The sequence below is a fragment of the Silene latifolia genome, chromosome 3 (genome assembly GCF_048544455.1).
Source record: "Silene latifolia isolate original U9 population chromosome 3, ASM4854445v1, whole genome shotgun sequence".
NCBI lineage: Eukaryota > Viridiplantae > Streptophyta > Magnoliopsida > Caryophyllales > Caryophyllaceae > Silene > Silene latifolia.
Window position 1 is genome coordinate 3,416,361 of NC_133528.1, and position 60,948 is coordinate 3,477,308.

The window sequence follows — 60,948 nt, forward strand, 5'->3', positions numbered from 1 at the left end:
AAATTTTAATTTCAAATAATTACATTATAACTCAAAAAAATTACATATAAGCTCAAAAAATTTTGATTTTTGACATCATAAAACTAAAATGTAATTCATAAACTCTATAATTCTCGAAAAAAATACACAAAAACTCAAAAAGTCATTAAATATGATGTAGTCAATCCGATGTACAATCCTTTTTTCTCTTTCGTGTCTCACAAGTCACAAGTCACAACCTTCCCAACCTCCCAAATCTAAATCATAGTATATGCATCCTACTTTCTTAAATTTTCCAAATCATTACACTATTTTCATTCCAAGCACCGAATTAATTAATCTAACTTTTCCAAATCTGACATCCAAATCAAAACCTTTCCAAAATAAAACTCTATTACAATTTCCTAATTCCAAAAGATGTTGAATGTGCGTAGGGTTTTACAATCTGGCGCCAACACTATAACTTGTTCATATATATACGACCGTTGCTCAATTACACCGTCAAAGATCTCAACTTTCCAAATTCTAATCAAAATCCAAGTAATAATCTTACTTCTTCTATAAATCCCTAGCTCAAACCATCTTTATCTTTAATTCAACAAGAATTGTTATTTTTCATCAAAAAAACAATTATTTTCATCAATTATGATGATGAATAAGAGGAATCAATCTGATGTTTCTTCAGATAGTTCAGGGACTTCAATGCTGTACAACCCGGAAACGGTTTTCGATCATAATGCTGAATCTTCATCTGGGTCTGCTCAAAAAATACCAAGATTTAATCTGAATCTGAATCTTAATAGCAGCATTGAATTTGGCTTGTTTGATGATGTTCAGTTGAATGGTGCACCCTTTACTGATTTCTTTCTGTCGAAACCTGCAAAAGTTTCGGAAAAATACAGTCAGAATAGTACTGGTGTTTGTCTGGATTTAAAACTTTCGCTTTCACTTCCGCTTTCAGATGATGCAACTCCTGTTTTGAGTAGGACTGTACTGTCAGATGATGCAACTCCTGTCTGTCGTTGCGAGAGCAGTACATATTTGACGGATTCTGAGACTGAGACTGAGACTGAGACTGAGACGGAGACTGAAACTGTTCTCGATGTTATGCCACTGAGTATGTACATTCCTGATAATGTGAATGTTGCAGCAGCAGTAGGGACAGTACCAGTACCAGTACCAGTACCAGTAGAGTGGACAGTAAAGAAGGTGCTGACTAAAAGTGACTGTGATGATCAACACAGACTACTGATCAGTCGGAAAATAGCCAAGCGACATATCCTGAATAATCTCGATGAAGCGAGCAGGAAGCAAGTCGAGTCTCCAAGTGGGCTCAGGTTGGATATGTTTGATTATGATACAGGGAGTTCGGTTGGACAGACAATGAAGAGATGGCCTTCAAGTGGGTCTATTGCACTGATGGATAACTGGAAGAGAGATTTCGTCGTTAGACGAGGGCTTAAGGCAGGAGATGAAGTCGGGCTTTGCTATCAACGCAAGGTATTGTTGTTCAGTGTCTTGCAAAGAGCACCTTTGATCGAAAATTAGGTATATCTTCAAGTTTAGAGCATCTGATTTCGTTCTTGCAATTAACAATTTGTAATATAATCGAATCAAATCCATAATAGGAGTAGTTTAATTCGTTAGCAATATTTTCTGTCTTTCGACATTTATTGTGTTTGTATTCGTAATAATAATTGAATCTTCCATAATCGTATAATCACTGTGTAAACATGTTGTGTAAAAGTAGCGACAATTCTAGGGTTTCAAGAATGGGGCGAGAAAAAAACGATGGCCAACATTGATATGTTTTGCATGATACACAATATTTTTACAAATTTCCGAAACAAGAACTGCAGATAAATAAGCTCACAATCCCTCTACAATTTCACCTTCCAAACAGTAAATGTTTGTATGCTTGCTTACAAACTACTGTACACAAGATTTCAGCCAACTAGATTTTACCGTCTTTCTAGCCAGTTAAAAAAATGAGGCATAACATTAGAATTGCTAGTAACGCATCCCGAATTTACCATCCTAACCATATGAGGGAAGAAGTATGTATATATATATAACAACATATATAAGATATAAAAGAAGGAAGCAGCATCTTCTGGTATATTTAGGGACCCATGAGTACTCTTCCCATGTTCAGCTGATACGGATTAGACGAATGATTTACAGGTTGACTTCCGATATTATGCCCTTGATTATGGTTTTCCCTATTACCATAAAAGGCCATTCCACCATTTATATAACCAGGAAAAGTCGAAAATGGAGCTGACTGAAGCATTACGAGGTTTGAACTGTTGTATTGGGTCCCATTTGGCTGACCAGACCCAATGTCAGAAGTAGACCTTATCCCAACGCCGAGATCAAGGCTTACTTGATCTCTGTTTTCATGTTGCCCAACCCGAGATGCTGAGTCGTGGCTGCTGTTCCGTGCGGTAGGCACTTCATGGTTGTGCTTGCCCTCGTAAGTGGTGATAACTGCTTTTGGGTCATGGGATGCTCGCTCGACGTGTTTCCGCACTGGGCAGCCAGTATAAGTGCACTTGTAGTAACTCCTGCACAAGAAGGATGGATGATAAGGGGACGTGACCGTGTGTCGTTAAACTTTAGCAGAATGTTTCGTCCCATGGCTTTCAAACCACTGCACAGGGAAGAAAGGGGAGGGGGGAAGTGGGGTATGATATTTTCTGTCCAAAACTTTGCCATGTTGGAAGGGTTTTAATTTCGCTTGTAGGAGAATAAATGGATCCATCTATTTTTCTCGTGTTCATTCCCGCCAACTGCGGTATCAATTTCGGCATTATTTGCTAGAAAGCTCCTGATTACTGTTAAGATCTTTCCCTTAAAATCCTTCTATCCAAAACAAAGGGTAAATTCTTAATGAGCAAAAGGTGGTTTCCTTTTCAATACTCGGACACTAAATTTCAACTCAGTTACCGCTAATCTTAAGTTCAGTATCTCAAGAGATTATCAGCATTTGGGCTTTGTTTAGAAAGAAAGACGTTTTCTTGAGGGGTAAAACATATGGGGCACCAAACTATATTTTAACTCCATTACTGCTGTTCACATCTCAAATCATATCACGAGGTTTTATTTGCAGTTTGCACATTATTTTATTTAGGAAAACATGAGTTTGTTTGCAAAAACATTACAACTCAGTGCCTTAGCTTGTGTCTTGTGCGGTTGTGCCTCGTTGTTACAGGTCCAGTAAGCGTCTTTTACCTTCTAAAACTAAGAACACACCCTTTTCTTTAATTGCAAATACATACAAATACACAGTGGACCGATTTCTTTTCGTAGTGACCCTTTCAGTGGCTTACAAAACCTTCACTGTTTTCTCTTTCCCAAATCCCTCCTCTACATTCTAAACGACTCTGTTCCTTAAATTCCTTAAAATCTTGTGGCTGCATAGATTCAAGTTTATCCCTCTCTACCAATACAAGTACAGCTAGGCAGGGATTTGCTGCTTCAAAGATACAAATAGCTAATAAGACAACTAAAACTTAGTTGGAATTGCTTGGAACAGAAAAAACGAAGCTAAACGTCACAGAACAACCAACATAAGACGCTTTAGAAAAATCCAGTATAGACAGGCAAAGAGAAACAGCACATGGTACATGCTTCATGTTAGTCATCAAGTCAATAGAACATACCTAGGATTAGGATTGCCTCTGACCACTTTCTGTCCGTATTTGCGCCAGCGGTACCCATCATCCAGAATATCAACCTCACTCACTGTCTGTACAACAACACGTGGTTCTCGGATAGGCTTGACAACTGAAGTGATGTCCATTTCACCGATCTCCATCCTCCTGGTTCAGTAGTGATAACAGTGTTAGCTTCCTACAATCGAGCTTATCAAAAGCACAACTCACACAAGCGAGAAAATATCGTATACCTTCTCTTGGCAAATGGATCATCCTCATCTATGTCATCAGCGGTTCTATTCAAGTGGGATGCACCAACGTCTTCGGTAATGTCATTTCCACCAGGTGACAGCTCCGGGGAGCAGCTCGGTTCAATATTCTGGGCTGTTTGGCAATATGAGTTCATAGGCTTGCCTGTAATGTTGAAAACAAAGTTCAAGAAACATACTCATAATAGATAGGCAACACAATTACTCTCCTACTCACCTTTAAGATTCACACCTCTTTAGCCACACGTATTTACTAGCAAAATAATAGTATGTGACGGAAAACGCAAATCGGGGTAGGGGCACAAATTATGAGAATCACATGCAAAATAAAGAATTCAAAGTAAAAAAATTTACATATGGTTGAACCCAAAAAGAAGAGTAGGAAGTTTAAACCCAGCCAAAGGTAGTACCTTCTTGCCCATTAACAGGAAATCTGTCAGACTTTTCTTCTAGGGAGGGCATCGCAGAGCCAGTAAGCCGGCGATTAGGTTGAGGTTTTGGGTGATCATGTGTCCCCTTGTAGATGATCTCGGTTATTTGTCCATCAGGTGACTGTTCAAATAATTTTTTAACTTCACAATTAGGATGTGTACATTTGTAATAACTTCGTGGAAATTCACTTCCCTTCACGAGTTTCTGCCCATATTTCCTCCAATTATAGCCATCCTCCGATGTTCGCTCCGTTAGGACTTGAGATCCTAGTCCTTTCTGTTCATATTGTAACGGTTGTGCTTCATGACTTGAATCTGCCATTTGACTTGACTTGTACGAATCAGATTCTTGAAGTACACCAGTGCCTGAAGAAGCCATAGTAGATTTCAGGTCATCTAAGGGTATCACCTCGCTTTTCACAGCTATAGACGGATCAGAAGATTGGGACTGAGGCTCCATTTGATTTTGCATAATTTGCCGAGTTTGTTGTTGGTTCACACCTGAAGAGGAAGCCTAGGTTGCAATAGAAAGGATTGATTAGGGTACTATTTGCACATGCAACACACATTAAAAGGACATAGTTACAAGAAAAAAAAAATGAATAAATTGCAAAATTCATACGCAACGCCTTAATGAAACGATTAAAAAGCCATGACAAAGTTCAGCAGCAACAAAACCCAATCCCTCAAAATATTCAGCAAAAGTTAGGGTCAGGGGGTCGGATGTATGTACATTAACAAAGTGTGTTCAATGAACCATAACAAAAATTGCATAATAAAAGAAATGCAGCCAGCTTGGAAAGCCATTTTGCTATGTAACTGGTGACTAGCGTCATAAACCGAAACCAAAGAAAAGTGGATATAAAGCTCAATTGAATATGAAAACAAGCATGAAAAATAGATGAGCAAAAATTATTATATAGAAAAAAAAAAGAAAAAAAAAACTCAGAAAGTGAAAAGTAAACATCAGGCATATATAATGGAATCAAATAGAAGGACATGATAGCAGTGAAATTACCAAAGATCCCGGGAAAGAGAAGCCTCCCATAGAAAATGATCCTGCATTGGGTTTGAACTCAAAGCTGCCTGATTGTCCAGCATCCAAGGCATTAGAGTTATTCATAGGAGGAAGGAATGTGGAGGAGGAATCTCTGGGAGAGCTGTGCATCATTTGAGGCTTGAAAAAAGAGCCAGTTGTCGGTGACGGTTCTCCCTGGTAGAGAAAAAAAAATATTAGACATAAGTACATAACTTTCCTCTCATTTTTCAACTAGCATTTTTAATTTTACAATTCATCAATAAATCACCTAACCTTCCTATTTTTAATTCTCCTCATTGAAGTTTCGAAGAGAAATGGACAACTTTCATTAAAGCACAACTAAGGGAAAATAAATTGCACCTTATGCAAAATTGAGGGGAAGAAAAGATCAATCGTCACCCTCGATGATGAAAAAAATGAAGTGGGTGAAGGATGTAGCTACTCCATACACTTGTCGAATTTGCCAAGTGAAGTGAATGAACAAGTGAACCGTTAAATAAAACACAATGTTAACGATCTATTGGCGACAAACAGACAAGTCAACTACCTCCGTACCAACATTAACTGAGTGGCTCAAAGCTTAACAAAGACATTAATTTAAAAGCAAATCAACAAAGTTCCGATTTGACACTCATGTAGTTAGACAATTGTACTAACATGGAATCATTTATCACATCAAGATCCACTTCAAATAATTGGTAAAAAGAGGTTATACGTACACCGTTAATATGGTCGTGCACTAGAAGAAATATGGCAAGGAACAATCACAATCGACCACAGGACATCCAATCATGCAAACAGAATATATGCATTCCAGAAGAAAAGACAATGCACCAACTAGGAAAACATGAAACGCGAAAGAGAAAAGATGCACTCTTTAGTGAAAAAACAAAACTATTACTTGAAATTGAAAGAATTAGAACCAAATCAAAAATCTTAGCATTGTATGGACAAGGCACAGACATACATTTTAGAGAAACACGAGACCTTCTCAGAAAAATATATCAATGATGGCACAAGAGATCCCTATTTAAACAGAAAAAAAATTGTACATATAAAGCATCGGAATCTAGCACCCTCCCATTAACTCAATTTAAGCCATTGTTTTTTCTACCCATTTTAAGCATCTTATGTTAAACACAACTCTCATATGAATGCACAATAATCATATGAAACAAGGAATCCGAAAGATGCCAAAATGATTTCTTCATTCAACTCACCTATTTCCCCTTTCATTACCACATTAGAAAAGTTCTACTCCCATCGACCACTAAGCATATTAAAATCAACCCAAAAATACCCCGATACAACAAAACGACCTATCATATTTTTCGCTCATTAAAGTACAAGCTATAAAACAATCCAACAATCAATATATAAAACCCTTTCTTACAAGAACAAGAACGAGAATCATATGCTCCACTAATTAAATTTCCTACCTTTTCCTAAACCATTCCTCTAAAAAATCACTTTCTTCCCACTTACAACCATATTAAACTCATCTTACCACCTAAATCCCAACCTTTTCCGCTTTAATTTTTTTCCCTACACCATTATACTACTCCATTTAAATTAAAAACCTCTCAAAACGCATAATTTCACAAGGCTAAATCATAGAATCTCATAGCTCATCTCTAGTATACAAGTATATTGAATTAAACTCATTTTAACACTAAACCCCAACCTTTTCCACTCTAATTTTTTTCCTACGCCATTATACTACTCCATATAAATCATAAAACACGATCATAAACGCAATCTCCCATGGCTAAATCAGAGAATCTCATAGCCTATCTCTAGTATACAAGTCTATTAAATTAAACTCCCTTTTCCACTTTAATTTTTTCCCTATGCCATGATTGCCATCCTACTACTCCAATTAGTCATTTACCATAACACGGCACGCCTAATTAGAGAATCTAATAGCCTATCTCTACTCCATCCAACAAACCTAAGCAATGCAAAATGACGTTTATACCCTCCTTAACTATGCTATCCTCCCTCCCTCCGTCCCTCCCTCCGTCTCAGTCAATAGTTTACGTTTCCTTTACCTCCCCCTCCTAAAATAAAATAAACATAAACTATTATCTCGAACACTCGGAATTCGGATAACTATTCTTCTACAAACTACTCCTTCCGTCTCAGTCATTTATACTTACCTTTAATTAAAATCCGCCTCACAAATAATAGAAACCGTAAACAAATGATTGAGACGAAGGGAGTACAACTAAAAATCTAGCTGGAATTATATCATTTTGCTTTATTCCATCCTAATCTAATCAGTCCAGACTCCAGAATATATTTTTTTAATTCTTTGGGAGCGGTATTTTAATCAAAGGTAAACAAATGATTGAGACGGAAATAATAAAAAACCGTAACCGACAAAGCGAAACCGTACCTTAAAATTAGAAAGAAGAACAGGAGAATCAAGAAACGACGTCGGACTAAGTCCAGGTGGAATAGTCAAACACGGTGACCTCGAGATCGGTAACTTCGCCGGTGACATCAGCTTATACCTCGCATTATTATTATTATTTAAATTATTATTATTATTATTATAATTAGGGGGAGTTGATCCGGTGGAGGTGGCGCAGGGTTGGTGCATGGACCGGCGTAGATCAGAGCCATCGATATCAGCAATCAAGATGCGATCACGACCGTTGGATGTAGGTGGTGGGTCACCTGATGATGATGACGTGGACGACGGAGAGCCGTCGATAGAGGTTTGCATTTGATTTAGGGAAGTTGAAGGGTAGTTTGGTAATTTTGGATGAGAGAGAAAGAGGAAAGAGAGTGTTGACTGGTTTTTTTTTGTTACAACGGATCTGAGGAATGATGATAGAGCCAGAGGTGAAGGTGGGAGGTTATGCGACGTCGTTTTTGTTTATTGTTTTAGATTTTTTTTTTTGGGAGGGTGTGTGAGTGTGGCTTGTGGGTGTGTCTTTAACAGTTTTTGTCTTTAGTTTTCTTTTTTGCTTTGATTGTGTGTTGTGTTGTTTGTGTTGTGTGTTTCTACTTTTTCTTTTTGTGTGTGAGATTGAATTTATTGGAAATTGGGTGATGAGTGATGACATGAGGTGTTGATGGTAGACAACTTAAAAGTGACTTGAGATTAATCTGAATAACTTTAACCGATATTCGAACTTAACTTATAACTTGAATTAACTCGACTAAATTTGACCATTTATACTTAGAGCAGTACATCGGTCATCGTAGCAGGTCAATCCGGCCCAGCTCGACATTGTGGGCTGATTTCCAACAGTCTGACCAGTACTAGTGTCAGCCCACAGTCATCCTCGGTCGGGTTAGTGTTACAGCTTCCTCGGCCAGCCCGATCTAAACACTAACAAAAAAAATATGAAGGCCCGGGTCTGGCCCCCTATTCAGTGGGTCGGGTTTGGATCTTGCAAAACCGATCCAACCCAAACCATTGTCATCCCTACGCAAGGATACTAGATTAATTAGACCGTATTAAACTTGTCTTGGTTGGCTCTATTTAGTTAAGCTTGAATTAAAATTGACGAAATTGAACACTTAACAAATAATAAGATAAAGAGAGTAAATACAGGTTCCAATTTTAAGAAGTTCAAACATAAATTGAAATTTGGATGTTTCTTTGAGTGACCCCAACACTCTCAATAAGCAATAAGAAGGAAAAACTTTCACATGCATACCCAACCTCTTAATTATTTGCAAGACATTAGTTCGTAAAAAAATGTAAAAATAACAAGTGCTTTTTTTTAATATATCTTGCCACTCCCGCTTCTAAATCTTTTTTTGTGGATATAATAATGTTAGTTAACAATATTTATTGTTTTAACAAAGTCCTTGATAACTTAAAAGGAGTGAATACATATGTACAAGTTAGGTTGCACAGACACTCTTCCTAATCGGTGTTCCCGTGTCGGACACGACACTCGTCGAACACACGTTAAAATGTGTCGGACACCTGTAAAGTCATGTCTAACTTTCATCTTTTATTTGGGCACGTGTCTGACGCGTGTCCATGGTATTTTGAGCCATGTCCATGGTATTTGGACACACCTTCAAACGGAAAGTTGAATTTAAGGTAAATGGCGTGAATTGTTATGTGATTGAATTTGGTGGGCAAATGATGTTCTTTAGACAAGTAATGAGATGTCGAAATAGATTGATTATAAGTTGGTTTTTGGTTTTAGAAATGAAAATAAGTTATATTTAACGTCAAATTTTACCTTCATTTATTTAAATTTAATATCAAATATTTTGTCAAAAATAAAATCACACATATATAACTACAAAATATATATTTTATTAAATTTAAATAACGTGTCCCGTGTCCTAAATTTCATATTAAATTTAAATAATGTGTCCCGTGTCTTAAATTTCATGGAATGCCATGTCACGTGTCCGTGTCGTGTCCATGTCCGTATCTATGTCCGTTTTGGTGCTACCCAGTGTACAAGGAGGTGTGTTTACAAATTTGCCAATTTTAACTAAACAAAATGATATTTTTCATGGCTTTGTGGGCTAGGGTGGCAAGCTCTTTTAGCCCACCTTGTTCCACCAGAACCACTAGCTACAAGCCTGCAAGTCCTTATTTACATGGAGCATATTGTAGTTGCAAACTTGCAATACTCTCCTTATTTCGTTTGTTTCTCCGCGTTATTTTTACTTGGGCGTCTTAATCATTGTGTATATACTCATATTGCTGTTACTTTTTCACTTGCTAAGTTTCTCTAATCAAAGTACTTCGTAATCTGTATCTTTGTTTTTCTTTATACAAAAAACAAACCTAAAAGAATATGATCGGAAAAATGGATTATATTTTAGTGCTGAGTACATGTTATCATAGTATTATTATTATTTAGGGCTTGCCTGGAATCCATGGAATTATTAAGGGAGTAAGTTTTATTGGGCGATCATTACTGGAGAAATTAATTAGTGGGGTAATGAGTTCCTTGATGATATGTTTGGCATAAGAGTAATTATTACTGAGTAGATCTTTTACTCCCTTAATCATTACCCGGGGGGAGGGTGGGTAATGTATTACCCTTTCACAAGGGTAATAATTCCAGGAGGTGAATAATTATCTACATACCAAACATGGGAAATACACCTCACATATTACTCCCCTATTCATTCCCCTCCTATTACCCGCAATCCAAGCAAGCCCTTAGAAACATAAAAAGTAAGGAAACGTCAAACAAAGTCTATAAGAGTATTTTCTATATCAATTTGAATAGAAATAAATAACGTTGATTATAAGAGCAACTCCAATGGTACAATTTTTGGACCTGCTTGCAATTTACATAAATTACCTAGCTACAACATAACCATTGGGGAAGAAAAAGTAATGTATGCTTGAAAGCTAATGTAGCTTGCACAAGCTACATGTTTGAAATTGAATGCTTTGAATAATAGTGTAAAAATTGAATAAAATTAAAGTTAAAATAGTAATTTAACTTGTGTGACCCATACAAGCTACATGGTATTGTAATTTACCACTAAACGATTTTGTAGCCGGAAAACAGGGTTGCTTGAAATGATGAGACAGAAATCCAAGCTACAAGAGATTGTAGCTATCCATTGGAGTTGCTCTAAGTACTTCTTTAAAAAAAAAACACTAAATCTCGGAAGGGATGGTCTCTCGCTAAGTTATTAAGAGATGTACTCCTTTATCTGTTTCTCATGACCTTTTTATTGTTAATCGTAACCTAACACGATTGTTCAATTTCGTAGTTACTTACATAATAAGTGTACTGAGTTAGTCAGTTTATTATTAATATGATTTTTTCTTATTTTATTACTCATACTATCACTTTTTTTTTTAAATTGTAAAGTGATCACCTTAATAAATTTATTAAAAAAAACCGTCTAAAAAATGATGACCAATCTGACTACTTTATCAATTCCCGGGCAATGGACACTTTATTTCAAAGCAAGAAAATGCCAAAGATGAAAGATTTATCGAACAATGTTGCAAAATTATGGAAAGTTTGAACAAAGAACATCCTCATGATTGTTAAGATAAAAAAGTGGATTAGGTATGGCTTAAGTACAAAGACAAAAGGAGTAAAAGTCACAAACATGGGCTCTAGTGTGTCACATGGTCTAAGGACCCAATATTCAACAATGATATCAAAAGAGGAAAAAAAAAAATTATTAAAGCACTAATGATTTGGGACCTACTAATTACCCTTATTGGTTTCATAGCAGTAGGTGGATTATACATCTGATATATTACCACCAATTTTATAGTTTCTGAGCATTATGATAAAAATTTTGAGTTTTGTTTTAAAAATTATGAGTTTTAGTATAAAGTTTTTGAGTTTATTCACTTAAATATTAAGTTATAAAAAATTACAATAAAACTCAAAATCATTACCTATAAATTTAGTAAAATTTGAGTTTTGATAGAAAAAATTAAAATCTATCTTATAAATTTTAATAAGCTCAAAAAAAAAATATACATATGCTCAAAAACAAATAAAGTTTGATATAATAAGCTCAAAAAATATACATATATGCTCAAAAACAAAAAAGTTGGAGGTAGTACATCCGATGTATGTTCATTTTTCTCGGTTTCATAGAACACAGATAGTGATCTTCATTACTTTTCCACAAAATCTCATTATAGATGACACATAATCGTCTATAACTAAAGACGGACCAAACACAATACCACATCCCTAATAGGACAAACAACAAATGGGTGGTGGAGACCAAAAATATCATCAGTTTCAAGCTATTTGACCCCTATTTAGTTATAGACGGATATATCCGTTTATAACAAGATTAGCTGTTATTTTTCTCATTGGTGTTATTTGTTATTTGTTTTTTTTTTTTTTTTACTAATTGGATATTATTTGGCGTGATTTAACTAATTCTATATGAATTTGGAAAGTGTATTTGATACTTGCCCTAAATTTGAAATGACTTTATATAAGCTAAAACGACACAGTTTGAAGGAAAAAAATATTTATTACTAAAAACGAGCTTACTCAAAGTTACCTGACTTGGAGTGGCTTGATGAAATAACCCCATGCGAACTTGAGTAAGTCGTAGGACAATCTATAACATTGACATACACGGTACGATACACTCTAAATAATAGGAAGTAAAAGTATAAGTTAAAGTTCTTATCGATTTTTAATGAAATTTTCTTGTTATTATTCTTTGAATTAAGCTCTTAATAAAACAATGGTGGTTACACCTTTTTTTTTGTGAGGATATTAGGGTCAAACGTAGGTGGTTTACTCTACTGTGTAAGATTTATATCGCCTTATATAAAAGTTTATAATTGAGAAAAATCATTTTCCATTATATAGATTTCCCCTTGTTATTAATGACAAGTATTGTTAATTATATTTCTAATAGCACAATATTCCTGCCAGCCATAGAGCCGTTGCTCTCCTTCAATCAAGGCTCCATATCTTCCCCTTCCATACTTTTAATATATTATAGCTTTTACATATTCTTCCCGTAAATAGCTCGATATCGTTAGTGTATATATAGCAAAGCATATATCCTGTATAATGCAAGGTCATTCAATACAATTATCTATGATCCTATAATTCTCTATTTACAATCCCTTATTAGTTGGGGTAGTGACGTGTTAGATCGAAGGAAAAAAAAAATTCTACAATGTGAAAATTGTAAAATTGATACAAAGTGCAATTTGCTAAAATAAACAAAAACTTTTTTTCTTCAAGCATATATCACTTATTTAGATAAGTGAAATTTCTACCTAATACAAACTATAATACTTCCTCTATAGCACGCTAATGGTAACTGATGGGGCATATTCTGCACCGCTGACCAAGTCAACATATTGAGCAAGGTCAAAGATATCCACAGCAAGTCAACGACTTATGCGGCCTTAGCCGATCACGACCCATCGGCTGTCGGCTGGTCTCGGCATGACAACAACCGCCAAATGGACACATACCCGCGTACTCACATCCAAGACCCCTCGGCGGTGAGTCAACAGGGCCCGCCGGCCTGCCATAGGTCCCTCGGCCGAGGGGTAGATCAGTCTTTCCACCTGCTAGCCACTTGGCCACTTGGCCACTACGTGACAAAAGGTGAAAGTCTATAAATACTCCTCAACTTTCATTGAGGAAAGTATCCACAACTTAACCTAAGAAACACTATTCATCTGGTATAATCTTCCCTCTCTCTCTACAATATACATTTAGCCAAAGAACAACTTATCCCCTAAGTTACTGACTTGAGCGTCGGAGTGAGTACGCTTGGCACAAAGCCAAGCCCTCAGTTCGTTCATTGTTGCAGGAGAGGCCGAGAGGAACGATAAAGACAAGAAGGATTCAACCAAAGACATAATTCTACAAGCAACGGGTGGTAACGAATATCTGCTCTGGAATTACGCCCGGAACAATTGGCGCCGTCTGTGGGGAAACGCTACTAGAAGCTAGTCACATTCATTCCCAAACAAAAAAAAAACAACAAAAACCCACCCAAAAAGCTAAGAAGATGTCGAAACAACAAGACGCAGTCGTGACCGACGAAACCCCATTCTACCAAGATGATACCTTCAACAATTCTGGAGTCGTGCGGCCCTCCACCGGCGGAGTAATCCAACCGGAGTTCGGGATGCCAATAATACGGACACGCCGCCGCTACCAACCAGTCACCATCATGGGACATGTGGTTGACATAGAAAAACCGAAAATGGTCCTGGACCTAATTAGTAATACGCCCGCCACACCGTCACGCCGACAAGAGCGGCGGAAACCGTCCAGGAGACCAGGGCCCAAAATGTGACTCCGAGAAATTTGAACGGAGCACTAGGAGAAGCTGACCCAGTCAAGTCGTCGGGGGAGCCCAAAGTGGGCGTGGTAGACCTAAGTCCTTCCCGCGCTCATGGGAGGACAGGCGTCCCCGCAAGACGAACGAGGCTTACCCCAAAGGAGCCGCAGGAGTCCGACTCGGCAGAGTTGGAGAAGAAGTCCGAGTCGAAGAAGAAGTCCTTCCCGCTACGAGGAGAGGAGCCGGATTAGGAATGCGAGGAGCCGATCGCCGCGTGTCGTTCGACACGTGGTCGACAGCCCCCTCAACGCCTACGTCCTAGAAGTCCAGGTGCCAACCAAGCTCAAGTTGCCACCCCTATCATACAAAGGAGATAGTGATCCAGCCGACCAAGCTGAGGCTTTCGAGTCTTACATGTCGGTATGGGAACAACCCGATGAGGTCTGGTGCCGAGTTTTCCCAACAACTTTGCATGGGATGGCTCAAAGTTGGTACAAAGGGCTTCCCGACGGCTCGGTATACTATTACGCCGACCTAAGAGACGCCTTTCTAGCCCAAAGACTCTTGCAACAAGAGAAGGGCCGTGGAGACATCGGACCTCCTAACTATCAAACAGGAGGGGGCGAGTCTCTACGAAGCTATGTGAAGAGGTTCGATGGAAAGGTCCAAGATTCGAGAAATTAATCCCGAATCGGCGGCCTTGCGGCGATGAAGGGTCTCCCAAGGGGAGACTTAAAAAATGAGCTCATCAAGTGCGGAGGCCTGAGCTTGGATGCCGCCAGGAGGATGGCCGACCAGGCCATCAAGGTAGAAGACTATCACAAGACCTGGGTAGGCCCCAGCGAGGCCGAGCCCTCCGAAAAGAAGAGCCACCGGGAGGACAACTCGGATGAAAGACGCCGTGAGAATAATAGGTCACGGTCGGACAAGTCTGCCAGGAAACAGGACTCGACAGGCGCCGGGTGGAGTTCGGGAACGTACCACCAGAGGCGGTATAGTGATAAAACCCCTCTCGTCGTATCTGCCGCCGAGGTCTTCGCCCTGAGCAAAAACGAGGGCCAGAAGTGGGAGAGACCCCCAAGCCAAAAAGTGACGGTGACACGAGCCAAGATCTTTGTGAGTACCACGGCCACACCGCCATTTAACCAACGATCGCCGCATCCAAGAATGCCATTGAAGAGCTGATCCGGAAGGGGAGCCTCGACAAGTACGTTGCCAAAGGCCAAAAGACTCGACGCCGACGCGTTCGGGTAAGAAATCCGTCTTCGAACGGATATGAGTGATCCATGTTGTCATCGGGGGCAACGAGAACGGAGGGTCCGCTCATGGGCACAAACGGCACCTGAACGAGCTATATCGGGCCATCAACTTTGTGCCCAACACAACGATCCTGTTTCCAACATCCCCGATATAACCATTGGAAGGAAGGACTACGAAGGAGTCATCGCTCCTCACAACGACCCACTTGTAGTCAATTTGGACATATCCAACCACCTAGTCAAGAGGTGCCCGATTGACACAAAGCGCGTGCATACACGAACATCATGTTCGGGAGTGCTTCCTCACCTCGGCCTGAAAGTCAAGGACTTGAGCCCCGCACCAACCCACTATACACTTCTGGGGGCCGGCCTGGTACCACTGGGATCAATCGGACTCCGGTGACATTCGCGAAAAGAATGCGGCTAAAAATGTCCCGGCCGAGTTCGTGGTCATCGACGGCTCGTCCGCCTACAACGTTCTCATAGGCCGAGTCACCCTGAGTGAGGCCGACGCAGTGATGTCCATCCGGGCCCTAACACTGATGTATGTCTCGGACCGGGGGAAGCGCATAAGCTCGTCTCCAAAGACGAGAATGACGAGGTGGTCAACGTCCGGATAGCCGCCGAGAGGATGCAACATGCAATCCCTCAAAGTGGCAAAGAAATCGAGAAAAGGGAAAAGTCTATCCTTACAACAGGAGGGCGACCTCATGGATGTAACTAGCGGTTGACTAGGACGGTGTGCCTTTGATAGGCCATTAGGACGCCGGTAATCTCGGGAATACTCTATGTAGCGGCGGAGGTGTCCAAAACAGTTGTGGGCACCCCGACGCATGTTTTTACCTAATGAAAAATCGTCCAAGTCTTCCATCAAAATGTTCATTTTCCCCTAGTCACTAGGAAGCAAGAGACGCCACCACACCGTCATACCGACAAGAGCGGTAGTCTTTATCGATAGCGATGTCGGCTCACACTGTCATACCGACAAGAGCGGCAGTCTCCATTAAGAAGTGGGCGCCGTCGCAGTCACCCCAAGTAGTAGACGCCACGGCAGTCATCCCAAGAGGTTTGACGCCGTCGCAGTCACTCAAAGTGGTAGACGCCACGGCAGTCTCCATGAAGAAGTAGGCGCCGTCGCAGTCACCCCAAGAAGTAGACGCCACGGCAGTCACCCCAAAAGGTTTGACGCCGTCGCAGTCACTCCAAGTGGTAGACGCCACGGCAGTCTCCATGAAGAAGCAGGCGCCGTCGCAGTCACCCCAAGTAGTAGACGCCACTAGCCACCCCAAGAGGTTTGACGCCGTCGCAGTCACTCCAAGTGGTAGACGCCACGGCAATCAATAACAAGAAGCAGATGCTGGCTCACACGGTCACACACCGACAAGAGCGGCAATCACCACCAGGAAGCAGACACCTCGATGGCAACGACCAGTGCAGGTGATACTCGCAAAGCGTTCAAAATGCCTCAGAAGCGTTAACACAATTGAGATACGCACTCTAGACCGCCTCGGCCAACCCGAGGCGGAAACAAAAGAGACACTCGATTAATAACGTAAGGAGACAACCCGGAAGACATAGACGCTAAAGTACAATTGAGACGCTCAAATACTAGCGCAAGAAAAAGAAGTGAGGTGAAAACCTCGGCCAGGCCGGAGGCAGAAGAAACGAACTCTTATTAAAAATGTTCAACGAATTACAAGAAATTACAAGGATAAGCCAAAGGACAAAAGGTTACAGATATCATCTCCCTATGTCTGTTGTTGCTCGCCATCAGCGGCGGTAGCAAAGACCTTCTTCGATGAGTAACCCAAATAGCTTCCCTTAGCGACCTCGGCTTGGCGGCCCGACCTTAGCCTCGGCGGCCTCAATCGCCCTTGCCCAATCGGCTTCCTCCTTGGCCGCTTTAGCCTTCTCGGCGAGAGTTGCCTCCCTCGCCGCCTCTTGCTCTATCTTCACCCTCACCGCCTCCTTGACCTTCTCCTCCACAGCCTTCTCCTTAGCTTCGAGCTTGTCGTCAAACAACTCGTCGAATTTGCTCCACGGAAAGGAACCTTCAAGAGGGAAAAGCTCCTCAATTGTTTCCCCGGCAAATTGCTTCGGTCGATCCCGAATTCGGAGCACATGTCAGGGAGCATTTTGGTTTGGAGCATCTCAATGTCGTCCTCCTTTTGCCTGATGATGGCCTCCTTGCTCCGAATCACCTTCCCCGGATCTCGAAACCGTCCCCCTGAATTCATTCCTCTGCTGGAAATAGAGGTCGGCGTGCCTCCGAACGAGGTCACACTTCGCTAGCGCTTTTCAACTTCGGCCGCAGCAGCTCTCGGCCTTGGCTCTCTCAAAGAAGGACCCCCTTTTCGGCGTCCTCCCCCCGAGTTTTCTCTCGCCAAGAAGCCTCCTCGGCCTCCCCCTAAGCCTCTGCTCATTGAGAAGATCCAGCTTCGCCTTCGCGGCCACCTTCCTAGTGGCATTAAGCTCAAAAGCGGATTGAGCCACGGCCTTCTCCTGCTCCATGATACGAGCACCGGTCAGCTCATTCCACCTCGCCAGTCTCTTGATCAACCTCGCGCTCTCCGCCACAAGCTGAGAGGGGGAAACCTTCTGGGATGAAGAGTCAATGGCGACGTTCTGATCACCAGCCTGCGCGGGGTTCTCCTCCACTGGCTGCTCAACAAGAGCGGCGGCCGACAGCGGCTGATCTACAAAATTTAAAGTAAGCGTCAGTATCAACATACATAGACATGCCGGAGAGCCTGTCACCGGCAGCGCCTAATGAACCGGCTAAGTCTGAGCCACAGGATAGATCAATACCGTGCTTGGCCTTCTTGGCCGAAGGGAGCATTTCCTCGTCAGCAGCAGAAGCAACAGCAGCGGAAAAGGCTGTCTGCTTTCTTTTACGGACAAGGGGAGACCCCTCCTCCTCATCGGAGTCATCCCCATTGGAGATGTAAACGATCTCCACCGTCTCCTTCTGAACAGGGAGGATGGAAGGCGGAGCCGATGTCGACGCCATCACCGCCGAAGGTTTTGTTTTTCGCGTATGGCGCGGCATGTTACTAACAACCTTCGCTTGGGCCTCCACCGCATTCAAGCTTTTCAGCCGCTGGTCCATAAGATCATTCGGCGACGTCCTACGGTCATGGGTCAGAGCCTTGGGATGCAAGTTAGCAACGGTTTTGTCTTTGTGCAGCCCCATTCTCCGGAGGATATCCTCAGACAAATCCGGTCCAAAGTAGTCTGCGAAAGAAATAAAAGCAAGAATTAAGTAGAAGAAATAAATCGAAGTTCGAAAAACAGGAACATTAAGAGCGGTGATGGGCCTCATACCGACCCCACTCACTCTGTGCTAGGGCCGGTATGAGGCCGACATGGCAGAGCGGCTCATCCTCAAGAATGATCTCGTTGGGGAATCCATCTTTTCGGCACCCCACCCTTGTCCGCCTCAAAAAGCCTCATCGCCACTTCTCATCCTCTTTAAGAAGGACCTTGCTTTGGCATCCATCTTGAGCTTCTTCCGGTGACCCATCCGTCATGCTCCGCCTTAGTCTCACACCGCAAATTCACTTGGTGCTTTGAAAGGAGAGGGGCAGCGGATAGTCATCCCAAGACCTTAACATACACCCACCGATCTCTCCGTCTTTTTGCAAGAAGTAAGTTTGTCAACAGAGACATAACCTTTCTCCGTGTGCACACTTTGTACCAACCGACGCGCCGAGAGATGACGGTGGAGATAATGAAGCCGGCGGAATAAATTCATCGTCGGGGCCTCTCCCTTGAAGAGACAAAGCCACACAAAGCCGACTATCGTCCTCATGGCCAACGGATGCAGTTGGGCCACAGCGACGTTCATAGCTTTAATGATGGCCATGACGTACTCATTCAAATGAAACCGGAGCCCGTACTCCAAGTGTCGCATGTATACGCCGGTATGGCCCGGCGGAGGGCAACAGACGGCCGACCCTTCTCGGGGATAACAATCTTGTATCCCCTGCCAAAAAAGAAATGGCCCTCGAAAAATGTCTCACCGGAACAACTAGCCAACTTATGGGTCCAAGCTCGGTCAACGAGTACCTTACGACGTCACCGTGATCCATAACGTCTCGCCTCCCCTCTTTGGGACGAACCTCTTGACATCATCACCAAAATCGTCTGCATCATCATCGACATCAGAGTCATCCTCCCATTCCTCCAAAATTCGAGGATCGACTTCGGAGAAGGAGACCTAGGGCCCCCGAGTGCCTTATCGGGAGGGCGTCCAACTTCTCCTCCTCATCAAGGCGCGACGGGGAACCCCCCCGCGTCGGTTTGCTAGGCCCGGCATCATCAGAAGACATGTTTACAATAATAACTTACAAAGTTAAGAAATTGGAAAGTTTGTTTGTTTACCTTGAAGAAAAACACCCGCCGGAGTAACAACTCTGAAAATTAGAAGACAATGAAACCCTTGAAAGTTTAGAGAGGAAAATTTTGGAAAATGAAATTGGTGGCCAATTTCACGGGATAACCGCCCTATTTATAGGGAAAAGCCCATGAAGAAGGACCAATCAATCGAATGACCCATGAAGCGTCAACCAATCGGCGTGCGGACACGTGTCGGACATGCAACCACGGATGTCAATCGTTGCAACAAATCGAACGTCAATCAATGCAACAGTGACCAAGCGTCTTCAACACGCCCATTCGTATCTCTCCGCCTATTCACCTTCCTCAACAAATTCCCAAGCATCTGTTCTCCGCCGGCCACATGATCAACCAAGCTAAGTAGCGCCGGCCAGGGGCAATCAAAAACAACCGGCACTCTCAACCCTGGTCTCGGCCAGCGTCACTTTCTTTTCCACATCGGATGCCCTTTACGCATCCATGCGGAGGGGGGATATGGTACGGCCTAAGAAAAGACCAGGCCGAGGTAAAAGAAGCCGCCGCAGAAGAAGCCGATCTGAAAAATTTTTTACAAAATACTTGCGCAGAATATACGCTCAAACGTACATCGAGCCCATACCACGGCATAGACTACGCTGGGGGCAAATTGATGGGGCATATTCTGCACCGCCGACCAAGTCAACATATTGAGCAAGGTCAAAGATATCCACAAAGAAGTCAACGACTTATGCACCTAGCCGATGCGACCCATCGGCTGTCGGCTGGTCTCGGCATGACAACCCGCCAAATGGGACACATACCCGCGTACTCACATCCAAGACCCCTCGGCGGTGAGTCAACAGGGCCCGCCGGCCTGCCATAGGTCCCTCGGCCGAGGGGTAGATCGGTCTTTTCCACCGCTAGCCACTTGGCCACTTGGCCACTACGTGACAAAAGGTGAAAGTCTATAAATACTCCTCAACCTTCATTGAGGAAAGTATCCACAACTTAACCTAAGAAACACTATTCATCTGGTATAATCTTCCCTCTCTCTCTACAATATACATTTAGCCAAAGAACAACTTATCCCCTAAGTTACTGACTTGAGCGTCGGAGTGAGTACGCTTGGCACAAAGCCAAGCCCTCAGTTCGTTCATTGTTGCAGGAGAGGCCGAGAGGAACGATAAAGACAAGAAGGATTCAACCAAAGACATCATTCTACAAGCAACGGGTGGTAACGAATATCTGCTCTGGAATTACGCCCGGAACAGTAACATTGAGAATCTTGACACTATTCATGATTTAGTAACATAACAAAACGATTTTTAAATGTGAAATTATTCTATAGGAGGAGCTTAAATATCAGCTTAGGGTTGCACAACTCCAAAATCGGTCAATGATGGGGCCCTAATTGATCTACAAGGCAATGAAGAAATGAACATGGTCTCTTTAAGAAAAAACATAAAAAAGACCGAATTAACAAGTCTACTTGGTTTCAAATATAAAATTATTAACTTATCAGATTTCATGACAATTAGTTAAAAACTTATTCTTTAAAAATGGTTTTTGGCTACTTTGAGGTTTGAAGTAACTTAAATTCCATGGCATTAATTGAAACTTTGAAATAGCTTTGAAATAACTTGGTACTATCAAATAACATAAAGAGCAAATATTTTGTTTATGAAATCCAAGCTAAGGTCAATAAGACAATAATACCACAAGTGCCCCGTAGAAACTTGGGCAACCAACTAACAAATAAAATAGTCTCTTAATCATGTTTTTAAGGCTAATTGTTAGCACCATCCACACGTAGTATCTCCAAATATATATAGTATTAAAAAAGGAAAATAAGTCCCCTAATTATACTGCATTATGAAAAAAATATATTGGAAATATAGCCGAGTTGGTTTAATCGGTTTTCTAACGTGTGTCTTAAGGCCAAGACACACTTTAATAACTTATATATAAGTGGAAGCATTTGCAAGATATTATCACTAATTATGGTAATAATGAGCTCATCCTTGAATATCTCATTTATCTTATAAATGTTTCCCTATTTTCCCTTAAAAAATGTTTTCACATCTAAGTTATTAATGTGTGTCTTAGAACACACGTTAGAAAAACCGTAATTTTAACTAGCTAGTGAAGTTCAAATTAAATGATGGCAAGCAAGCCATAATGGTTCTAGCATGACCAAACCTAGGTTTTGCTCTTTTGAAATTGATTGCAGTTTTTATAAGTTTAGTTCAAATGTTTAATGTATTTTAGAGAACAATGTTTAATGTTGTTCAAGTCTATTAATTGGTTATGTTTATATTAAATTAGTTCAAATTAATTTAATTTAACTCAGCTAAGTTCAATGTAAAAACTAAACTACGTACATCTTATGCTTTTTATTATTGGCATCATTCTCCGATTTTCCAGTACAGATAAATTCTGTTTTCAAACCAAAGTCTATGACTCTATGGGTTCACACAAATAGGATTATACAACCAGTTACAACCAATGTATAAGAATCTGACATTATATGTATTTTTTCTGAGCTAATTCAAAGTTCATGTTTTTAATGTGCAAATGGATGAACTCAATACTTTCTAATAAAGCTCATATTTTTTAACATAAAGCTCGAATACTTTATCACAAAACTCAGATTTTACACCGTACAACATATACAACTGGCTGTATAGTCCGTGAATTGATGAGTTCGTAATCAACTCGATTCTCTTCCATCCAAGTGTCTCAAAATAGAAGATTTAACTCTAACAAATCAAGAAAGCTCCAAAGAATGATTTTAAAGCCAGATTCATTTCATCAATAAGCTAATTCAATCCAAAACTAATTAAAAAATACCTTTTGTAGACACAAAAATTGAAAGTGTAAATCAAACCCTACTCTTTGTAATTGTCAACCTACCAATACCATCGACCAACCTGTACTCTCTCTGGAAAGACAATTCTCACCAACCTCATACTTAAATTTACCAAAGAGCCCTCTACCAAATGTCACAATACCCTAATATACACATTATTCACTTCATTTACCCTCCACATCTCAAGGGCATAGAAGTCAATTCCTCAAAAAAAACTCCCATTGACATTTTATATTTAAATATTAAATTAAAATATATTAAAATTAGAATATATTTATTTCCTTGTTGATTAGCATAAATTATATTCTCCCTATTTTCTCCCTTTTATTTCATTCCAAAATTAACCATTTAATATTATAATTATAATTTTAAACTATAATTTTTTTTTTTTTAAAAAAAAACACTTTATCTAACCTAACTCAAATGAATAGTGTAATTAGATAAGTAGTATAAATAAGAAATCCTAGAAAAAACCCTATGCACTTCTCATGTGATTACTTATGTTCTTTATCCTTCCTTAAATCCCTTTGTTTTTCCTCTGCTGATTCTCTTCCCTCCTCATCCAACGTAAGTTTTCTTTCTTCCCCTCTCTTTACATTTTCGTTTCAGTTTATTTTAGTTTTTTTATAATTATAATCCGTCAATCATTTAGTTATTGATATTCCCTCTGTTTCGGTCAATTATTTAGTTTTATTGTTTTTTTCCTGTGACGGGAATTTCAAAAAATTTGAACAAATGACCGAGATGGAGAAAATATGACGGAGTAATTAATGTGGTGGTGCAACATTGGTGCAACATTGTTTATTTGTTAATTGTTATTAATTTGATGCAATATTAATGGATACATTGAATAGGGTTTATGACTTTTAGCTATTATTTCTCCTTATTTTAGGTTTTTGTTTGATTTTTTTTAATGTTCTTGTTTGATTTATTAAATGTAGTTTTTTTTTAAAAAAATTTATTGATAAATTCAATGTGATAAAATAAAATGTAAAGTTTTCTTTAATGGCAGTCACTTTTACTTTGAAAATTCCAAGTTTTTTTCATGCACCCAATTCTCGAGTCAGGATCCAAACCCAGGTCATGAGTATCATCCTCACGATTTTATTAATGTATTATTATTTCATTAATTAATCCATAGATGCCAATTGAGGAAGCGGACTCGGACCCACCACCGGACGATCCCGACTCAGAGCCATTCGTAGAGGTGGACCCCACGGGTCGTTACGGGCGATATAAAGAACTTCTCGGGGCGGGGGCGGTGAAAAAGGTGTATAGGGCATTTGATCAAGAAGATGGTATAGAAGTAGCATGGAACCAAGTAAAATTGAAACAATTCCTTGATGATAAGACTATGATAGGTAGGTTATTTTGTGAGGTAAGGCTACTTAGGAAATTGAAGAACAAAAATATAATTGTGTTGTATAGTGTTTGGGAAGATAAGGTACACAATACCTTAAATTTCATTACAGAAGCGTGTACGTCCGGAAATTTAAGGGAGTATAGGAAAAAACATAGACATGTTTCTTTGAAGGCTTTGAAGAAATGGTCTAAGCAGATTTTGAAGGGTTTGGAATATTTGCATAATTCGGAGCCTTGTATTATTCATAGAGATCTTAATTGCAGCAATGTTTTTGTCAATGGTCATACTGGTCAGGTAATTCATCTCTCATCTCTCGTCTCGTTTATTTGTTCACCTTTTATGTTCTTTGTGCTGAATATTTTAATTAAAGTTAAATGAATGATTGGGACATAACAATATAATCTTATTATTGTACTTGAAATTTAATGTACAAATAGGTCGACTCGATCGAGTTCTAGTAAAACATTAGCTAGTCGGAGGTTTAAACTTTTGTGGGATCAATCTGGAGAAAACGGAACGTACATCGGATATATTACTTCAAATTTTACTTGTTTTTGAGTATATGTGTATTTTTTCTGAGCTTATTACCTCAAAAATTTTAACTGTTTTTGAGTATATGTGTATTATTTCTGAGATTATTAAAGTTTATAAGTTAAATTTTATTTTTTTTCCGTCAAAACTCAAATTTAATTAAGTTTGTATTCCCTCCTATTCGGAATAACTGTCCCATTTGGACAATGGCACGGAAATTAAGGAATAGAGTTAAATAATGAAAATTATTGTATAGGGGTAAGATTAATATAATAGGAGAGTTAAATAATGAAAAGTTTACTAGGAGGATGGGTTAGGGGTGGTTGGGGTCGTAAATAAAGAAAATATCCAAGAGTAGGAAAGTAATTAAACCTGTCCAAATATGGTAAATGAGACACTTATGTGAGTAGACGGAAATGGCAAATGGGACAGTTATTCCGAGTAGGAGGGAGTATGTAATATTTTTGAGTTTTATTGTAATTTTTTGAGTTTAATGTTTTATTGAATGACTCGGAAACTTTATAGTAAAACAAACTCAAAAACTATAAAACTGATGGTAGTAATCCACTTACTGATCAATCTGGCTAATTTGCTAGCTATCACGTATATTTGCGACCTATTGGAATGTAATTATAGAATATAAATTACCTACATTAGTAAGATATGTGATATTCATGTGATTATGTCTATTTAATTTAATTTACTACCAAAATTGGTAGATTTTGTGATTTCCATCAAAGTTACAAATTTGTGAATATTGCTCAACCATTACATATATATTAGGTAAAGATCGGTGATTTGGGTCTAGCAGCCGTAGTAGGAAAGAGCCATGTAGCACACACAATTGTGGGCACGCCAGAGTTCATGGCACCAGAGCTCTACGAAGAGGACTACACCGAAATGGTTGACATTTACGCCTTTGGAATGTGTGTACTCGAAATGGTGACAATGGAAATACCGTATAGTGAATGTGAAAATGTTGCTAGGATTTACAAGAAAGTTTCCGAAGGGGTTCGACCTGAGAGCCTTAAGAAGATTGCGGATACAGAGGTAAAGGATTTTATTGAGAAGTGTCTCGCTAAGCCTCGTGCTAGGCCTTCTGCCTCGGAACTCTTGGCTGATCCTTTCTTTGCTTCCGTTATTGATGACGACGAAAACGACGACGATTAATATTTTTTTTTTTTTTTTTTTGTGCAAGTAGATGGGATTGACCTTTTGATTTTAGGTGAAGGTTTGATAAAAACAATTATTATGTTTGTTGATCTAAGTTGTTCTTCAAAGTTAACCAAATCACTTGACTTTGGAGTGGTGAATTTTTTAGACATTTTTTTTGTATCTTTTATGAAATGTAAATAGGGATTTTCATGATTAGATTTATATTTGACGTATACTTGTCGTCGAATACAAATTCTTGTTCATTATCGTTTTATTTAAATAATTTTTTATTTGTGTGAATAAATACTCGACTTGATTGTAAATCGTTTTTTGTTTTTGATACATATAAGAAAACTAAGCTTTAAGTCTATAACTAGATCGTTCCAACTTTTAGTTTGGTATCTCGAGACGAGGTTTGAACCAGGTAATGAGTATTACCTCTCATAATAATATTTTTTTTTTTGAAATCCCGAGAAACGGGTTAATTCATATAATCACGTTCAACAATAACAATATCAGCGATATGCCTCGGCAAATCATCGCTCCAAATTTTCCTACCTACACCAGCCGACTCAACATGAGCAAGCGCATGCGCCACACTATTACAATTCCTACCAACAAAAGACCACGAAATGAAATTAAACTCGCTACAAATAGATAAAATGTCAACAAGAACTAAATGAAAATCACTCCGGCCCTTCGCTCCAGTCTTCAACGCATCAATAAGCACTTTGCAATCGCTTTCGACAATCAGCCTCGCTACACCACGTCGCCTCGCCTCTTTCACTCCTTCCAAAACCGCAACCACTTCCGCTACTCGTGGCTCCAGCTCCTCACGTCTCATCTCCGAACTCCCCCATATCACCTCCCTATCACTACCCCTACAAACCATACCCAAACCCGTCCCCCATCCGTCCTTCGTACCTGCATCCACGTTAAGCTTAACGACCCCTTCCCCCGGTTTCGACCATCTCCTAACCTTTGCCACACTCCCCTTCCCTGACCTCCGCACCCCCTTATCAACGCCACCACTCATATTCTTTTCCCCACCATCCTTATAGCCCATCATCTCTCTTCGAAGGCTCTCTACCCTCCTCGCCACTCTTGCCCCATCGACTTTCTCATTTTCGAACACCCATCTATTTCTCGCCTCCCATATAGCCCAACACCCCAGCATGAGTAAATCTATCTCACTCCCCACCAGCTCCCTCCACACTTCCTTCACCCACTCCCTCACCCGCTCATACCATCCATCACCTTTACTTCAATACCCAACCTATCCCAAATCCCGCCCACACAACCACAGCCCCGAACAAGATGGAGACTAGTCTCCACCTCGCTGCCGCAAATAGGACAACCGACATCCATAGACCGAATACGAGATGCAAGGTTACGTCTACTAGCAATGACATCGTTACAAAATTGCCACATGAACACCTTCACTTTTAGGATCACATTTGCCATCCAAATACTATTCCACGACGCTTTTTCCTTCGTTAAATCCGACGAGCACACTTCATCCACACCGTCTTTGGTAAACAATTTGTAGGTCGAAATTTGAAGGGTAGGAGCGGAAACGCATAGTGAAGGAGATTGCGAAATTATTGAGCCAGGAGGAGGTGTTTTGGAGACAGAGGTCTAGGGCTCTTTGGCTTTAAGAGGGAGATCGAAACACGAAATATTTTCACCAAAAGGCAGGACAACGGAAAAAGCGTAACCATATTGCTATGTTGTTTGATAAAGAGGGGCATGAGCAAGTAAGGATATAGGCAATAACAGGGGTGGCTAAGGGGTATTTTGAGGAGCTGTTTACGTCGGGGCAGCCGGTGAACTTTGATGAGCTGCTTGAGGGTGTGGAGGGGAGAGTGACGGAAGGGATGAATGCTATTTTGATATGAGATTATAGCGATGAAGAAGTTCTGAATGCACTCAATCAAATGCATCCTTTAAAAGCCCCAGGACCCGACGGTATGAATGGCCTTTTCTATCAAACATATTGGCATATTGTCGGTAAATCAGTGGTAAGTACTGTTCTGAGTATTTTGAGAGGAGCCCCGTTCCCGGCTGGAATTAATAAGACCCATATCGTTTTGATACCAAAGAAAAAGGCACCAGATAAAATGGTTGATTTCAGACCAATTAGCTTGTGCAATGTTATCTATAAATTAGTGTCAAAAGTGTTGGCTAATCGGCTCAAAGTTTTTTGGGAGAGATTGTGTCGGAAAATCAAAGTGCTTTTACGCCGGGGAGACTGATTACCGATAATATTCTGGTTGCGTTTGAGATGTTCCATCACATGAAAAATTCTAAGAACAAGAATGGGCACATAACTCTTAAACTGGATATGTCGAAAGCATATGATAGGGTAGAGTGGAGCTTCCTTGAAAGGGTCCTTTTTCGTATGGGTTTCGAGTCCAAATGGGTGGAACGAGTTATGTCATGTGTATCTTCAGTCACCTTTGCTGTGTTGGTGAATGGGAAGCCATCGGAGGAGTTTTGTCCAGGTCGAGGTCTTCGACAAGGGGACCCGTTATCCCCTTATCTGTTTATATTGTGTGCAGAGGTGCTCTCGAGTTTGTTGCGACGGGCTGTTGAAATGGGTACGTTGCATGGGATTAAAATTACGAGTAATGCTCCTATGGTTTCACATTTGTTCTTTGCAGATAATAGTATATTTTTTGTCAAGGCAAAGAGGGAGGAGGCTGATGGTGTGAAAGCTATACTCGAGGATTATGCTGTGGCGCCGGGTCAATTGGTGAACTATGACAAAACCACGGTTAGTTGTAGCCGTGGAACACGCATGGAGGACAGAAGCTTGGTGGCCGAGTGTCTAGGGGTTCGAATGGTGGAGGAACATGATAAGTACTTGGGCTTACCTACGATCATGGGGCATTCGAGGAAGGTTGTGGCAACGGTGATTAGGGATAAGCTGTGCAACAAGTTGCAGGGTTGGCGCGGGGTCAGTTATTTTCGAAGGTCGGTCGAGAAGTATTGATAAAGGCGGTGGCCCAATCAATCCCGAATTATGCTATGAGCGTCTTCAAACTACCATCTAGCTTTTGTGATGAACTAAGATCTAGTGTCTCTCGGTTTTGGCGGGGGTCTGCGAATGGGAGGGGTAAGATACCTTGGGTGGCTTTGGTCGAAGTTGTGTAAACCAAAGGGCCTTGGGGGTTTGGGTTTTCGAGATTTTCATCACTTTAACATGGCGTTACTAAGTAACCAAGCGTGGTGATTTCTTACGAAGCGGTCGAGCTTAATGGTGCGAGTTCTAGGTGGAAAATACTGCCCAAATGAGAACTTTTTGCGGGCTGAATTGGGTAATAACCCAAGCTATACTTGGAGGGGAATATGGGAGGCGAGCGAGGTGATTAGGCTAGGGATTATGAGGCGTGTAGGCGATGGTTTGAGCACGTGTGTTTGGACTGGCCCACGGAAGAGCTGGGCGTCTTCCGGACATTGTATGACAAAAAGGTTTACCGTAATAACGAGCAACAGTTTTATCACTTTTGCATACAAACCCTGGCTTTGGAACCCAATTAAGACCCTCAAAAGAACCCTAAAAAAATCTCACACAGTCTTGAGTCGATGGAGAGTTTGTACTGTGAGTACTGGTACTGTATCTCTTCTTGTGACCTTCACAAACAACTATCTCGTCAAGAGATAATGACCCAACAAAGATTGTCCAACACTTTTCAGCATACTTCTTCTTAAGCTCGCGAGATTTGTAAAACTTGCCCAAGTTGTCAGCGGGTTGGGTATAGTCACACTACTAAGTTAAATTTTATCTCAAATTCAAGTTTTTCTATAAATATCTTACAAATAAAGTTATAAATGAATTTTGGAATGAAAAGTTTGACAATATATTAGCTTTAGACTTCTCAATGATAGGTGATAATAAGTTACTTAATTAATTTGATATACTATTTTTTTAAAAATGTGATGTGATCTTTTAATAATATTATACAATATTATGAAGTTTTTAACAAAAAATAGATAAAACAATTTACGAGAAATTCACGACTTTAATAAACAGAATTATATATTCAGATTAATTTATTAAATTGTCGATAATATGAAAAATCCACATAAAAATATTCTGATTTGTAAGAAAATCAAAATTTAAGACGATAATAACTTTCTTTACTTGTGTATGATACTATAAAAGTTTTAACTTTCTTACTAAGCTAAATAAAAGAATACCGAATATTTATTAAATTATTCTAAATATTTTCAAGATTTTATATTTAAATTTATTTTCATATTATCTATATTTGATTGAGTTCCATTCACCTTTTGTATTTTTTTTTACCAAAAATGCAATTTTCAAGTTTACCTAAACATGAAACATGTTTATTCAATTCTGAAAAAAAATTTCGGCACGGGTGTTTGTTACTAGTTTCGTGGCTAAGCAAATATGTTGCTATGGACAAATGTAAGTCGTGGCTAAAAAAGCATTTGCCACGGAATGATTTGTGGCTAAATATAATTTCGCCACGGATATGACATAGTTCGTGGCAAGAATGACTATTAGCCACGGCCGTAGCCAAAATCGTGGCGCAGTTGACTTTTTGACACGGGAAAAGTTGTCCCGTGGCATAAATTTTTTCCAAAATAATGAATGAAATTTTTCCCGTGGTTAAACAAAATTTAGCCACGAATTATAAATTCTTGTGGCATAATTCGTGGCGCAGGGTTCAGTTTGTTGTACTGTCACGGCCTACATGGTGGATCACATCCTTAGGCTTAAAGTCGGTATACATGACCAAATCATGAACTCTCTTCACTAAATTGGAATAATGTTCGTCTATGACTCCTTTCCCTATGAGAGCGTTTACAACAGTTGAACTGTCGTTATACACCTTAAAGGGAAAGACTTTCAACTTGAGAGCGACACCAATACCTAAAACAACACAGGCTATCTCGCCATGAGATGTGTCCCTAGCAAATAATGCTCGTGAGACTAGAGCCATGACATAACGCCTTTTGTCGTATGTGACAGGCTAATCGTATACCTACCAAAAATAAACCAACTGGCCTAAACTAATGTAGCAAGGACGTCGGGATCGTATCCACACGAAGGCTATTTGCAATCTAATTTGTCAATTCAAGTCCGACTGAGTCACAAAGTTGGGGGTTTGAAATGGGTTTGAAATGGGTTTGTCTATTAACTAAGTTAGCAAACAAAATAAAGTAAATTAAAAACGATTTCAATAAAAGAGAGAAACAGCTAGGATGGTCGGTTCACCACGGTCTACAACGATCTAAGGTAAAGTCAACGGTCAGCAATAAACGGTATGAAGGGTACTGAACAGGTCCTCTTGGTCCACTATTCGCCCTAGAATTCTAATGTAGCTCCCGCCCTAATTAGATTATCCTATTGTTCATAGCAAGTCTTCGCCCTTTCCAATCTCTCGATCCAGGTCAAGGTTTAACAAGAAGGTCAATTAATTACGTACACTTAATTAATCAACCGCTATAAGATGCTACGATTAACAATTCAGACGGAGTAAATTGCTAAACCTAATAACCTAACATAATATCATCATACAACTGCGAATCCCCTAAATTCTAGCACAAGAGAATTAGCTACTCATAATTAAATGAATAACAACAATCAAAATAGAAAAGAGAACTAAAGATTGCATGATGGAATTAAATAAATATTCAATTGGCATAAAACGGAATTAACAAGAACAGTAAAAGAACAATAATAAAAATAAAGCAGATGAACAAAGAACAATAAAGATTACCCAAAGTGAAAGGAAAGGAATTACAAGTTTAGATCCGAAATTGAGAGATCACAGTAACGTAGTACTAGTTTTTGCAAAAGTGAAAAGATCCCCTAATAAAGTTCTCAACTTTGTTTTATATAGGAATAGCTAGAGCTGGCAAATAATGACACGACACGAAAACACGATACGAACCCGACACGAAATTAATGGGTTTGGGTTGAGGCTTAATGGCCCATTTATGTAAGTGGGTCGACACGAACATGACACGATAATTAATTGGGTTGGGTTGGGTTTGAGCTCTCTAAACACGAACCCAACACGAATCACCTGTTTACTAAATTAATCCGAATTTTTCTTGATTCTCCGTCACATAAATATACTAAAACTTTCCAAATATGGGCATGACACGAAAACACGACACGAGCCCGACACGAAATTAACGGGTTAGGGTTGAGGCTTGATGACCCATTTATGTAAGTGGGTCGACACGAACACGGCACGAGATTTAATTGGGTCGGGTTTGGGTTGGAAGGTTTGTGACCCGTTTACATGTGACACGAACACGAACCCGACACGACCCGATCTGTTTGCCAGGTCTAGGAATAGCTGATAATTATTAACTAAACAACTAATGGGCCGAATTAACAAGTTAAAGCAAGCACGGCCTGGTAAGTAAAATAGTCGATCGACCAAAATTCCAATCGATCGACTAAATAGAACAAGCGTCAGGTCTCCAGTTAGCAAAAAGTCGATCGACTACAGAGACCAGTCGATCGACTTTTCTTCAGCGCGCATTTTATGCAACGCGCACTGAATTTCAAATGGCCGCCATTTCTTCGTTACTTGGGAAAATAAAGCGTTTTTGGTGGCGTTGGAAAGCTAAGAAGATAAGTTTTCACCTCCAATTAGAATCACTTGATTATCATTTGTAGAACTCGAGTTATGGCTCTTCAAAGTAGGCACTAGTAATGTGAAGCATTTCTTTTGCTCGCTAAGCTTCTTTACATCACTAAGTACTCCAAAAGGATGATTTCCAAGCTTATTTCCATCAAGACCAAGATTTCAAGATTTCGTGATGGGTTTTAGCTTATTTGCACATACTCGAGCTTATAACCTGCATAAAACACAACACGGCCCAAAGTAGTCGATTCATGGGAGAATAGTAGCTAGTCGCTGCTAAATAAGCATAAAAATGCGTGCAAATCAGTAAAGTAAATGTATGGAATAGGCACGCATCAGTACGCGACGACGTTAGCAATGCCCGTCGCTGGCTTGCCCTCATGGCGGAAAGTGAAGTCAACATCCATACGGTAGTCATCAAATCCCACATCTACTTTCCCCTGCTCTACCTCTCCTCCAAATGACACATCTGAGCACTCCTCCACTTTGCACTCCTTTACACCTTTTCCGGAGGCTCCACTCAAATTTCTGCAAAATGTCGAAATCCATAAACCCAGATAGTCGTCATCAAATCCCGCATCGACTTTCCCCTCCTCTACCTCTCTTACAAATGACACATCTGAGCACTCCTCCACTTTGCACTCCTTTACACCTTCTTCGGAGGCTCCACTCAAATTCCAGCAAAATGTCGAATTCCAGAAACCCAAATAGACATCAAATCCGGCATCGACTTTCTCCTCCTCTACCTCTCCTCTAGATGACACATCTGAGCACTCTTCCACTTTGCACTCCTTTACACTTTCTCCGGAGGCTCCACTCAAATTCCTGCAAAATGCCGAATTCCAGAAACCCAGACTAGTTTTACCCTCAACAATTAAGCTAGTATGTTTCAATACAGCAGGAGCAACTCTCCTCAACATCATTTTCCGGTATAACTAAAACTTACAAAATGAAATCAATCATTAGAGAAATATGATAACAATTAACTAAAACTTACAAAATAAAATCAATCATCATAGAAATATGATAACAATTAACTAAAACTTACAAAATAAAATCAATCATCAGAGAAATATGATAACAACTAGGGGTTTAAACAAAATCGATTAAGATAAAGAAGAGAAAAATCGATGAAGAGAATACCTTCAGTTAGATCAGTTTTGAACAAACCCTACGCCCCCACTTTTGAGAGAAAGACGATGAACGACAATAGTGTTGCCGGTTGAGAATTACGAATGGTGTTATGACTTATGAGAGCTTCAAGGCTCGGCTAGAGTTGAGAGTGTTGGGGGTTTTTGGTCCACTAGGTTTGGTGTCCGGCCTTACCTCTATTTACCATTTACCGTTAATTTTTTTTTTTTTTTTGAAATCCCGAGAAACGGGTTTATTCATATAATCACGCTCAACAATAACAATATCATCGATATGCCTCGGAAAATCATCGCTCCAAAGTTTTCTACCTACACGAGCCGACTCAACATGAGCAAGCACATGCGCCACACTATTACAATTCATACCAACAAAAGACCACGAAATGAAATTAAACTCGCTACAAATAGATAAAATGTCAACAAGAACTAAATGAAAATCACTCCGGCCCTTCGCTCCAGTCTTCAACGCATCAATAAGCACTTTGCAATCGCTTTCGACAATCAGTCTCGCTACACCACGCCGCCTCGCCTCCTTCACTCCTTCCAAAACCGCAACCGCTTCCGCTACTCGTGGCTCCAGCTCCTCACGTCTCATCTCCGAACTCCCCCATATCACCTCCCCATCACTACCCCTACAAACCATACCCGTCCCACATCCGTCCTTAGTACCTGCATCCACGTTAAGCTTAACGACCCTTTTCCCCGGTTTCGACCATCTCCTAACCTCTGCCACACTCACCTTACCCGACCTCCGCATCCTCTTATCAGCGCCACGACTCTTATACTTCTCCCCATCATCGCCATAGCCCATCATATCTCTTCGAAGGCTCTCCACCCTCCTCGCCACTCTTGCCCCATCGACTTTCTCATTTTCGAACACCCATCTATTTCTCGCCTCCCATATAGACCAACACCCCAACATGAATAAATTTATCTCACCCCCCCCCCACCTCCTTCCACACTTCCTCCACCCACTCCCTCACCCGCTCATACCCATCCATCGCCTTTACTTCAATACCCAATCTATCCCACATCCCGCCCACCCAACCATAGCCCCTAACAAGATGGAGACTAGTCTCCACCTCGCTGCCGCAACTAGGACATCCGACATCCATAGATCGAATACGAGATGCAAGGTTACGTCTAGTAGCAATGGCATCGTTACAAAATTGCCACATGAACACCTTCACTTTCGGGTTCACATTTGCCTTCCAAATACTATTCCACAGGGCTTTTTCCTTCGTTAAATCCGACGAGCACACTACATCCACACCGTCTTTGGTAAGCAATTTGTAAGCCGACTTCACCGAGTATTCCCCATCTTTCTCGAAATCCCAGGTCCACGCATCCATCGGTTTAGTACTAATAATCCGCATACTAAAGATCCTGTTATGTTCAAACGGAAGGAAAAAACGACGTACCTTACTCGAGTCCCAGTCCTTACCATCCGCCGTCCACAAGTTAGCTACCATCATTCCCACATCCGCATCCCTTCTTGGAGAAAGAAACATCCTCGTCTGCGTGCCCGGAATCCAAGGGTTAGTCCAAACACACGTGCTCAAACCATCGCCTACACGCCTCCTAATCCCTAGCCTAATCACCTCTCTCGCCTCCCATATTCCCCTCCAAGTATAGCTTGGGTTATTACCCAATTTAGCCCGTAAAAAGTTCCCATTTGGGCAGTATTTTCCACCTAGAACTCGCACCATTAAGCTCGACCGCTCCATTAGAAATTGCCACGCTTGCTTACCTAGTAACGCCATGTTAAAGTGATTAAAATCTCGAAAACCCAAACCCCCAAGGCCCTTTGGTTTACACAACTTCGACCAAGCCACCCAAGGTATCTTACCCCTCCCATTCGCAGACCCCCACCAAAACCGAGAGACAATAGATCTTAGTTCATCATAAAAGCTAGCTGGTAGTTTGAAGACGCTCATAGCATAAGTCGGGATTGATTGGGCCACCGCCTTTATCAATACTTCCCGACCGGCCTTCGAAAATAACTGACCTCGCCAACCCTGCAACTTCTGGCACAGCTTATACCTAATCACCGTCGCCACAACATTCCTCGAATGCCCCACGATCGTAGGTAAGCCCAAGTACTTGTCATGTTCCTCCACCATTCGAACCCCTAGATACTCGGCCACCAAGCGTCTGTCCTCCATGCGTGTTCCACGGCTACAACTAACCGTGGTTTATCATAGTTCACCAATTGACCCGACGCCGCAGCATAATTCTCGAGTATAGCTTTCACACAAGCAGCCTCCTCCCTCTTTGCCTTGACAAAAAATATACTATCATCCGCAAAGAACAAATGTGAAACCATAGGAGCATTACTCACAATTTTAATCTCATGCAACGTAGCCCTTTCAACAGCCCGTCGCAACAAACTCGAGAGCACCTGTGCACACAATATAAACAGATAATGAGATAACGGGTCCCCTTGTCGAAGACCTCGACCTGGACAAAACTCCTCCGATGGCTTCCCATTCACCAACACAGCAAAGGTGACTGAAGATACACATGACATAACTCGTTCCACCCATTTGGACTCGAAACCCATACGAAAAAGGACCCTTTCAAGGAAGCTCCACTCTACCCTATCATATGCTTTCGAGTTTCGACATATCCAGTTTAAGAGCCATGTGCCCATTCTTGTTCTTAGAATTTTTCATGTGATGGAACATCTCAGACGCAACCAGAATATTATCGGTAATCAGTTTCCCCGGCGTAAAAGCACTTTGATTTTCCGACACAATCTCCCCCAAAAAAACTTTGAGCCGATTAGCTAACACTTTTGACACTAATTTATAAATAACATTGCACAAGCTAATTGGTCTGAAATCAACCGTTTTATCCGGTGCCTTTTTCTTTGGTATCAAAATGATATGGGTCTTATTAGTTCCAGGCGGGAACGGGGCTCCTCTCAAAATACTCAGAACAGTACTTACCACTGATTTACCAACAATATGCCAATATGTTTGGTAGAAAAGGCCATTCATATCGTCGGGTCCTGGGGCTTTTAAAGGACGCATTTGATTGAGTGCAATCAGAACTTCTTCCTCGCTATAATCACATCTCAAAATAGCATTCATCCCTTCCGTCACTCTCCCCTCCACACCCTCAAGTAGCTCATCAAAGTTCATCGGCTGCCCCGACGTAAACAACTCCTCAAAATACCCCTTAACCACCCCTGTTATCGCCTAAATCCCTACTTGCTCACGCCCCTCTTTATCAAACAACATAGCAATATGGTTACGCTTTTTCCGTTGTCCTGCCTTTTGGGGGGAAAATTTCGTGTTTCGATCCCCCTCTTAAAGCCAAAGAGCCCTAGACCTCTGTCTCCAAAACACCTCCTCCTGGCTCAATAATTTCGCTATCTCCTTCACTATGCGTTTTCGCTAATTGACATCTGCTTTTTCGATTATATCGACATAGAGCATGGCATGTATTTATCTTAGCTTTGAAGTCCTATATATAAGAGCTCTACTTATGTTATGTTGATTTAAGAATTATCTTTGCTTTGAAGTTGATAAATTATAAGCACTAGCTAGTTATGTTTTTGATTTGGTCATTATACAAGTCTTAATTAAAGGAAGATCTTCGTGGAGGCAAACCACGTTATATACATGTCAATTTCACTCATTTATTTAATTTAGAGAATAAAGAAAACGAACCTAAGGCTGAAAAATGATGCAAAATTTTTGAGGAATAGTTCAGCAATATAGTATTTTATATAAGGTATGACTTTTACTTATTAAATTACATTTTCATCAAATTTAACTCGAGTAATTTGTTTTTATGTTTTACTTTCCGTTATTACATTATTGCAAATGTATTACTTCGTATTAGTCTCATTAAAAGGAGGGTGATTATATTATTTTGTGATTGACATTCAAAATAAAATAAAATAAAAAACGTGTTATATATTTTCTCAGTTATAGGTATTTCATTTTTGAGTCAAGTGACTGAGGTTCTAAAGAAAATATGATCGAAGATATCTTAGTTCATCGGTTAGAAAAGGTTATTTTGTGGTCTGTAAGTTCAAATTCAAATCTCTCTTTCTTATTTGTAACAACCTTATACTCTATCGTCTCACTGGCCGACCTTAACCCCTGTTATATGAGGTTCTATCTAGTCTTCAGAGTTTGCCTCGATTTGGTACCGCTCTCGCGGCCCGCACCGAAACAGTGCTTTACCCCTAGATGGAGATGTTTTTTCTTTATAATAACTTGAACAGTTATACTACTCTCTGCCATAGCTATAACACAAGTTCTTAGTTAAAAATGTTACTTACAATCAGTTTATATAATAAACAGTAATAAAAGGAAGGTCGTTAAATTTTTATTATTATTTTAATATAAAACGATTTTAAACAAGATCATATTATACTTGTATGATCCTATTATTTGGAACTTAGTTTCAGCTCATTTCAATTCAGCTTATCTGCTCATCTCTTCACAAACTTTTACGGAGTACTTCAGTTCAGTTCAGCTACATTCAATTCAGTGCAGTTTCATTAAATTCAGTTTAATTTTTTTAGCTGAAAAAAAGGGACCTAAGACTCTAAGAGCAATATCAATAGAAGAACTTTATATTAAGTTTTTCTTACGTCATATCATATTTTATTAATTCCAATGTTTAAGAACTTTTACCCACAATATATGACATTTATATAAAGTTCTTAAATAAAAAAAATAAAAAATAAGTAATTGGTCTTCCACATTTTTTAAAGTAGGCTTCTCGGTCTCAAATTCCCATGTATGAACAACCAAGTTCTTATTTTGGAACTTGTAATAAAAGAACTTTTTATTTTAGATTTTTAGTGCTCACCGTAAGACTAAGAACCACTATTTATTTTTTTTTATTTTTTTTTGGTGACGAGGGGTTGAATCCCCCCGGGCACATGCAATACCCTGCAAACCACGTGTGCCATGTAAGACATCCTATTTAGGATGACAGGTAACCGCAACACTCCTGTGTAGGGAGTAGAACCCGGGACCTCTCAATTCATTGTCATTGCAATGCTTTGAGGCACTCCCGCACTCCACTACACTCAAGCCACTTTGGTTAAAAGAACCACTATTGCTATTACTCTAACACTCAATAAATTTACCATTTATTGTGAAACTTTTTATACTAGTGAATTATATTCGTATTTCGAGTGTTGCGATGCGGGTACCGTAGGAACGCACGGAATCGTCCTTATTTTTTCATTTTTTTGTAGCCAACATTTTGTAGTGAGAAAAACATCTTTCGGCGGTTTGAGCCACCCTACAAGTTTTACTTTCGCCATGAATCATTGTCTCCACTTTAACGTAAACAATTGAGGGCCATACCCATAAGGACCTACACCATTATGACCCCACAACACTATGATCTCACCATGTGGTGCGAATGTGTAGTTTCGAATTTTGTCCGAAATGTCCAATTTTTTGTTCCGAAAAATTTTAAGAGACTATAATTCGTGTTTACGTGTTCAGAAAGTGATAATTTTGTTTTCTTTCAAATTGATTATCTTTCCGAGAACTACGATTTGGAAAAAAAAAATGTCGTATTTGGATCCCGTGGCCAAGAGTTTTTGTACGTCAGTTTTTTTTACAGAACAAACTTTGAGTGACCATATCTCTTGGACACGAATTCCAAACTCGACAATTTTTTTTTTCAAGTCGTAGTTCTCGAAAAGATAATCAATTTGAAAAAAAACCCGTCATTTTCTAAGCTCGTAAACACGAGTTATAGCCTCTTAAAGTTTTCCGGATCAAAAATTGGGTATTTCGGACAAAACATCAAAGTTCAAGGGCACCGCTTGCATTTTCCGTTTTTCTTAAGACGGTTTGAACATGTGACGAAAAAATATCCTTTTTAATAGAAAGTGGCCATTTCATATTGTGTTGAGTATTCCCTTGTGGTGGGCTTACTAGCTGCCATATGTTTATCTTTTCGTGAAAGCACCTATAAGAAGATGGATAGTTGTTAAGATTATGAGGAGAGAGATGAATGCATAAGAAGTGATTTGTATTATTCAATTGATGACTAATAGAATACAGATATATATATTAAATCCCAATAGTCTAAACCCTAGACGGTAGCCGCCATATCTCGTAACCTAACCCTAATGGGCCTAATATCCTAATACCCTCCCGCAATCGTAAAGGCAGTACGTAGTACGAACTTTACGATTGGAGAAATACAAGAAAAAACATATGAAAAAATCATTCCTCGTCAACTTCTCCATCTTCATTTTCCATCTTTCATTTCCGCAAGGTTGACAAGATAAACGAGTATAAACTCGTCAGAAAATATCTTCGAACAAGAACGTTAAGCTTTTCGAACTTGTCGAATATCAAATAATTTGTTAGGAACTCTAATCGGACCTAAACAAATTTCATCAAGACGGAAAATTATCCGTTAATTTAGAATTTGGAGAACGTTAATTTTTTCGAACTCCAAACAAATTTTGTACCACCTTACACAAAATTGAAGATTTCAAATTTAGAAGTAGAAGAATTAGGATAATTTATTATTTTGAAATTTTCATTTGTTTGCGGCTAGAAGGACATTTTTTATTTGGTTGAAAATTGGGAAAATCAATTGTAACAAAAAAGAGTCAAACATAACCCCTTCAATATATGGCTTACGGCTTGCATCCATGATGAAAAGAATAGAAGATTAGAAGTAATTATACTAATCATCATTAGTGAATGTTTAAGCCCTCAAACACACATTTGATATTGGAGTATGCCAAAGATCTCTCTACCGGCGGCTTTTGTAAGGATTTTTTTTTTTTTTTTTTTTTAATTTGTGTAAACAACGAAAATTCCGCCGGTGAGCGTTATAAGTTTTCGCCCACCGGCAAGACGGCAGAATCAAATTTTAGAGTCCTCAAGAACGAGGCTCTGATACCATGTTAAGATTATGAGGAGAGAGATGAATGCATAAGAAGTGATTTGTATTATTCAATTGATGACTAATAGAATACAGATATATATATTAAATCCCAATAGTCTAAACCCTAGACGGTAGCCGCCATATCTCGTAACCTAACCCTAATAGGCCTAATATCCTAATAATAGTGATAGGGCGTCACCGGGTGACGCCCAAATTGGATGACACCCTCTCACAACCCTCTTTAATTGAAGGGGTCCTCACCCACTCCATGTGAGAGAGTGGCGCCCAAATTGGGTGTCACCGGGTGACGCCCTTTCATTTTCCTAAGAGGATTATACACAGTTTGCAACGGCGGACACCCTAATTTACTTGTTTATTAATTATTGCATAGAATTCCAACTACATATTTTATTTATTTAAATCAAATTCATAAAATAATAAAAAGCTTTGGAAAAGAAAATAATGTGTTACGAAACGAACCATATTTAATCTTGTTATAACCATTTGTAATTTTGAAAATGTAAAATAATTTGTGAAATTGAAAGACAAATAGAAATACTTCGTATGTTATAATCACGTATAGTCTTTTTCGTTCTAATTTTGTTCTCGTTGATAGACATCGAGACCACGCCAATACCTCATCCTGACGTACATGAAATTGGAACCGGACCAACTTACAAGTGTTACAACCCAACATGAGTCGTATGTAGACGTGTTAGTCTAGTGGTTACGAACTTCCGGTCCACGATCAAACTCCCACCCTTAATTACTCACTACCCGTATGATATTTACGAAGTCTGATAAATTCCATAAATGCCAATTTTCGAAATTTGGTTGAAATCATGCAGAGTTCTCTGAATGCCAATTACTTGCCTTTGCCGTATTTGTTACACTTTGACTGTACCAACATATAAAAACAACTGTTTTTTTTTTGTTTTTTACCTGTACCCGTAAAATTGAATAAAAAAACATGATTTTAATGTAATTTGTTGCTGTATATGAGTAAAAAGTGAAAAAAAATAGAGATTAATTTATGATGTTTAAGAGAAAATTTGTAGACTTTGGTGATGGGCAAAATGAAAATAATCACAATGATTCTGGAATACTTTTGAGAGGTATGTATAACATTTTTTCTTTGCAATTTTTTGTAATTTATTTGATTTAATTTGTGGGTTTTATTAGGGTTTAATGTTAGTATAATCCCATTAATTTGTTGCAATTTTCATCTTGGATCATTCGGAAACGGTCTCTTACTTCACAATTTGTGGGAGCCATTGTGGCACTAGGGTAATGTTGTTGTTTGTGAAAAAGATATGTTGTTGGGTCAAGTGTTGAGTAATTAGCCTTGTTTAAAGGACTGAACACTGTAGTTTGAAGCTATCATGGTGTAAAGTTTGCATCTTTTTGTGTTTTAGGTCATGGGTTTTGTCTAATTTGGTTGTTTAGGGTAGTTTTTTGAAATATAGTTGACTGATTTTGGTCTGAAATGAAGAGGTGAGTGTCAATTCCGGGTTCGGGTGTGAGTGTCGGATATGGGTACTTTAGGAAGAATGAAGTGTTTGGGGAACAAAGGTCTTGCAAATTTGCAATGTGGTGTTGTTTTCCTTGTGGAAAATGTAATGAACCCTCTAAACTTCTTGGTGTAAGACTGTAAGTCTGTAAGGTTATTTTTGAGAATATTTGCGGAGAGGTGAGTGTCTGTTCCGTGTTTGAGTGTGAGTGTCGGACATGGGTACTTCAGGAAGAATGAAGTGTTTGGGGAACAAAGGTCTTGCAAATTTGCAATGTGGTGTTGCTTTCCTTGTGGAAAATATAATGAACCCTCTAAACTTCTTGGTGTAAGACTGTAAGTCTGTAAGGTTATTTTAGGCTTGAATAGTTGTGGAGAAGTGAGTGTCCATGCCGTGTTTGAGTGTGAGTGTCGGATATGGGTACATGAGGAAGAATGAAGTGTTTGGGGAACAAAGGTATTGCAAATTTGCAATGTGGTGTTATTTTCCTTGTGGAAAATGTAATGAACCCTCGAAACTTGTTTGGTGGAAGTCTGTAAGGTTATTTTAGAGAATAGTTGCGGAGAGGTGAGTGTCTGTTCCGTGTTTGAGTGTGAGTGTCGGATATGGGTACACGAGGAAGAATGAAGTGGTTGGGGAACAAAGGTATTGCGAATGTAATGAACTCTCTGAATATCATGGTGTAAGTCTGTAAGGTTTTTGTCGGTTTGAATAGTTGTTAAAAGTTTGCATTTTTCGTTGGTCTGGTGTGCTTAACTGTTCACAGAGTTCAACATTGAAGCTAGTAGTAGTAATCAATGTGAAAGTAAATTTTTTTTCCCTCTGAATATGTATGTTGCATTGCCTAACAGAAATTTACCATGTTTATGTAGTCGCGCTTATTAGAAATGTGCATCCTCAGGAAGACGCTTAGTGGTATAATCCTAATATGGCGCAAGTGGCCAAGTAAACACTGTTGTAGTTACTGCATTATTTGCATCGCTGTTGATATTGATATTGGGTTTCAGCAGAAGGATTATAGAGCTGTCATGGTCTAAGCATACAGTTAAATGTTACGGAGTACTTCGTTTTTGTTAATTGGTAAAGTCCACATCTTTCTGGGATAAAAACTGTCCCAGTGATCAGCAAATTCAACATAGAATCTTTGATTGATAATCAATCTGTAGAATACTGGGTGTTCTGTACATGTAGGTTTGTTGCATTGTCAAACAAAAGTTTATATTTTGTTTTTGAGTTCTTAAAGATGGGTTATTGCGCATCTACGCATATGCAGAGTGTGGGTTATTTAAGAGACAATTTTGGGACATGTATGGGTAAAAAAAAAAAAGTAATTGGAGTGTTCTAAGTGCATTGAACTCATCATTCACATTCAGTCAAATGTTTATTTTTTACACTCCACGATATATAAAAAGTGCAAAACGTTCAGTGAGCAATCTACTTGGAAGCCTTCTGCTATGACCATGGTATTATTAATTCTCAGTTTCAATCTCGAACATGGAATAGGTCATGGAGTTCTGATCTTGGTCACTGTGCTGATACTGTCTCCAAATGCAATACCGATAACCATCAATAACTTTGTAATTCGGTTGCGTTGTAATACTGTATGCCACATTTAATTCTATGAATATGACTATAGACTATTAATCAGAGTTCTGGCTATGAAAATGCTGGGATTTGCCTCTGGTATTAATTGGGTTATTATTACTGTCAGAACTTCATGACGGAGAGTTTGCAAAACATCGGTCCTGTTGGCGGCATGTAGCTGCATATAGGCAAGGTTGCAGGGGTAAAATGTCTGAAATGGAAATGAAACTGATAAAATGGAGATTTGGACCATGTTTTTCAAATAGAGTTTGTCGCAAGCGTTCAGAGCGGAGAAGTAAACAGCCTGCACTGCCACGCTTGAAGATGAGTGATGCTATATTTAACGACCACTTGGAGTAAGTTTTTAGCCTTTAGATTCACGTGAATACCCTGTAGTCTTGTTTAGCCGATTTTACATCTCAGTTCACTCCCGCGGGACTCGTAGGAATCTATGGAGGAGCTTACCCGAGGATAAGAAAGCTACCATTACTCATGTTGAGAGTTGGTGTTTCTATCTTTACCTGATGAAAAGACCTAAAGCTATGGAACTAATCAAACGCAAGGACATCTTCTCGAAGAAATACTCTTATGTTTTTGTTCCTATAGTGTGCTGGTATGTTTTTGTTTTTCACTTTTCCTTTTCTATATTTTCGCATTTTGAGGTTTGCGTTCACCCATGGACGGTTCTAAAGGATGATTCATGTCAGCCGACCCCAAGTCATTTTGGATTAAGGCTCTGATGTTGTTGTTGTAGTGTGCTGGTATGCGTTGGCCTTTACCTTATTTAACTAACTCTTCTTACAAAGTTTACTTGATTGAAAGAATCCGACACATTTGCTAGTCCTAAGTGTCAAACTCGCTGTTATTTGTAAAAGTTACTGTTTTTGGCTTAATATAAAATTCTGAAAGTTCTTACCCATGCCAGAATGTTGTACATGGGTACATGAGATTGTCTGAAGAGTCGGAGTAACATATTCACATAGATACTACCTTGTTTAATCAACTTTCTATAATCCTTCATTGCTGTAGGGATCATTGGAGACTAATAATTTTCTGTCATTTCGGTGAGGATGCTTACTCAAAAACCAGAACACGATGCATCTTGTTGCTTGATTCTTCTGAGTCATGTGCCGAGGTTATAGGCCCCGAAGTGAGAAAGTATATTATCCAACCTTCTCAAGTCTTTAACAAAATTTGTCTACTTTTTTGCCCTCTTTTTTTTTTTTTTTTGTTTTTTTTTAAGACGTTGGAGTAAAACAAATCGTAAAATTATATTGGCTGCTAGGTTTGTCTTCGACATCTTCAAGGCAGAGAGCAGGCCTGAGAGCAAGGAGACCATCTATCGAATTCCTCTTATCGTGCCTAAGGTAAGTCATCTTGGCTCCTGCCTATTAGTAGGGCGTATACGTATTCAACCATTCTAAATTGAAATAATTCTCAACCAAAGGCATATAAAACCCTTATATTATACTCCGTATGTTTGAAGAATGATTTTCAATAATTTCGGGTTGCACCTTGATATACTTATGACTTATGAGCTCTGTACCTAATCTTGCAAATTGAAGTGCTACTTCATATATGCGATAATTGTGGTGCTTGCACAACTTTCAGCATACGTAAAAACTTATCAATAGGATGAGCTCAAGTTTCATGCTTTTCGGTTTCTGCTCGTCTTTTTGACAGATTGATATTTGCATCTTAGATTGTTACATGTTTTGCGTATTAGACGCATATGGGTTTACTCGCACACGTTTTTATCATATATGGACTAGTTCTGTTATCTGTTCATTGTTTTTCTTCGATCCACAGTGAAACGTTAGCTCCAAAAGCTTCTTACTTGTAGAACACCCCCCTTGCAGGTACCGCAGCAGACAAATGAAGTTGACTGTGGCCGTTTTGTACTCTACTTCATGAAATTGTTTATCGATGCTGCTCCCAGAAATTTTAGCATGTCAAATGGATATCCTTATTTCGTATGCTCTCTCTTGCGGCCTGATCTTGGTTTTTTCGCATAAATGCAATGTCATGTCCCACTTAGTTCATTTTTAAGGTTTTCCAGACCCTTATGTTTTACTTCGGTTTTCAAAATCGTTTTAATCTTTATTCTCGATTTAAATTCTAAATTTTTATAAAAGAAATCTGGACTTCGATTTTAAAAGTTTACCTTCTTTTGTATTATGTTTCACTTTTTTTTTTTTTTTTTTTTTTTTTTTTTTTTTTTCCGCATTTTGAGGTGTGCCTCACCCATAGACGGTTTTAAAGGATGATTCATGTCAGCCGACCCCAAATTATTTTGGGATTAAGGCTCTGATGTTGTTGTTGTCATGTCCCACATTTCGTATTGTGGTTACATCCTCACGCGCGTGCATGCCTATTTGCTTCATCGTTTAATGTTTTGGTTTAATGCTGCAGCTGAAGCCAGACTGGTTTGATCCGGCGAGCTTTTCAAAGTTCTGTGACAACTTGGAGAGGGACATACCAACACACAAGCAAGGAAACTGTGCTCCAAGAAGGGTTTCTCAGAGGATTAGAAACACAAGGACGTCTTCACGAAGAAAAGTCGAAGTTATTACGGTGGTAGACTGATTATTGATTCGCGGTATAGATTTCATTATCTAGGAAATTAATGTAATCGACAATAGACATGATCCGAATTTCATCTAGGGCTCTTTGTTAATTGAAGGAAACCTTGTTATCGGCTTGTTTATGTACTTAGACGATATCTAACATGTGAAGTTCATCGAAATGATATGAAAATACAAGATGACCCGTCAGGTAGACTGATTATTTGATCCGTCATCCGTGATAAAGATTTCATTAGCTAGGAAGTTAATGTAATCGACATGATCGACATTTTCATCTATAGCTGTAGCTAGATTAATTCAAAAAACCTTTTTTATCGGCTTGTTTATATGTATTGGGAAGATATCGAACATATTTCACTGCAAGGTGAAGTTCGTCAAAATGTTATGGGAAATACAATTTTTTGTTTTAAGACGACAATTCCGTCCGTCTTAAACTTAAAACAGGTATAATAGATGAGGACGGAAATTCAAAAAATTCAAAAAGTAAGTAAAAAGTATGAACCGCGTCAGGTAGGGGTCGAACCTACGACCTTCTGCTTAGGAAACAGACGCTCTATCCACTGAGCTACAGACGCTTGTTGTTCTTAATCGTAGCATATATTTATAAATAGAATAACAACTTACCCATGTTATTAAATCTCTATTGCATTTTGTGTTTTTAATTTTTATCATCTTATTATTTTTTTTTTAAAAAAAAAACCAGTTGGAAGACGATGTTCTAACTGTACAGAGAATTTTTTAGCACTATTGCAACTTGCTCAATTTTGCTTGAAAGGTAATCATAATAATGCGACAGATTATACGTAAGGTTTTTTGTATTATTGCAACTTGTTCAAGTTTATGAGTAGTAGATTATACAATTATTTGCATTTTTACAACATGCTCACATTTTTTTTGTGAGGGTATTTAACCATAATAATGCATATAGGATATAGCAACATTTTTTTTGTATTATTGCAACTTGTTCAAATTTTTCAGGGTATAGCGAAAAGCCGATAATAATACGACATATTGTGTACACACGTTAAAGCGATTTTGCCACATTGTCAGGTTTTTCAGAACCTATACTAAACGACGAAACATTTATATTATCGAGTAATTATAAAAATCTAGTACTATCATGAACAAAGAAAGTAATAATAATAAAATATCGAGAGCACAATTAAGTCGAGAACAAATCGCAAGCCTAGCGATTTTTTTAAGGAAGAATATTTCCAACCTTTTCTTTTAAGGAAAAATATATGCAACATCTTTTTCCCATTTTTTTCTTGTTAGTGTTCTTGTCATGACGTTTCAAATGATGAGACGATCTCAAATCATTTTGATACTAAACCGTTTACCGTTATTACTATGAAGTCACAAATATAGAAAAGAAAACCGTCACACTCCAAACCTAAGAATAGTTCACCTCAATCCATCCCTTCAAACCCAAAAATCATCAAAAATATTTTTAAACGGTTGGTCTCTCTTAAAACAGTCTTATATAGATAGATGAACAATAAGAAATTGTCATTCCCTAAATATTTTGTTTATTATCATATTTTTTTTTATTTGACCCGTTTTATTGCTTCGGGTGTATATAAGTCCGAATAAAATGAGAATTTGCGATTTTTAAAACATTTGGTAGTGCTATGTAAGGCTGAAAATTCACTTTAAATTTAAAAATAATAAATAAAAATAATAAGAATAAGAATAATTTTATAAATTAAGGCAGCAAAGAAACAGTAGAGAAAAGAAGAAAGACAGAAAGACAAACCAACACAAAGAGAACAGAAGAGAGGCTTGTTGAGGATGTCTTCATCCTCTCTATCCTTCTTCTTTCTTCTTTGATCTTACTTTTTTCATCTGGGTTTCTTCTAAATTGTGTGTTTTCACTCTCTAATCCTCTCATTTCATCTATTTTTCATCCATTTTTTTGAATTCTGTAATTTTGATTGTTTTAAATTTTGTTTGTTTTGATTGAATCAATGAATTTTAGATTGATTTCTGTTTGATTTGATGTTTTTTGATTGAATTTGGATTAACCCATGTTGTTTTTGATCAGAATTGTAAGTAAAGATGACAACTTTGTATTGATTTGGGTTTTTATTAGGTGGGCAGTAGTTATAGTTGATGATTTGCATAATTCTGATGGATTTAGAGTAAGATTAAGTCTCGTGTAAAACGGTTTTATAATAAAACATTGTAAAACCATATTACATTGAACATTTGAACTTGATGCCCTTATCATGGAAAAGCAGTGGTTGGTAGAAGTTATTAATATCAATGATGACCCAATAACACTTGGGTAAAACGGTTTTATACAAGAATTATTGATTTTGGTTTTTAATGTAAATGGATGTTAGTTAAAAGCATTGATTACTGAAATTTTGTTGCTTTATGTAGTTTTGATGATAGTTGATAATTTGCATAATTCTGATGGATTTGGAGTAATAATGTTGGGTTTTAATGTAAATTTTGTTGCTTTATGTAGTTTTGATGATGGAAATGAATGCGAGTAAATGTATATGTTGGTTTATGATGTTTGTTGAATTTGAATTGCAGAAGTTAAAAGAAAAAGTAAAAGAAAAGGTAAAAAATGGAAAGAGATCTCGGTAAGCTTTTTATCGGCGGGATCTCATGGGATACTGATGAAAATAGGCTTAGGGAGTATTTTGGACATTATGGTGAAATATTGGAGGCTGTGATTATGAGAGATCGTATTACTGGTCGTGCTCGTGGCTTTGGTTTCATTGTTTTTGCTGATGCTGTTGTTGCTGAGAGAGTTGTTATGGAGAAGCATATTATTGATGGCCGAACTGTGAGTAACTTTGATTCTGATTGTTAATATTCTGAATTTCTGCATATATAGTGTACATTCAGCTTATTCATCAGTTTTTAGGTTATTTTATTTAGTATTGTGCAATTAGAAGTAGACTGGTACTCTATGTTAGTTTGGCACTTCATATTACGTGTCCGACACTCAATCATCCATGCCCGATGCTTCTATCCGTGTCTGAGTAACATAGCTGTTGTAAGGGTGGAGTCTTTTACGGATTGTAGCTCATGTGTACATTTTATTTCTTCCCTGAGATTGATACGCTTTAAATATGCTCCCTTGTTTAATTTCGGCTCTTTGCTCTGAAAATGTACTTCACCTTGACCTAATGATTGGCTTTTGTCGGTCTAGTTGTAAGGGTGGAGTCTTTTATGGATTGTAGCTCATGTGTACCTTTATTCTTCCCTGAGATTGATACGCTTTAAATATGCTCCCTTGTTTAATTTCGGCTCTTTGCTCTAGAAATGTACTTCACTTTGACCTAATGATTGACTTTTGTCGGTCTAGGTTGAAGCAAAGAAAGCTGTCCCAAGGGACGATTATCAGATTCTCAATAAAAACAGCAATAGCATTCAAGGATCTCCTGGCCTTGGACGCACGAAAAAAATTTTTGTGGGAGGGTTGGCGTCAACAGTAACAGAAACTGACTTCAAAAACTACTTTGACGAGTTTGGTAACATTATTGACGTTGTTGTGATGTATGATCACACCACGCAAAGGCCAAGAGGGTTTGGGTTCATTACTTATGATTCGGAAGATGCAGTGGATAGAGTATTGCATAAAACGTTTCACGAACTTAATGGAAAAATGGTTGAAGTTAAGCGTGCTGTCCCAAAAGAGTTGTCACCAAGCCCAAACCGCAGCCCTCTAGTAGCATATAATTACGGCATGGGTAGGGCTATCAACCCTATTAGTAATCATGCTCAGCGCTACAACCCTAGCAGTATTGGAGGATATAGTAGATTCAATCCACTTGTTACTGGTCAAAATGGACTTCCCCCGCTTGGCAATTTTGGATACGGAATGGGTATGGGTATGGGTATCGGTTTGGACCAAGGAACAAATGCTGGGTATAATGCAAATTCCAATTTAACAGACAATCATAACTATGGTCGGATTTTGGGACCTTATTTTAATGGCAACTCGAATAGGTATAGCACTCCTATTGGTTATAATGGCGGTAGTGCAAGAGGCGAGTCTCTCGGTAGCTTGGGATCACGGAATCTTTGGGGAAATGATTCTTTTGGTAATCCGACTGATCCCATCATCCCAGCCAATTTCTTGAATTCTAGTAATGGAAACTTTGGAGTTTCACACGGAAATGGAGAATCAAACTGGGGTTTAGATCAAACTGGTGGTAATGATTCTGGATATAGTATGGGGAATCTCGGGAATGGCTTTCTCGATAACGGTTATGGTTTGGGGAGTGGGAACTATGGGAGATCTCATGTTATGGAGCAGTCTCATGCTTCATCGTATGGAGACCTACATCGTAGTGCGTCAGCCTATGGTGACAATACGTGGAGTTCTGGTTCTCCTGATTTGGATGTCTCTACTCCATTTGGTTTTGGTATCAGTACTACCAGCGAAAATGTTTCTTCTAATACCTCTGGAGATTTTATCGGAAGATATAGTGCGATAAATAGACAAGCAAATAGAGGTATCTCCTTAGCTGTCCTATCATTCGTCTTTAGTTTTTACTCTATCAGACTTATGTCTCAATTCTCATGCATCCTGCTTTTTTCCTTTTAGGGAAGACATTAATATCTATCTGCCGATTTTTAGTAAGGTGTCATAATTACAACGAAGGTGGAACATAAATCGAATTCCTGTGTAGGGTTTATGTTGCTTGCAGTTCAATGTTTTGCGTATTATATCTTTTGTATTTGGAAGTTCTTTATACTCGTCCATTTCACTTTTACAGTAAATTTAAGCTACCCTATTGCTAAATTTTTTGAAGCCAATATGACCTAGAACTTAGATGAGACGGTTAAAATTTTTGTGAATGCTTTGGAGTTGCATTTGACTTATGAAGTACTATGCTGCTAGTAGTCTTTAACGGTGGCTAGGTTTAGTTGCTCTTCTTTCTTCATGAAGCATTACACGCAAGGATTTTAATTTGGCTTGTATGGGGGAAAATGAATCGCTCCATCTCGTTACAACCAAATTCACTAACCAAACTAAGAGAATCATCCCCCTTCCTTTCACTCCCTTCCCTTTACCTCCAAATTATTCCATCCATATAAGGGATTCGAGTCAATGTGATCATGACAAGCAGGATTTTTCCTTACAGTAGCTGTGATTGCGTTCAATGCTATTTGTTACCTTCCCGTGATAGAGGACACAAGGTCGAAATCATTTCTCAGATATGAAACTCTTGCAAAATTTACAAGAGAAATTAAGTTATTAAACCTCCCGTTCTCAAAAGATGGCGCTGTTTCTTTTCTGCAAAATCTTCCATGCGTTTCTAGATTAGGGCTTTTACAATTAAATTTATGATTGTTATCCTTTATTGATATTCTCTTTCAACGTAGGGTTGTAGTTGTGCTGTTAGCCATGATAGATACTAGAGGTATCTGGGTCCGCCCTTATTATAGATAGCGCCTTTATAGTATATCACAGATGTCTTTTAGTCGCATCCTTAGTGGTGCCAGCTATTTCTTATTCTTTACCTTTGGAGTGTAAAGGAGTAAACAAAATGACTCACTAAACCGTTTGTTCTGGTTTTCGGTCAACACAATTCTCTACAAAATTTCCATTACGTGCATTTAGAAACAACTTCCGAGTGTGTGCACACATTGAGCCTTTGAAGCACCGGGGTACATTACTCACGTTATCTTACACAAAATGGCTTTGTTCATTCCTTCCGTTATAATATGCATTTTTAAATTGCGAGTTTATATGTTCCCCTGACTGTATTTTTTTTTTTTTCAGGAATTGCTGCATAGGGCCTGTTACTTTAACAGCAGATGCTAATCGTTAAAAATCCCAGTTAATAATATGATATAGTGCCAAGCATTCCGTGAGGGCTATTCAAGACTTGAAGATACTCTTTTTATGACGAGGTTTGAGATTCAAACTTTTTTTCTCTTTTTTTCCGAGGTAGTTTTGTCGTCTTTTGGTTGAGCTGTAAAATCAGATTGCGGGATATACTCAGGACGTTCGTTCAATGGGGGGAACGAGCAATAGAATATCAAAACATTGTTTCTTCTCTTTATCCCCTTTAACATGGTTTAGCAATTATAGCTAGTCGATTTGTACCCCATTACTTTGGTCATCGAATTGTATGCAGTGAGGTTTTTGCTTGAATTGTCGGTATTAAACAATAGAGGGATATCAATTTCAGCTTCGGGTAAAATAAGTTTTACTTATACATACTCCAGAACAATTAAACTCAGAAGATGTATGTTGATTGTTGTTCCGAAATTTGTAGTTCATATATGAAATAAATGTTTGAACTTTGGATCATTTTGTTACTTTTTGAAGCATATTTTCTTTACGTTTCATTTCGCTTTTCTGATCACTGTATTTGGTGTATTTCCCTTTTTCGGATAAAGCATTTGGGAGGGAAATAAAGGGCAGCTCGGTGCACGATGGCGTCCCCGCTAGGCGGGGTCCGGGGAAGGGTCCCACCACAAGGGTGTAACTGGGGCAAGCCTTCCCTTGCCATTTTGGCAAGAGGCCGCTCCAAGGACTTGGAACCCGTGACCTCACGGTCACAAAGCATTTGGGAGGGAAATGCAGGGAAGAAAATAGAGGGATATATACATAGATGTAGATTTCCAATTTATTTCGTGTCATATGACGCGTAACAAAACCCTTTGGATTTGCTCGGGTAAAAAGGGCGTGCGTGTATTAAACGTTTACGTGTAACATTCGTTTCTGAGATAATACCACATGGCAAAACCGGTGGGGGCATGGACGGAACTTATATTCTCGTGGAAAAAATATCACCATTAACTTTTCGGACAAATGGGTATGGGACATGGGTTATGAAAGCATCACCGGCTTTTTGCACAAGTATGGGTATGAAAAATCATTGGCCTTTTGTGCTTCTAAAAGACTAAAACTGGAGAAAGGTACTAAGATTTCTGAGTGGTCATTGTTTCAGCCTTATCCCTAAGCTTCATACCCACCAAAAATTATCTGGATGAGGTTTATGTGGTCCTTTTGATGTTGGACAAGAAAATAACCGTTTTCCGAGTTCTTGTCTTTCTTTTAGCTTTAACCGGGTAGGAGAAGATTCTCCGTCTATTTAGTGTCTCGTCTCATGCTCCGCTGTTTCCTTCTTCTGAGACTCATCACCTCTGGAATAAGCAGTAAGGATTGTATAGATGATGGTGTGCCATAAGAAGAAAGGGTTGCTACACTAGACGATAAGTCTCGTTAGTGGCGGTGCTCTGCGTATCACCGAGCCACTATTTATATTTATTAAATGAGGAATACGATATTAAATGTGGTTTACTTGGTTACCAGTGTTACCACCTTTTATCTGGGTAGTAACGTAAAATAGCAGCGGCTTTTCAATCAAGATTAAATTTACTAAATTCTTAAAAACCATTACGCGGCCAGAGGGGCCACCCCTCTGCTCAAAGACCAATGGCATCTGAAAGGACTGTGGCCCCGTGATTTTAAACTACTACGGGTCTCTAGGGGTCATGCGCCTTATTAAAGACCAGTGGCACCCGGAAGGACTTTACCCTTAACGCGGATGGGTTCATATACGGGCTGATACATTTATGTAGGTTTAGCACCTGATGTTTATGTGAGGCTGGTTACAAATTTACGACAGTTTAAAAAAGGCGGCATAAGAGATTTTCAGGAGTTGAAGGTTCACACATATATCTACAGATGTTGACAGTATTTGGTTGATGCTCGGCACATCCGATCCAATAGTTTCAGCTTGCATAGCCAGAGAAACATGCATGCTGTATGTGGAAGTGGATACTAGTTGCAGGATGTTTTTGCATGAAGGCTGAAACAAAACTCTTGATATGACCGGATTGAGATTAAAGTCACTGTAGTCGAGGGAGTTCTGATAAGTTTTGGAGCAGAACAGAACTCTCAAGGATTTCAGAGGTTGTACTTGTTTATGTATCAGCAGCACTGATCATGATTCATGACCAGAAGCTCGGATCGTTTGTACCTTGATGGAAACTGGTCGAGTGCTACTCGGTTATAGCATTATCCTAAATAGTCTCATCTTTGGAGGCCGGGAAATGAGGTTAGGCAAGGACGGACTACAGACAGTTGTTGCCTTGTTGAGCTAAAAGCGTAAATGTAGATAAGAAAACACCGTGAATTTCAATTGCTCAAATTTATCTTCTTCAAAGTTGCCTTACATTAGACAAAGTAAAGCTAAAAGCGTAGATAATCCGATGCATCAATCCTTCCCAAGGAGATTACAGTCGGCCTGATCATCCAATCTGTGGCGATTGATTGAGGAAACTTTTTTTACCAGTAGCGGATTCTGGAGCGTAATGTTACAGGAACCAAGTTCAGAAATCTACGCTTCGAATCATTCACTACTTTAAACATATTCGTACTGAAACTAAAAAGCGGTTTTACACAAGCCTAACTATACTGATGGGGCATATTCTGCACCCGCTGACCGAGTCAACATATTGACAAAGGTCAAAGCTAAAAGACAACAAGTCAAAGGAAAAACGGCCTAACCGACAAAGCCTCGGCTTTGTCACTGGGTCTCGGCTCGGAACTAGCCTACCGAGAGACATATCCGTGTACTCACATTCAAATCCCCTCGGATGGAGTCAACCAGCTCGCCGCCCGCCATGGGTCCCTCGGCCGAGGGTAAGACAGTCTTTCCACCTGCTATGACCACTTGGCCACTACGTGACAAAAGGTGAAAGTCTATAAATACTCCACATCTCTCATTGAGAAAAAGATCAGAAAATCACAATACTAATCCAATAATCTGGTATAAACTACCTTATCTCTCTACAATATACTTTGCCAAGTTAACATACAACTTATCTCTCTAAGTTTACTGACTTGAGTGTCGGAGTGAGTACGCTTAACCCCAAGCCGAGTCCTCAGTTTGTTAATCTTTACAGGAAAGAGTGAAAGGAAGAGACGAGCAACGACATCATTCTACAAGCTCACGTGGTCACAATCCTACTCCGAAATTACACCCGGAACATATACGAAGACCCGCTGGACGAAAACGCTACTAAACTGTACGAGAGAATGAGCCAAATTGTTAAATCATGGGTTTGAGATCCTTCTTTCAATTCGAGATTTCAAGAAACCTTTTTTGTTACACTTTCGAAGTAATGTACTCCATCCTTCATCATGGGTTTGTAACCCGTAAGACGGAGATATCTATTTTACAACTAAAATGGGTTGAGTACTACCATTTTAAGTAGATAGGACAAAAAAATTATTCCCTAGCTTAGCTGTTTCTATCCTCATCTATCTATATGAGTAATATTTTACCATTTTTTAATTATAAAAATTATGAATATCTCCATCTTAATCATGAATTGTGGTTTTTTTTTTAATATATTTGTCAGAAAAATGCATAATGATTAGAGTAGAAATTGCGGTCCATTATGAAACAGTCCAGAATGTAAGGCTGCATTAAAGCAACAAATATAATCATGATAGTGAAAAAATAGATAAAGAAAAGTGGTACTTGATCCGTCACAAGCTTATGACGGATATACCCGTCATAAGAGAGACTTGTAACTAACTAGTTTTACTCCCGTGCAAAAAAATGCACGGGTCGGTTTTAAACTACCATATACTAACCTTGTATGAATACAAAAAGAGATAATATGATTTTATCGGCAATTAAATAAAAAAAATATGAATTGAAATTAAGTTAGAGAATTGACATTGAATTAAATTGAAATGTGGTAATAATGAATTAAATAAATTACCTAAACACTTGTAGAGAATTTGTTGAAAATTGTAATTAATTGTTGTTAGGATCATGGCTCATGGGTAGGCCCCACATTATAAAATTACTTTTTTACCTCTAAAATCAGCAGCCAATCACAAATCTCCAGAAAACTTGGCTTTTATACTATATGTAGATATGTAGATTAGCTCTAAGCCTCTAAATATGTAATCAAGTTGATAACACTTTTAGGAAAGACAAGTCACAACAAGGAAAAAAAAAAGGCACAACAAAGTGCTTTACTTTTACTTTCTTTAGACTTTCATGTATAATTAGCATTAAAAAATCGGATTTTTAGACATGTATTCTAAGCGCATATATTTAAAAGCAAATATGAAAATATTCTCGTGAATTTCTTATGTGCGATATTAAAAGATGAAAATAATATCACCATTTTTGACGAACTAGTCATGACTCATGAGAAATCCTCTGGTTAAAAAATCCGTAAGATTCAACAAAAATAATCATCTGGGAATTAAGTAGTGATTTATCGTACGTCAATATCCGTCTTAAGATGAAAATAAGTCAAATATGCGCTCATTTGCATAACCTTTTGTTAGTCATACAAGCATTTTCTTTTTGTCTTATTTATCATATTTGATCCGTTTTAAATTTAAGACGGATATTGCCGTAATAAAGAAGAATTTATAGGACCATGTTGTATGAATTTATGGGGAGACAGACTAACATGATAGCACGAATGAGCTTAGATCTAATAATAATAACTGCAAAAACTGAAATCTATAATGAAAGCAACATAATGTCAGAATTATTCTTTCCTTTTGGTCCATAGATGACTTATTGGGTAAAGGGTGTCATAAAAGTAGTCTATGCAGATTCTAGACGGATATATCTGTCTTAAGCATCCTCCTTTTGTTTTTATCATACTTGATCTGTCTTAAGGCTTAAGACGGGTCAAATGGTAGATTTAATACCGACAAGGTATGAATACGAGTTATTAAGAACTCGTGACTTTAACCGCTAAACTACCTGACATTCCGACCTAGCTCATAAACGATTAGTAAAACCCGCTTTTTTTCTTTTACGGAGTACCTTAATAGATGTTCGTCTTATTGATCGCTAAGGGTCGATGAAGGCAAATTAACCATTTTGGTCGGATGTGATCCGGACCATGGTTTTAAATCTCGGTATTGGTCATAGTCGCGGTAGCGGTATAACCCCTTAATCGGCCGTCGCGGACTGATCGCGGTTAATCTCGGTGATATCACGGGCGATATCTCGTATCGGTAGAGTGAAAATCCGATACAACTCTGCCGAGATTTTGAACCTTGGTCCGGACCTACCTAAAATAGTCTAATAGGTTCGAAATGTGGTGTTCGTGTCAATCAAAGCTACCCTATTATTGCAGTCGTAAGCCTGGATCGAGGCCTGCAGACGTTTGTTTTACAAATTCGAACACATTAGAATAAACTTGTTCATATAGTTCAGACGGAAAATGCTACAGAACGAAGATTGCAGATTTGCAGCTACGATTTAACAAACAAAGGTACTACGCGAACAAACTATTAGTACAACCAACATACATCAGTTAACTAAAAATATCTAAGTCACCTGTTAGGCTTTCCGCCACGACTGGCTGATCATATAATCTCAGAAGAAAGCCCGGCTACCATAGAAGACTCGAGAGCTGGTACTCTTTGGGGTCTCAGATGTCTGATCAGAACTTGAATTCCCCGACTTGGTTGGTTCAGAGGACAAATCCATTGGAAGCTTCATTTTAGCTAAAGACTCGGTAAACTGTTGCATGCTTTTCATGTACATGTCCACAATGTCCTGTTGCACCATCTGTTCCTCAGGCTCGAGATTCACAGTGACAAGCGGTGTTATGCCAGTGGACGACTCACCCTCTCCTTCTCCCGAGTCTTTCTTCTTATCTTTCAGAGGGGAAAGATGCTCCTCAATTGGGGGTTTAGAAGTGACTTGAGTCTCGGAAGATTGGGAGTCGTAAGTCGAGACACTACTAGGAGGAGAATGAGCTTGTGAGATTGGCTTGGATTCCTCACTGTTTGCTGAGAAGCTTTCCACGACACGAACACCCTGTTCATGACTCTCGGTATCTGAGGAAACCAAACTCTCGGTCGTCTGAGAATCCAGGCTGCATTCCATTCCAAAGTACTCGGAAATCATCATTTGGTTTTCATTCACAATTTTTGGGTCAGGGAACTCGATTTTGTCAAAGTCGTTTGGAACCGACTCTACCATATTGTCAGAATTAGAGGAGATTGCCGGGATCGCCATGACATCAGGAGACGACCCAGAGTATGAAATAGACAACCGGACAAACCCAGATGGAGAATGGAAGAGATCAGTCGAAGAAAGCGAGAATTCCTTCTCTACCCTTCCGTTATTGAAAACGATTTCTGAAAGTGGCACCAGAGCGAACCCAAGTAGTTGGTCTTCAAGGTAATTTTTAACACGGCTAAGCATCCAAATCTCACATTTTAAGGAACCCTCTACGTTCCTAACGTTGAGCTGCACTTTATCATTGAAAACCGGGTTTTGCCCACCGCCATTGATGGTCTGAGTAGATACGGCATTTTCAGGATCATTAGTCAGGCAAAGCTTGGCATAAACATCTTGCTTATGGTAAATACAGATGTTCTGAATGTCCCGTGCATGATGTACGTACACATCTAGGACACCAGTGATGTCTTCTGGTTTATGCCCGTTCATTCCCGGCTTGTTAGTTCCGTTGGTGATGTTATCAGAGGCCCGGACAAAAACATCGGCCCTGTTCTGTTTCTCAGGCTCAGTACCACTAACGCTGAGGTTCTTGAATGGTGAAACGACAGATTGTGGGGAATCCATTATACAAGTACGAATTACACCTGAAACAAATACGGAAGCTAAAACAATCTCATACGCAGTAAAATAATACTCGCAAAGCAAGTTCCAACAATTAGACGAGTTCTATCAAAAAAAAAAACTACATTGGAGTAACAACAACAACATCAGAGCCTTAATCTCAAAATGATTTAGGGTCGGCTGACATGAATCATCCTTTAGAACCGTCCATGGGTGAACGCACACCTCAGTTGGCTACATTGGAGTGATTGGACAAATTTCCGACAAGGAGTAAGACTCGAATGAAAGATCAAAGCTTTATATCTAAACGAAGTTTACAAATCCCGGACCAAGTTCAGTAGATAAACAAAGGAAACTTAAAGTATAAAGAAAGATGATCAGATCCACAAACGCGAAAATTAAAACCGTATTATGAAATAAAGACAAAAGCAGCAAGCAAGCAGAATTTCACTGATCTTAAAGAAGCTGCATAAAAGTAAAAATATAATTTCAAAAGTTAAAAACTTGAAGATAGAGCAATTATGAGAACAACTTATGCACATGCCAAAACTCTAATTATCACCATGTTACATGATTATCTCGAAATATAAGCGAAATTCACATCCCCATGGACTAACCTTAGCTTAAATACACTAAATCTTGACCGAAAACATTGAACTAAAACTTGAAATTAGGCAAAATCCAAAAGCTTCCGATTTATGATCGAACTTCCAACATGTTATGAGCTCAATAAACCTCAAATTTGCCAAAAATTAATAATAGTCTACTTATCTCGATACCCAAAAGCTTATTAGTCATACTCCCTCCGTCTCAATAATTTGTTTTCACACGCAAGCAAATGATTGGGACGAAGGGAGTAAATAGTCTAGTTATCCCAATACCCAAAAGCTTACACTCCCTCCGTCTTAATCATTTGTTTACACCGACTAAAAACGCAAACAAATGATTGGGACGGAGGGAGTAATATAGTCTAGTTATCTCAATAACCAAAAGCTAACAATCCATTTGTCTCAATCATTTGTTTACACAAAATAAAAATAAATAAAAAGTAAACAAATGATTGTGACGGAGACAGTATTTATTACGGTATATGGTAAGTATCTAATTATAGAAACAGTTAAACATAATCATAAATTCATAATTACAGTTACAAAACACTAACATACCTCAATCAAATAAAGCTCCAATCTTTTTTACTGTATTAAACCAACAAAGAAATGCAGAAACCCTAAACAGCTAGCTTATATAACAAGTGCAAGGAAACGGCGACCATATCCGTCTTAAGTGTAAAACGGATAAAATAAACAACAAAACAAAAAACCCAGAAATTAACAGTTACCAATAAAGCAAAAAAAAAACAGCTTACCAGAAATTACTACTCACTTTCAGAAGCACTAGCAGCAGAATCCAAGTTTTCAACACTCAAAAAAAGCAAAAGTTAATATATAAATATAAATATGTAAATAAATAAAGGAGACCCAGATCCCAAGACAGATTATAAGGGACTAAAAACAGCAAGAAATTCAGCTTGGATGCATTTAATAGTATAATAATAGAAATAATTGGTTAAAATGCAAAAAAAATGGGAGAGAAAAAGACAGAAATTAGAGTGGGATTTGAGGTATAAAAGATGAGAAAGAGGGAAGCATGTTAAAGTTTACAATTTTTATTGGTTCATAAATTCTTATTTCAGACAGCAAGATCCGTCTAAAATAATAAGATGGACCGTTTTCTCTCACAAAATACTCATTTAGGAAGTGAGTAGGAAAACACATGGAGTGTCCCACCACCCATATAATTTCCACTTGTGAAAAATCTTATTGTTTCAGACGAATCTTGCTGTCTGAAGCAAGACGGACTGTTATTGGTTAGCTATGTAGAGTGTATAGACTGACAGGCTGCTGTATTATTGATTAAATTGGTCTACTACAGTCTACAGTGTCCAACCGTCCAAGGTGGGTCGAGACTCGAGAATATACACGTACGAATTAGGGCAGAGTACGGATCGGGTATTTGATCCAAAGTTCTAGTTCGGATCGGATATCCATATTAAAAATCCTGAAGTTAAATATCCAATATCCAAACCAAATGTTTCGGATATCCAATGTTCGGGTATCCAAAACAATCGGATAGGATGCGGATATCCATCGGATATCCATACTTTAGAATTTACTTTAAAATTAAGTTTGAAACACGATTATATTCATAGTCTTACATGATGATTTTCTTTAGTATTCTTATTCCAATGTTCTCGACATAAAATTTAAGTACCACCTAAATATTTCTCTAATATTTTAAATATTAATTAAGTTGTTGCATCAAATAAAATTTTATTTTCTCAAAATTATACTAGAAAACTATAGT

General features: G+C 38.9%; 7 protein-coding genes and 1 non-coding gene across 13 annotated transcripts; 3 read left to right on the forward strand and 5 right to left on the reverse strand.

Annotated features, from left to right (window-relative positions):
* Positions 1 to 1,758: 1,758 nt before the first annotated feature.
* Positions 1,759 to 8,390, reverse strand: LOC141646783 (putative WRKY transcription factor 20). Its single transcript, XM_074454732.1, has 6 exons — positions 7,776 to 8,390; positions 5,357 to 5,551; positions 4,318 to 4,852; positions 3,890 to 4,052; positions 3,645 to 3,803; positions 1,759 to 2,546 (listed from the first exon to the last, which is right to left on the reverse strand). Exons 1-6 carry the CDS (start codon positions 8,106 to 8,108, stop codon positions 2,102 to 2,104), a joined length of 1,830 nt encoding a protein of 609 aa, XP_074310833.1. The 5' UTR covers positions 8,109 to 8,390; the 3' UTR covers positions 1,759 to 2,101.
* Positions 8,391 to 23,026: 14,636 nt separating this feature from the next.
* LOC141646788 (putative serine/threonine-protein kinase WNK11) lies at positions 23,027 to 25,965 on the forward strand. The gene is made up of 3 exons (XM_074454739.1): positions 23,027 to 23,179; positions 23,754 to 24,269; positions 25,290 to 25,965. The coding sequence occupies exons 1-3, from the start codon at positions 23,090 to 23,092 to the stop codon at positions 25,674 to 25,676; spliced, it is 993 nt and encodes a 330-aa protein (XP_074310840.1). The 5' UTR covers positions 23,027 to 23,089; the 3' UTR covers positions 25,677 to 25,965.
* Positions 25,966 to 26,142: 177 nt separating this feature from the next.
* On the reverse strand, positions 26,143 to 26,838 carry LOC141646517 (uncharacterized). The gene has a single exon (XM_074454389.1). The coding sequence runs from the start codon at positions 26,836 to 26,838 to the stop codon at positions 26,143 to 26,145; it is 696 nt and encodes a 231-aa protein (XP_074310490.1).
* Positions 26,839 to 32,631: 5,793 nt separating this feature from the next.
* Positions 32,632 to 36,593, reverse strand: LOC141646518 (uncharacterized). Its single transcript, XM_074454390.1, has 5 exons — positions 36,399 to 36,593; positions 35,637 to 35,848; positions 34,431 to 35,490; positions 33,761 to 34,342; positions 32,632 to 33,231 (listed from the first exon to the last, which is right to left on the reverse strand). The coding sequence occupies exons 1-5, from the start codon at positions 36,591 to 36,593 to the stop codon at positions 32,632 to 32,634; spliced, it is 2,649 nt and encodes an 882-aa protein (XP_074310491.1).
* A 4,587-nt stretch (positions 36,594 to 41,180) lies between these two features.
* On the forward strand, positions 41,181 to 46,227 carry LOC141646789 (uncharacterized). Its single transcript, XM_074454740.1, has 7 exons — positions 41,181 to 41,453; positions 43,561 to 43,789; positions 43,879 to 44,046; positions 44,463 to 44,591; positions 44,719 to 44,800; positions 45,293 to 45,406; positions 45,846 to 46,227. Exons 1-7 carry the CDS (start codon positions 41,372 to 41,374, stop codon positions 46,017 to 46,019), a joined length of 978 nt encoding a protein of 325 aa, XP_074310841.1. The 5' UTR covers positions 41,181 to 41,371; the 3' UTR covers positions 46,020 to 46,227.
* Positions 46,228 to 46,520: 293 nt separating this feature from the next.
* Positions 46,521 to 46,593, reverse strand: TRNAR-CCU (transfer RNA arginine (anticodon CCU)). The gene has a single exon. It is a non-coding gene; the product is annotated as a tRNA-Arg (tRNA).
* Positions 46,594 to 47,678: 1,085 nt separating this feature from the next.
* Positions 47,679 to 52,304, forward strand: LOC141646792 (heterogeneous nuclear ribonucleoprotein 1-like). Its single transcript, XM_074454749.1, has 4 exons — positions 47,679 to 47,881; positions 48,563 to 48,818; positions 49,344 to 50,496; positions 51,771 to 52,304. The coding sequence occupies exons 2-4, from the start codon at positions 48,597 to 48,599 to the stop codon at positions 51,782 to 51,784; spliced, it is 1,389 nt and encodes a 462-aa protein (XP_074310850.1). The 5' UTR covers positions 47,679 to 47,881; positions 48,563 to 48,596; the 3' UTR covers positions 51,785 to 52,304.
* Positions 52,305 to 57,156: 4,852 nt separating this feature from the next.
* On the reverse strand, positions 57,157 to 60,259 carry LOC141646790 (uncharacterized). 6 transcript variants are annotated; one of them, XM_074454741.1, is made up of 2 exons: positions 59,951 to 60,259; positions 57,157 to 58,607 (listed from the first exon to the last, which is right to left on the reverse strand). In XM_074454741.1, the coding sequence occupies exon 2, from the start codon at positions 58,585 to 58,587 to the stop codon at positions 57,370 to 57,372; it is 1,218 nt and encodes a 405-aa protein (XP_074310842.1). In that variant the 5' UTR covers positions 58,588 to 58,607; positions 59,951 to 60,259; the 3' UTR covers positions 57,157 to 57,369. The 6 variants fall into 6 exon arrangements, with proteins under 6 accessions (XP_074310842.1, XP_074310845.1, XP_074310847.1 ...); XM_074454744.1 differs by having other exon boundaries at positions 57,157 to 58,635; positions 58,707 to 60,259; XM_074454746.1 differs by having other exon boundaries at positions 59,968 to 60,183.
* Between the last annotated feature and the right edge of the window lie 689 nt (positions 60,260 to 60,948).

Coding starts and splice junctions, on each gene's coding strand:
- LOC141646517 (XM_074454389.1), bottom strand. CDS start 26,838: ATGCTGGGGTGTTGGGCTATATGGGAGGCGAGAAATAGATGGGTGTTC.
- LOC141646790 (XM_074454741.1), bottom strand. CDS start 58,587: ATGGATTCCCCACAATCTGTCGTTTCACCATTCAAGAACCTCAGCGTT.
- LOC141646792 (XM_074454749.1), top strand. CDS start 48,597: ATGGAAAGAGATCTCGGTAAGCTTTTTATCGGCGGGATCTCATGGGAT. Junction 48,819..49,343: donor ATATTATTGATGGCCGAACT/GTGAGTAACTTT, acceptor TTGTCGGTCTAG/GTTGAAGCAAAGAAAGCTGT.
- LOC141646783 (XM_074454732.1), bottom strand. CDS start 8,108: ATGCAAACCTCTATCGACGGCTCTCCGTCGTCCACGTCATCATCATCA. Junction 4,853..5,356: donor TCTCTTTCCCGGGATCTTTG/GTAATTTCACTG, acceptor ATTGCAACCTAG/GCTTCCTCTTCAGGTGTGAA. Junction 3,804..3,889: donor GATCCATTTGCCAAGAGAAG/GTATACGATATT, acceptor CTACTGAACCAG/GAGGATGGAGATCGGTGAAA.
- LOC141646518 (XM_074454390.1), bottom strand. CDS start 36,593: ATGAACTTTGATGAGCTACTTGAGGGTGTGGAGGGGAGAGTGACGGAA. Junction 35,849..36,398: donor ATATTGTTGGTAAATCAGTG/GTAAGTACTGTT, acceptor TTGTGTGCACAG/GTGCTCTCGAGTTTGTTGCG. Junction 33,232..33,760: donor CTCATGTTGAGTCGGCTCGT/GTAGGTAGAAAA, acceptor TGTAAGTTTTAG/TTATACCGGAAAATGATGTT.
- LOC141646788 (XM_074454739.1), top strand. CDS start 23,090: ATGCACTTCTCATGTGATTACTTATGTTCTTTATCCTTCCTTAAATCC. Junction 23,180..23,753: donor CTCTTCCCTCCTCATCCAAC/GTAAGTTTTCTT, acceptor ATTAATCCATAG/ATGCCAATTGAGGAAGCGGA. Junction 24,270..25,289: donor TCAATGGTCATACTGGTCAG/GTAATTCATCTC, acceptor CATATATATTAG/GTAAAGATCGGTGATTTGGG.
- LOC141646789 (XM_074454740.1), top strand. CDS start 41,372: ATGATGTTTAAGAGAAAATTTGTAGACTTTGGTGATGGGCAAAATGAA. Junction 44,592..44,718: donor ATAGGCCCCGAAGTGAGAAA/GTATATTATCCA, acceptor ATTGGCTGCTAG/GTTTGTCTTCGACATCTTCA. Junction 45,407..45,845: donor CAAATGGATATCCTTATTTC/GTATGCTCTCTC, acceptor TTAATGCTGCAG/CTGAAGCCAGACTGGTTTGA.